Source organism: Hemitrygon akajei, chromosome 3, assembly GCF_048418815.1.
Source record: "Hemitrygon akajei chromosome 3, sHemAka1.3, whole genome shotgun sequence".
In the NCBI taxonomy this organism is placed as follows: domain Eukaryota; kingdom Metazoa; phylum Chordata; class Chondrichthyes; order Myliobatiformes; family Dasyatidae; genus Hemitrygon; species Hemitrygon akajei.
This window is the reverse complement of record NC_133126.1, coordinates 196,061,375-196,131,837: the sequence shown is the minus strand read 5'-3', so window position 1 is coordinate 196,131,837 and position 70,463 is coordinate 196,061,375. Positions and strand designations below refer to the sequence as shown.

The following is a 70,463-nucleotide window of genomic DNA, read 5'->3' as shown; positions in this document are numbered from 1 at the left end:
TAAATGCCAGCTTCTGTTGTACCATTGTCACATCCGTGTGTGTAGTCCTCATCATTATAATAAGTTTTTCAATATTTTGTTGAAATGGAAGTTCAATTTTATCCAAAATCAATTTCATGTGAATTTATATCAAGTGTTTCGATTCGATTTCAAATCTGTTGTAATATTTTATTTTTGAACTGTTCGGCCGGTAAAGAGAGAAATGGAAAGAGGAAATGTGATGTCCGTTTTCATACATATTACAGGTTACGACATTATTAAACCCTGCACGTCGAAATTCTTCCTCTGCCAATACTGATCTTATATTTTTACAAAACGTTTCTAATATTTCTAATAATGGAATATCATGTAGATAGGGTGATGAAGAAAACTTTTGTTATGCTGGCCTTTATAAATCAGAGCATTGAGTATAGGAGTTGGGAAGTAATGTTAAAATTGTACAAGTCATTGGTGAAGCCAATTGTGTACAGTTGAAGTACAATACAGTTGAAGTATTGTGTACAGTTCTGGTCACCGAATTACAGGAAAGATGTCAACAAAATAGAGACAGTACAGAGAAGACTTACAAGAATGTTACCTGGTTTGCAGCACCTAATCTGCAGAGAAAGGTTGAACAAGTTAAGTGTTTATTGTTTGGAGCGTAGAAGGTTGAGGGGGGACTGGATAGAGGTATTTAAAATTATGAGCATGATAGTTAGAGTTGACGTGGATAGCTCTTTTTCCATTGAGAGTAGGGGAGATTCAAACAAGAGGACATGAGTTGAGAGTTAAGGGTCAAAAGTTTAGGGGTAACACGAGGTGGAACCTCTTTACTCAGAGAGTGGTAGCTCTGTGGAAGCAGCGTCCAGTAGAAGTGGTAAAGGTAGGTTCGATTTTGTCTGTTTTTAAAAAAAAAGATAGGTATATGGACAGGAAAGGAAAAGAGAATTACGGGATAATTGCAGGTAGGTGGGACCAGGTGAGAATAAGCTTTCGGTACGGACTAGAAGGGCTGAGATGGCCTGTTTCCGTGCTGTTATTGTTATATGGTTATATGTCAGTCCGATTGAAACTATGAAAATTACATAGATTGTATTGTGTTAATTCAGTATTATTATTGAAACAATTGAGACATTAGTCTGGGGAGAAATGAATGCTGGTTTTGAAAGTTGGAAAACAAATCCTATATATTATACCTCAAATGCAATAAGTAGCTAATTTTTCAGTTTGGGAAATAAACTGTTAATCTGTATGCCGATGCTTTCTGCCATCCACTTTAGTTTTGACATGTTAGACCATCAGGCTATCAATCATAGGAGCATAATTAGGCCTTTCGGCACATCGAGACTGCTCCTTTAGTTCTTCATAGCTGACCTATTTTGCACTGTGTTCACAGTACGTGGTTATTTGTGTTAATGTCGTTTTCCTGTGAGCTTGTACAAGTCTGAACACCCTCCTCTGACCTCTCTCATGAACAACGCATTTTCAACCACAGAAGTGCCGTTCACTGGAATTTTTCAGTCCATTCTCTGTAAAGCCTTGACATAACTGTGAGTAAAAATTAAGTCGATCAGCAGTTTCTGAGATAGTCAAACCCGAAGTGGCGCGAACAATCATCCACAGTCAACGTTTCTCGATCACAATTCTTCCTCAGCAAACGAACCGACTGAACATGCCTATAGGTTTTATGTGAGGTAAGTGAAGTAAGGCCGGGTAAGTTTGCCTGTTCTCCATCTCATTCTGGTGCTACCTCCCCCCCCCCCCCCGCTTTCTTTCTCCTGAGGCCTCCCGTCCCATGATCCTTTCCCTTCTCCAGCTCTGTATCACGTTCGCCAATCACCTTTCCAGCTCTTAGCTTCATCCCATCCCCTCCGGTCTACTCCTATCATTTCGCATTCCCCCCTGCCCCCTCTACTTTCAAATCTCTTACTATCTTTCCTTTCGGTTAGTCCTGACGAAGGGTCTCGGCCTGAAACGTCGACTTCGCTTCTCCCTGTAGATGCTGCCTAGCCTGCTGTGTTCTACCAGCATTTTGTGTGTGTTGTTGTTTGAAGTTCCTTCAATTGATTTAATTAGGTATTGGAGACAGCAATAAGGGCAGTTGAGTGGTCCGTTTGCAGTATGTGGGAAGTCAGGGCCAGCACAATTTTCCCCGATGACTACACCTGTAAAAGGAGCATCGGGCTACAGCTCCTGACAAAACTTTGTTAGGGAACTGGATCTGGAGATGGATGAACTTCGGATGATTGATGGATTGATACCGGGAAATATGATATTGTACTATTAGTGAAACATGGTTGCAGGAAGGATGTGATTGACAACTAAATATTCCTGGATTTCGTTGTTTCAGGTGTGATAGAATTGGACGGGCAATAGGAGGAGGTGTTGCATTGCTTGTCAGAGATTTTTTTTTACAGCGGTGCTCTGGTAGGATAGATTAGAGGGATAGTCTAGCGAGGCTATTTGGGTGGAATTGTGGAATGGCAAGGGCGCAGTAACACTTATAGGGGTGTATTATAGACCATCTAATGGGGGGCGAGAACAGGAGGATCAAATTTTTAAGAAGGTAGCAGATACTTGTAGTAAGCACAGGGTTGTGAATGTGGGAGATTTTAATTTTCCACACATAGACTGGGAAGCCCATACTTTAAAATGGCTGGATGGTTTGGAGTTTGTAAAATGTGTGCAGGATAGTTTTTTTGCAGCAACACATAGAGGTGCCAAGTAGAGAAAGGACAGTGTTGGATCTCCTGTTAAGGTCCAATTTACCACCCCATCATCCAGATCATTAATGTATATGACAAACAAATGACCCGGGTATTAGTACCATTTGGTACGCGGTTGAAAGGGGGGACATGGCGCAGGCGGAAAAGTCCAAACACGCATCGGTGTCACCATTACTAGAGAATAAGCTCGGTTGAAGTAAAGAACCAAATGTTATACTGGGTCACGTCATTTCCGGACCGACCTTGGCTTTGCAGCTGGCCCCGCCGGAGAAATATCGAAGGATTGCGTTGAGGTTACTTCATGACGGTTCTGGACATTTGGGCGTGGAAACAAAACCTGTGAATTGTTCAAAGACCGGTTTTACTGGCCCCAAATGTAGTCTGACGTTGATGAATACAGCAAGTCGTGTATTCGCTGCATACGCCGGAAGACACTGCCTGCGCAGGCAGCTTCATTGTCACACTTCCAGACTGCAGGGCCCCTGGACCTCGTGTGAATGGATTTTCTGTCCATAGAACCCGATGAAAGCAATGAGGCGAATGTCTTAATCATCACGGGCCACTACACGAGATGTGCTCAGGCTTTTTCTACCAACGACCAGAAGTCGACTGCTGTGTGATGGCTGAAGCATTTCGTGCATTATGGCCTTCCCAGGCGGATACCTAGTGATCAGGGACGGGACTTTGACTTCACCTATGAGTTGCTGGGCATGCTGGGAGTTGAGGACTCGAGAACCACCATATTACCCGCAGGGTGATTCCCAGATTGAGAGGTTCAATCGGACCTTGCTTGACTCTGGAGATCAGTAAGATGAGCAGGTGAAGTCAACATATCGGGCATCTGGTTCACTGTTACAACTGTTCACGAAATGAAGCTGCTGGGTACTTACTATATTATCTGACGTTTGAGCGAGGGGCGAGGTTGCCCATTGACCTTTGTTTCGGGACTGACGCGGGTGAGTTATATAACCATATAACAATTACAGCACGGAAACAGGCCGTCTCGGCCCTTCCAGTGTTACGTATTCAGGCAACAATAAATATATGTGAGTTAGGCAAGGGTTTTAATAACAAATAACACGTTTATTAAATACTGAAAACAAACCCTCCAAAAGTAAACAAACACTAACTTAACCGGAAATCAGCTGCTGTGCGGCAGCTTAACAGTTCTTAAAGCGATGCAGCTCAAACAGTTCTTAAAGCGATGTTGCAAAAACAGTTCTTTAAAGTAGTATTGCCAAAATTCAAAATGCTCACAGTCCATTTAAAAAGGAGAGACTTTTTAAAGCGATTTAAATTCTCTTCCACGTCGTTTTTCTTCAGTTTCCAAAGTCGAACTCTTCCCAGGAAGAGTTTTATGAAACAAAACGGCTTAAAGGCACTGACCTCTCCTTTATCATACTGTCCTCAATCTTCTGCTATCCTGCAGAGATTAACACCAGAACAGTCAACGAATTCCTTTCGAATAAGGATCAAATAAGTCCGAACCTGTTTCACCGTCGAAATTCGATTCTCCTCGATTTTTAATTCCCGAACTCCGATCTTCACTCTCCACTGATTCTTAACCAACAGTATTGTAAAGAAACTGCTGGAAAAGACCTTTTAAACTTTAGGCATTAGATAAAACTTCATTTTTCAACTAAAATGCGTCACAACATTAAATCACGCAGTGGCATGAAGTCAACATGGCAAATCCAGCCACGAACTGCCCCACCATACAGGGAGGGGTCCTCCTCTTATACCCTGTTAAAAAAACCTGTCACATGATCTCTACTGGCGGGAAAATGACGTCACTCCACCATCACAAGACCATTACCTCAAGTCCAGTATAACTTCAACCCCAGTCACGTGACAAGTGTACCACTGTCACGTGTCACGGGTACTTAACACTAGTCCGTCCCGACGCTTACACACACATAGTCCCACTGGCCCACACTTATCTCATAACCGTCTACTCCTTTCCTGCCCATGTACCTATCCAACTTTACTTTAAATGGCAATAGCGAACCTGCCTCTATCTCTTCTACTGGAAACTCATTATACACAGCTACCACTCTCTTAGTAAAGAAATGCCCCCTCGTGTTACCCTTAAACTTTTGCCCCCTAACTCTCAGATCATGTCTTCTTGTTTGAATCTCCCATACTCTCAACGGAAAATGACTATCCAAGTCAACTCGATCTATCCCTCATTATTTTAAATACCTCTATAAAGTCCCCCCCCACCTCAACCTTCTACGCTCCAAAGTATAAATACGTAACTTGTTCATCCTTTCCCTGTAACTTAGGTGATGAAACCCAGGTAATATTCTAGTAAATCTCCTCTGTACTCTCTTTTTTTGTTGATACCTTTCTTATAATTCGGTGACCAGAACTGTACACAATACTCCAAATTCGGCCTTACCAATGCCTTGTAAAATTTTAACATTACATCCCAACTCCTATACTCAATGCTCTGATTTATAAAGGCCAGCATACGAAAAGCTTTCTTCACCACACTATCCACATAAGTTTCCAACTTCAGGGACTATGCACCATTATTGCTAGAGCGCTCTGTTCTCCTGCATTCTTCAATGCCTTTCCATTTACCACGTATGCCCTATTTGGATTATTCCTACCAAAATGCAGCACCTCACATTTACCAGCATTACACTCCATCTGCCATCGTTCAGCCCACTCTTCTAACTCGCCTACATCTCTCTGCAAACTTTGAAAATCTACTTCATTATCCCCGACGCCACCTACCTTAGAGTAATCTGCATACATAAAAATCCAATTTACCACCCAAACATCCAGATCATTAATGTATATGACAAACAACATTGGACCCAATACGGATCCCTGAAGCACACCACCATTCACCGGCCTCCAACCTGACAAACAGTTATCCACCACTACTCTCTGGGATCTCCCATATGGCCACTGTAGAATCCTTTTTACTACTTCAAAATTAATACGTAACGATTGAACCTTCCTATCTAACATTCTGTGCAGAACCTTGTCAAAGTCCATACTGAAGCCCATATAGACAGCATCCACTGTTTTACCCTCGTCAACTTTCCTCGTAACCTCATCAAAAAAATCAATAAGATTTGTCAAACATGACATTCTACGCACAAATCTATGCTGACTATTTCTAATCAGACCCTGTCTGCCCACATTATTATATATACCATCTCTAAGAATACTTTCCATTAATTTACCCACCACTGACGTCAAACCGATAGCCCTATAATTGCTAGGATTACTCTTAGAACCCGTTTTAAACAATGGAACCACATGAGCAATAGGCCAATCCTCCGGCACCATCCCCGTTTCTATTGACATTTGAAACATGCTTTAAACGTGTCTGGTTAATCGGTTAATTTTCAGATCACAACAAATGTCATAATGGGACGGAATGTGATCTGACTGGCTTATACCGTGAATGATTACTGGAGCCCGATCCGGTTTGAGTATTTCAGAAAATGATGATCTGCTGCGATTTTCACACACAACAGTCACAGGAGCTTAGAAATATGGAAATATAGAAACACAGAAAACCTACAATACAATACAGGCCCTTCGGCACACAAAGTTGTGCCGAACATGTCCTTAACTTAGAAGTCACTCAACCTCTTCATAAGACCTGCTCCACAATCTAGAAAACATCCTTGTAAATCTCCTCTGCACACATCCTTCCTGCAGTGAGGCGACTATAACTGAGCACAGTATCTAAGTGTTGTCTGACCAGGCACCTCTATAGCTGCAACATTACCTCTTGGCTCCTAAATTCAATTCCACGATAGATGACGGCCAGTACACACTATGCCGTTTTAACCACAGTGTCAACCAAAGCATTTGCTTTGAGCGCGCTACGAACTTGGACCCCAAAATCCCTCTGATTCTCCACACTGCCAAGAGCCTAACCATTAATACGATATTCTGTCATCATATTTGATCTACCAAAATGAACCACTTCACATCTATCTGTTATGAACTCCTCTGCCACTTCTCAGCCTAGTTTGTATAATATTAATGGCCCGATGTAGCTGCTGACAACCCTCCACGCTATCCAAAACATCTCCAACCTTTGTGTCATTCGCAAACTTACTAACCCAAACCCTTCACTTCCTCATCCAGGTCATTTTTAAAAGTCCCGAAGGGTAAGGGCCTCAGAATAGATCTCTGAGACACACCATTGCTCAACGATCTCAATGAAGAATATGACCTGTCTAAAACAATTTTGCCTTCTGTGGGCAAGCCAGTTCTGGATCCACAAAACAATGTCCCCTTGGTTCGCATTCTCCTTACTTTCTTAATAAGCCTTGCATAGGGTACACCTTAGCGAAATCCATATACACTGCATTTACTGCTCTTCCTTCATCAATATGTTTAGTCACATCCTCAAAAAAATCAATCAGGCTCGTGAAGCTCGTCCTGCTTTTCATAAAGCCATGCTGACTATTTCTTCTCATACTATACCTCTCCAAATGTTCACAAAGCCTGTCTCTCAGGATCTTCTCCGTTCCTTACCAACGACTGAGGTAAAACTCACTGGTCTATAATTTCCTGGGCTATCTCTACTCTCATTAATGAATAAAAGAACAACATCTACAAACCTCCATTCCTGCGGAACCTCTTCCATCCTCATTAATGATGCAAAGATAATCGCCAGAGGCTCAGCAACCTCCAGTCTTGCCTCCCGTATAAGACTGCGGTACATCTTATCCGGTCCCGGCGACTTTTCCAACTTCATGCTTTTCAAAAGCTCCATTACATCCTCTTTCTTAATATATACATCCTCAAGCTTTTTCAGTCCGCTGCAAGTTATTACTATAATCAGCAAGATCCTTTTCCATAATAATTACTGGAGTAAAGAATTCATTAAGTACCTCTGCTATCTTCTCCGGTTCCATTCACACGTTCCCACTGTCATACTTGATAGGTTCTATTCTTTCATGTCTTATCCTCTTGCTCTTCACATACTTGTAGAATGCCTTGGCGTTTTCCTTAATACTGTCCGCCAAGGCCTTCTCATGGCCCATTTAGCTCCCCTAATTTCCTTCTTAAGCTCCTTCATGTGTTATGATCCCAGCCCCCTCCTTCTTGAGAATAGCAAGATCGCTATTAATTCGGGTCTTGGACCCTGGAAATGAGAGAGAATCCTCAGCAGGACAAAGCAACGGATTTGGCCATTGTTTCTTGGAGACACCTTTGTGGATTGCGATCCTATACTACGTGCCAGCTCTCAGGGCTACGTGTACCCCCTCGGGCAATGTGGGCTGGGGATTGCATCATCCCACCCTGATTGACATCTACAACCCTGCAAGTCAAGATAAAAGAGGGGCTGCAGGGGGCAGTCCCCCAGCAACGCACCAGAAGGAGACACCATCGCTCATCGCTCCCGTAATAACGGGAAGCTATTCGGAAGCCACGCGTGGTCCGTTTCCCCTGGCCTGGGGTTCGGGTGGCTGATAACACCGAAAAGGACTTCGAACTAAAAACAGGGAACCCACGTTCCCGATTCAAATGTCTGCGTCCTAAAGATTGGGCAAGTTTCTTTTCTCACCAAAAATCTCTCTCTCTCTCTCTCTCCAAAAAGTGAAACCCAGCGGTCTCCAAAAGGCTAAAGCCAGCATGAACTTGCGTGACTTTTATATTTCCATCGGACAATATTTTAACCCCTAGACAAAACGATAGAGCTACTTCTTATTGATGACTATTACTATACCCGCGCTTTAGATTGAGTATTGACGACGTAGATTATCTGAATGTTTGTATTAACGTTACTTTTGCGCCCCTTTATAAATAAAAACGTATAAAATAGTACCATCAGACTTCAGCGGACCTCTCTATCTTTGCTGGTAAGTGACCCAGTTACGGGGTTCGTAACACATGTTAGCCTTATAATCTTCTAGATCTCTAATATTAACTAGCTCTCTAAACTTTTTTTAATCTTTTCTTTTCATTTTGACTAGTTTTATTACAACCTTTGTATATGACCGTTCCTGTACCCTACCATACCTTCCCTGTCTCATTGGGAAGTACATATGCACTACTCCACACAAACACCCTCTGAACATTTGCCACATTTCTTCCGCAATTTTCTCTAAGAATAACTGTTCCCAATTTTGGCTTCCAATTTCCTCCATGATAGCCTCATAATTGCCCTGCTCCAATTAAACTCTGTTTCTAACTTTTATGTTCCTGTCTCTCTCCAATTCTATTGTAAATGAGATAGAATTATGATCACTATCTCCAAAATGCTCTCCCACTGAGAGATCTATTACATGATCTGGTTTATTTCTCAATACCAAATAAAGTACAGTCTCAAGTCTTGTAGGCATATATGCATAATGTGTCAAGAAACCTTCCTCGACACACCTAACAAACTCCACCCCATCTAAGCCCCTTGCTCTAATGAGATGCCAATCGATCTTCCACCACGACAACCCTGTTATTATTACACCTAAATGGATTTGTTTCCCTATCTTCTCCCTGTTTTTAGTGAATAACGCGTAAAATTTCCAGTGAGAGTCGTTTTCGTAGGTGAAGACACCGTCTGGATGAGTGACGCCAGAGGAAAATGTCCAGTCTCGTTCAAGCTGACAGGAAAATGAAAAGAACTCGTATCAACATGCATTCCGAATGCACAGGGAAAATGATCAGCTTTGTTGAAACGGCGGAACAGTCTTGATGGCACTAAAACCATAATTATGCTCCTACGTTTTATGGTCTAATGATCTAAAATGTCGAAACCAAATTGGACTGGAAAATGCAGCAGTAAGCAGCGAATCAGTTTAATTTGCAATCTAATAATCTATCTACTAATAGCATTCGATGTATAATGCGTAGTTCAGTCTATTTTTTGTACTGTGTCATTTAATGCCATGGTCCTGAAAAAAAAGTTGTCTCATTTTACTATGCACTGTACCAGCAGTTATGGTCGAAATAAAGTGACTTGACTTGACTTGACTACGTATGACTTTGTTCCAACCTTTGCCACTAGCAATGAAACCTCCCGTGTTAATTGATTCAATAATAATACTAAGTAACAGTGCAGTTCTACAATTCTCCAAGGTTCCGTCAGACTGAGTTATTGACAGGGTTTGTATACTTTAAAGATCAGTATTGGCAGAGGATGTGTCTGAACCAGCACATTTTAATAATGCCCAAAACCCAACATATACAGTAAATCTGACATCACATTTTCTCTTTGTCACATTCGCTCAGAAACAGGCGAATAATCCGAACTAAAATATTGCAAAAGATGTTGAATTGATTTTCGACAAAATTGAACCTCGATGGTATCAAAAAGTTGAAATCTTACTTTATTTAATAAGGACTACACACACTGATGTTACACGGATACAAACTACGCTGGTATTTACAGTGTCATCCCTTTATCCATCATATTTTTCTTCGTATTAATTTCCGGTTTTAATAGTATAATGTAACATTTTGGTGCAAAAATGCACAGAAGGACGCCGAAGCTCGATGCCCAAATAGCGAACACTTCAACAGCCACGGTGTGCTTTCCTGGGGAGCTTACATAAGCAGGGATAAAGGTCACCCAAACAGCGCAAAAGATCAGCATGCTGAAGGTGATATATTTGGCGTCGTTAAAATTGTCCGGGAGATTCCGGGCAAGGAATGCAAGCACTAAACACACGATCGACAAAAGAGCAATATAGGCCGTCGCTAAGTAAAAGGCGGTCAATGAGCCCACGTTACATTCCAGAATAATGATGTCTCTGTAATAACTCATGTTTTTAAGTGGGTAAGGAGGTGACACGCTTAACCAGACAACGCACACTAACCCTTGCAAAAAAGTAAGACTGAAGACACCCAGACGTTGCTGCGCCGGTCCGAACCAGGTCATCGCATTGCTTTTGGGAACAGTTGCCTTAAAGGCAACCACAACAAGAATGGTTTTGCCCACGATGCAGGAAATGCAAAGAACATACACAATACCAAAACCTGTGCGTCGCAACATGCAAGACCAGCGGGACGGTTCTCCAATGAAAGCGAGCGAAACAATAAAGCAAAGCAGGAGGGCAAAGAGAAGCAGGAAACTGAGTTCGGAGTTATTCGCTTTGACCATTGGGGTTTCGCGATACCGGTAGAAAATCACAGCGATGCCCACTGTAAAACCCAATCCTATTAGAGCAAGCAACACCAATACTAAACCCAGATCTTCTTGAAAGGAAAGGAACTCAACTTTCTTGAGAACACATTGTGTTTTTGCCTGATTAGACCAGTAGTCCGAGGGACACTTGATGCAGTCCGTGGAATCTGAAAAAAAAAATCATCTTATATGAAAACAAATGTAAGCATTAAATGCAGGATTTGAGAGGCAATGCTACTTTTCTCAACACTTACCTGTGACATTGCTAATCGCACCATCAGCACACTCTGTACATTCAAAGCAACATATTGGCTGCCCTTTCCGGCTGACCTTTCTTCTTCCAGGAAGACAGGGTTCTGAGCAAATTGCTCGTGGGATCTGAAGCAACAGAAAATATCCTCACATTATCCATTTGATGTTCGAGTGCACCCATATAATATACAGCGCAGTTTAAAAAACTGTTGAAATTAATTCTCTAAAGTAAAATAAAAGTAATCGTTCTGCGAACGTTAAAATGAGTTAAACCTAAGCAATGGTATATGTGAACGGATGCGAAGCCACAGACGATGGTTGCTAAAATGGCTTATTGGCAAACACGGAAAACTGGCGTTTTCAGTCGTAGCGCAGAAGATGAATTCTGGATTTCGAAAGAAGGAGTTCTTCCCCCGAAATGAAAAAAAAACAGTATATGGTCACAGCTGAAATAACTAGAATGTAATAGCGACGATGCAGACACAGTAAACTACTTTACAATTCTTGGCAACTGTTTACACCTGGACACCGCATCAATCGGGAGACCTATTTACGGCTAAGTACTGACATGCAAAGTGCAGGATCCACGTAATTGGGTAACTGCTTGCTTGGGGAAAGGGATCTGGCTCTTTCGCGCAGCAGTGAAAGAGCTGTTGGTTGGTAAAAGAGCCGTGAAACAGTGATAAGGTATCCGTTATTTTGGGGAATATTACAGGAAGTTCAGTGGACAAGAACGAGAGCTCTGGCTGGTTTGTTTTATACGACGTGCCGGAGTCACGTAAATGTCGGAACGAGTCCACAATACCCTTCAGTGATAGAGTGAGCAGCCAAAGGCCGTGTGCCACGTCATTACCAAAGCTATGGTAGGAAGGTTGACGAAATCCATAAAGGGAGTTAAGGGAATTAAGTGCTAAGTTAACGACATGACCTCTAGGTTATGATCTCAGGAATGCCACGTGCAAGTGAGGCATATACTAGTGAGGCGAGAAACAGGAAAATATTTCCGTTGAACACGTGGCTAAGGAGATGGTGCAGGAGGGGCGGCGTCCTTTGTTTAGAGCACCTCGCCTTCGTCTGCAGAATATGGGACCTGCATAAAAGGGTCAGTTTGCACCTGAACTGGTGGCATCTGATATCCTTGCGAGAAAGTTTGCTAACGCTACTGGGGGTTCTTTAGACCAGAGCTTTACTGAGATCTGAACTAGGGTGCCAGATGAGTCGGGGGTATGGCAACCACACAACACACTGCAAGCGCTGGAATTCTAAAGCATCACACAGATAATGCAGGAGAAATTCAGCAGGGCCAGCAGTATTTATGTAAAAGAAGTGAACAGTCAAGATCCTTCCTCAGGCCGAGAATGAAACTGTAGATGACAGTGTAAGCAGCTGTGGAGAGAGTACGAAGAAATAAATTTGCAGGTTGCAGGTGAAACGGATTTCCCTTCCTCACCATGAACGGGTCACCCATGTGCATTCCCCTTGTCACTTCCTCTATTCCTACAGCTCTTACACCTGATACTACCTTTGCAATCCCAGAAAGGGCTACATCTCACCAGACATTTCATCCCTCATTATCATCCAGGACCTAAAACAGTCCTTCCATGTACAGTGACACATTTCTGCCTGCTCGTCTAATCTACTTGTCGGCCAGAAGAAACTACAATCTAATGACGGACAGAGGAAACATACAAACCACTATTTCCCCCCATTTTCTGTGCTCGGAACTTATTTTTGCTCTTGCATAATCTAACCTGAGCAACTGAAGGAGAACACAGGAACCTTTAGGTAATGATCCTCTAAACCTGAGACCATTCTCAAGCAAGTAGTCATTTGTTATGTACAGGGCGTGGACTCTGAACTGATTCTTTACTCTGGGATAATGTAATTTCGAGCAATATATCTGAGACAATTCCCCAGTTGTAGCTACTTATTATCTGAAATGACAGACGTACCAACGAAACCATCTGTAATGTTGTTAGACAATGCCTGTGTTTCCTCATTGAACTGGTTTGGACGGGTCAGTGTGAAGGAATAAATACGTCAGGCTGGGGTGGGCAGTAGCTTCAAGCAATCTTAATTGTGACGTTGTGCAATGGCCATTAAGAAGTTGACCCAGTTAAGACTAGTGACCCTGACTCAATGTTTTGGAGATTGACGTGTTCAACTTATGAGGAGGACTCAAGAGCTCCAAATACATAGGGGAGAACACTCTCCAATGAGTGATCTCCTTGACTAACTATCGCAGTCAAGGAGCACGAAACGGACACATGGAGATCGGAACCACGAGGAATTTTTGACGAACGTCGACTACTTTCGTGGGTAATACATGTCCTCTTCTTTGACTCTAAATGGTGTACCAGGGAATTCTAGTTGGGTGCACACAGGGAGATACTTTGTGAACCCACGAGCTTTTTAGTTGAAACAAAAAGAAGTTAGCTGTCAGTGAATACAGATTATCTGTGGTTCATTGATCACGGTTAGTTGGTGGGGGGGGTGTGATGATTGCAACATACAGTATCTAGAGCTCCCGGTATAGCCTTCTGCCCATCGGTAAGACCTGACATAGACTGGGAGACCGCTTTCATGGGTACGTGCCCTCCGTCCGCCAGAGAAAATAAGCAGGACCAACCGGTAGCCATCCATTTCGATTCATCTTCTCACTGACATTCATAAATATCAATTCATAGCCTGCTCTACTATCGCTGTGAGGCCACATTCAGGTTGGAATTAAACGCCTCATATTCCATCAACAGCATCCGACCTGACGGCATTAACACTGATTTCTCGAGGTTCTCTCTCATCTTATATCCTATCGTCAATTACATCCCCCTTGGTGGTCATCATCCTTCCGTTTCGTCCATGATCCTGCAAACTCTCCTATCATACCCCCCTTCTACGACACGTTTTCTTTCATCAATTAACTTCCCAGCTTCTAACTGAAATTCCTTCTCGATCTCACGGTTTCATCAGTCACCTATATCATTGTATTCCATCCACACACTAATTTACTTCTCCTCATTCTTTCCAGTCCTGATGAAGGTTCTCGGCTGGAAACGTCGACTGTTTACTCTTTTCTAGAGGCGCTGATAGAACAGTTCAATTCCTCCCACATTCTGTGTGCGTAGCACAGAAGAGAGCGGAATGGTTGCAGGAATCAATGTTGATAAGATTATATGAAAAGTCTGTAATCAATAGCTAAGCACGGTGGACCCATGTCTAAATTACGCTTCGATGTAAGAGATGTTGTAAGAAAAACAAGTGAGTTTAGGTCATGCATATTCAGGCCCGGTTATAAAGAGAAGGTTGTACACAGAAGGAGTAGGCATGGCCGGAACAAACAAGTAACTGACCGAACATATAAGAAACGAAAGGAAACAGTGAAAAAAATAAATCACGATTAGCTAAAAAAAAAAGCCATGAGATTGAAGTAGCAGAAAGGTTGAAGGAGATTCCTAAAGGCTTCTGGAGATATATTGAGAACAAAAGGTTAGCAATGGGTAAATTTGGTCCTGTGAACCATTAGAATGGTAATGTACGCATGGAGTTGAAAAAATAGAGCACATAAACACATAGAACTGAAGAAAAGCTAGGGCACAGTACAGGCCGCAATGATGTGGAGAACATGTACATACTTTAGAAATTACCTAGAGTTACCAACAGCCCTCTATTTTTTTACGCTCCTTGAAACTATTCAGGCATCTCTTTAAAGACCCTATTGTATCTGCTCCACCACCATCGCCCATCCACGGACTCACCACTCCCTCCATTAAAAAAAAATGCATACCCCGGACGTATCCTCTGTACCTACTTCCCAGCACCTTAAAACTGTGACTCTAGTTTTAGCAATTTCAGCCCTGGGAAAAAAAAGGTCTCTGACTATAAACACGCTCAATGCCTCTATTAATCGGATACACCTCTATCAAGTTACCTCTCATGTCCTTCCATTAGAAATTCTAGGACTATCCATAGAAATCTAATTTTCGAAGCTCCATGTATCTATCCAAAAGTGTCTTAAATGACTCTATCGTATCTTCCTCCGCCACCGTTGCCGGCATCCCATTCCACGCACTCACCACCCTCTGCGTAAAAAAACGTACCCCTGACATCGCCTCTGTACCAACTCCCCATCACCATAAACCTGTGTTCTCTTGTGTCAACCATTTCAGTCCTGGGAAATAGCCTATGACTATCCACACGATCAATGCCTCTCATCATCTTATACACCTCTATCAGGTCACCTCACATCCTCCGTCGCTCCAAAGATAAAAGGCAAAGTTCACTTAAGCTATGATCATAAGGCATGTTCCCCAATCCAGGCAACATCCTTGTAAACCTCATTTGCACTTTTCTATAGATTCTACATCCTTCCTGTACTGAGGTGATCAGAAGTGAGCACAGTGCTACAAGTGGGGCTAACAAGATTCTGATATAGCTATAGCATTACCTCTATGCTCTTAAACTCGATATCACGGTTATTGAAAGCGAATGCACCGTAAACATTGTTAACCATACAGCCAACCTGCGCAGCAGCTTTTAGTGTCCTATAGACTAGGACCTAATGATGTCTCTAATCCTCCGCACTATATAGAGTCTTGCCATTAATACTGTATTCTGCCATCATATTTGACCCACTAATGTAAATTATCTCACAGTAATCTGCTTTGGACACTTTTTGACACTTTTCAGCCCAATTTTTGCATCATATCGATGTCCCGCGGTAACCTCCTACAGCCCTCCACATATCCACAACATACGCAACCTTTGTACCATCAGCAACTTTTCTAATCATTTCCTTCATTTTCTCATCGAGGTTATTTATAAAAATCGCGAGGAGTGGATGTTCCAGAACAGGTCCGTAAGGCCCATCACTGGTCAACGAACTCCATGTAGAATCTGACCCATCGATAACCACTTTTCAAAAGCCAATTCTGAAATCACAAAACAATGTCCCCTTGGATATCTGCATCTTTATATTTGCAAAAGGCCCAGCATGGCGTACCTTATCAAAAGCTTTGCTAAAATCCGTATAGACTACATCAATATATGTAGTCATATCCGCAAAAAATTCTGTCCGGCTCGTAATACATGCCTTTGACAAGACCATGCCGACAATTCCTAATCATATTATGCCTCTCGAAATATTCATAATTTCTTATTCTCAGGATCTTCTCCATCAACTTACCAACCACTGACGTATGACTCTCTAGTCTATAAATTCCTGGGGTATCTCGACACATTTTCTTGAATAAGGGAGTAAAATCTGCAGACCTCCAATCATGCGCAACCTCTCCTGTCCCCACGCATGATGCAAAGATCATTACCAGATGCTCTGCAACCTCTTCAATCGCCTCCTACAGCAGGCTGGGGTACATCTTGTCCGATCCCGGAGACAGATCCAACTTGATGCTTTCTAGAAGATCCAACACATCCTCTTTCTTAATGTCTCTATGCTCAAGATTTTCAGTCCCCTGTAAGTCATCCTTATAATCGCCAAGTTCCTTTTCCGCAGTGAATACTGAAGCAAAATATTCATTAAGTAACTCTGCTCTCTCCTCCGTTTGCATTTCCAGTTTTTCCACTGTCACACTTGATTGGTCCTATTCTCTCCTGTCTTATTCTCTGGCCCTTCACATATTTATCAAGTTATGTCAAGTCTCTTTTTATTGTCATTTCGACCATAACTGCTGGGACAGTACACAGTAAAAACGAGACAACATTGTTCAGGACCATGGTGCTACATGAACAATAAAAAATTACACTAAACTTCGTAAACCAACACAAAAACTACACTAGACTACAGACCTATCCAGGACTGCATAAAGTACACAGAACAGTGCAGGCATTACAATAAATATTAAACAAGACGATAGGCACAGCAGAGGGCAGTAGGTTGGTAGTCCGATGGCTTGGGGGAAAATCTGTTACATAAGTAAAGAGCTGAATGGTGGCGTCCGGGATTCCGATCGTTTCTGTCCTCCCGCCGAGAATTTCCTTGCACAGATATAGTCCAATTTAATGTCCATTGCAGAGCACAATGTACGGGAGAGCATCCCGGCTGGGGCTTGCTTTTTTCCTAGCACGGACTCCAGTCCGCTCACCTTGCAAATAATTACAAGGCATTGGTGAGACCAAATTTGGAGTATTGTGTACAGTTCCGGTTCCCGAATTATAGGAAAGATGTCAACAAAGTAGAGGGAATACAGATGAGATATACTAGAATGTTTACCTCGGTTTCAGCACCTAAATTACAGAGAAAGGGTGAACAATTTAGGTCTTTATTCTTCGGAGCATGGAAAGTTGAGTGTGGACTTGATAGATGAATTTTAAATTATGAGGGAGATAGATAGAGTTGATGTGGATAAACTTTTTTCAATTGAGAGTAGGGGAGATTCAAACACGAGGACATGAGTTGAGAGTTAAGAGGGAAAAGTTTAGGGGTAACACGAGGGGGAACTTCTTTAATCAGAGCGTGGTAGCTGTGTGGAACGAGCTTCCAGTGGAAATGGTAGAAGCAGTTCGATTTTGTCATTAAAATAAAAATTGGATAGATATATGGGCAGGAAAGGAATAGAGGGTTATGGGCTGAGTGCAGGCAGGTGGGATTAGGTGAGAGTAAACGTTCGGCACGGACTAGAAGGGCCGAATTGGCCAGTTTCCGTACTGTAATCGTTATATGGTTATATATAGCATGCTTTGGGGTTTTGGTTAATCCTTCTCTCTAAGGCCTGTCCATGGCCCCTTCTGGCTCTCCTAATTTCAATTTTGAGCTACTTCCTCCAAGCCTTATAATCTTCTAGATCGTCCAGTTATTTGAAACTTTCGTATGCCTTTCTTTCCTTCTGGACTAGATTTTCAAAGAGTTTTTTTTCACCACGTTTCCTCTGCCGTATCATTCTTTCCCTGTTTCTTTGGAACGTACCTATGCAGCACAGCACGCAAATATTCCCTGAACGTTTGCCGCACTTCTGCCGTATATTTCCCGGACAAAATCTTTTACCTAATTCTGCTTCCAATTTCCTGCTTGTGAGCTTCACGCTTCCCCTTATTCCAACTAAACAGTTTTCTAACTTGTATGTTCATCTCTAATGCTAAGGTAAAGGAGATAAAATTGCGATTTCTATCTCCAGAATGTTCTCCCACTGCGAGATCTGACATCTGACCAAGTTCATTTCCTAATGCGAGATCATGTACAGCCTCTCTTTTTGTAGCCGTATCTACATAATGTGTCAGGTAACCTTCTTGAACACACCTAACAAACTCCAACCCATCCTTGCTCTAGGTACATGCGCTCAATATTTCGTTGGTTAAAATATCCCACCACAACAACACAGTTAACATTATACCTTTCCCTTTCTGCACCTCGATGTCCCTCTTTCCATTAACTGGCCTTTAAAATAAACAGCTAGTAGAGTAATTAGCATCTTCCTCTTTCTACCTTCCACCCACAGAGACTCAGTAGACATTCCCTCCAAAATACCCTCCCTTTTTGCAGCCATGTCGTTATCGCTGATCAGCAGTTCCGCGCCCGCACCTCTTTTGCCTCCATCCCTATCCTTTCTGAAAGAGTTAAAGCATGGCACTCTGAGTAACTATTTCTGCCCCTGAGAATCCGTCTCTGTAAAGGCCACAACATCATAAGCCCAAGTATTGATCCACACTCGAAGGTCATCCCCGTTGTTTATGAAGCTTCCTGCATTAAAATAGGCGCATCTCAAACCATCGAACAGAACGAATCTCTTCTCTATCACCAGCCTATCATCCCTCTCGCACTGTCTCCAAGCCTTCGCTATTTGTGACTCAACCGCCCCTTCTTCCTTCTATTCATTTCGCTTCCCAACCCCAGCAATTCTAGTTTAAACATTGTCTCGGATCACAGCCAGGATTTAGGTCCTCCTTGGATTCAAGAGCAAACAATCCTTTTTCTATAGGTCACCCCACCAGCAACAGAATTCCCAATGATACAGAAATCGGAATTTCTCCCCCCTGCTGCGATCCATTAGCCACGCATTTATCCCACCACCTAACTCTATTCCTGTACTCAACGTCGCGTGCCACAAGCAGTAATACCGAAATTGCATCATTTGAGGCCCTGTTTCCCAATTTCCCTCCTCACTCCCTGTAGTCTGGTTTCAGGATCTCCACCCTTTTCCTACCTATGTAGTTGTCACCAGTATGTACTACGACCTCTGGTTGTTCTTCTTCCCACTTCAGGATATCGTGGATGCGATCAGAACCATCCTGGAGGCAAACTACAACCTGTGTTTCTTTACTGTGTCCACAGAATCCGCTGTTTGACTCCATAACTATATTGCGCCTGGTACTACTGCTTTCTTTCTTTCCTTACCCTTATGAGCTACAGATCGAGAGATTGTGTCAGAGGCTTGGCCACTGTTGCATTTACTAAGTAAGCACTGCCCCCCACAACATTACTCAAACAAGATTAGTTATATTTAGGGGGAAGAGGCCCAGGGGTACCTTTTACTAACTGGCTCCCTCTCTTGACTGTTATGCGCTTATCTGCCTCCGAGGCTCCGATGTGACTACTTGTCGCTAGCTCTTCTCCACCAGCTCTTCACTTTCTCTGACCAGTTCCCTATCTCGGTCCCTAAAGGGCTGTAGATCGAGGCACCTGGAGCAGATGAGACCTTCCGGGAGTTTCGGAGTCTTACCGGACATGCCACATCTGACAACCTGCAGAGAACATCTACCTCACAGACACACGTCCCGTTTTTATTCCAAACAAGTAACCTCCCCAGCCTCGACACGTTTTCGCCGAAGCCCCGTTGAGCCAAAGCCGTCCCACTCTGTCTCCCGCACTTTCGGCACCAGCTCAATTTAAGGACATCTTAAATGAATTTCTTCCATCTGCATTTATTCGGAAAACCTATACAGCAAGTACATGTGAGGTAAAACTGTATTAAGTTACAGAGACATAGCCTTCAGGCATCGACAGGCGCCCGATCCATTGCTCCCTATACATCTACTGCAGATGTAACTATCGAATCTTCTCCTAAACATGAAAATCTAGCTGGCTTGCACCACTTCGCTGGCTGCCCATTGCAATCTCTGACGATCATCTGCATGGATACGTTTCTCATGGTGTTGCCCTTAAACTTTTCACCTTTCACCATTAACACATGACCTCTATTTATTGTCCCACCCAATCTCTGTTGAAAGTAAATACCTACTTGAAAATACCCTATCAAGACCCCTCGTATTCTGTATAACTCCATAAAATCTCATCTCAATCTTCTATATTTCACTGAATAAAGACCTAACCCATTCAATCTTACTTTTTCAATTAGGTGTAGCTACAACATCCTTTGAAAACTTCTCTATACTCTCTCAACCTTATTTCCATCTTTCTTCACGATAGGAGTCAAAACTGGACATACTTCTCCAAATTAGAGATCAATATTATCTGATACATCTTCAACTTAACAACCCATTTCCTGTGCCCAGTAACGTGAATTGTGAAGGTCAATGTGCCGAAAGCTTTCTTTGGAACTCTATTCAACTGTGACACCACTTTCAGTGAATTCCAAAAACTGTATTCCCAAATGCCATTATTGTAACTTCCACTGTGTAAGACCTACCCTAGTTGGTCCGATCGAAGTCTAGCACCCCGCACTTATCTGCTTTATCTCCAGCCATTCCCATCCCTTTTATTTCTTGTGATCCAAATCCCACTGGAGGTCATGATAGTTCTCCTTGCTCTCCAAGACTTCTCAGAGGTTGGTGGCATTCGGAAAGTAGCTCATCCAGTTAATCAGGTAATCATCCAGATTGTAGATGTAGACAACCAATCGCAGACCCTGTGGCACTCCAGTGGACACTCCAGGCACGGAAGCAACCGTCTATTCGCTGTCTGTGGTTTCTCTCTCCAAGCTAATGCCTAATCAAATGTATTACCTTATCTTGAATTCTTAACGAATGGTTCATATTGACCAACCTCCAGTGCAGATCCATGTTAAATGCCTTGCTACATCCATGCAATTAACATCCATTGTAATGCCTTCATGGATGTTCATGGCAACTTCCTTGATAAACTCCATGAGAATGGTTATACACGACCTATCACGCACAAAGCCTTACCTGACTATCTTTCGGCAGTCTATATCTATCCAAATTTTCATATATCCTGTCACTCAGCATACATTCCAATAATTTTCCCACAACTGATGTCAGGCTACGAGACGATGAATTCCTAGTTTTATTGATGAACATTGTTGAAGCAGTGGACCAACATTTGCGATCCTCCAATCCTCTGGTACCTCACTAGTTGCGAAGGATAACTTAAATATCTTTACTTGGGCCCCAGCCATTGTCACACTTGCCTCCACAGGATCCGAAGAAACACATTGTCAGGCGCTGTGGTCGTATCCAAAAAATTAATTTGCCAAATTAAACAGCTCCTCCCCTGTAATCTACAAAGGGTCCATGAAGCTGATGCCGCGTTGCACCACATCTATAGAATCTGTGCCCGACGCCTGAGTAAATACAGATACAAAGAAAAGCATTTAATATCTCGTCTATCGTTCTTGGTTCTACGCATCGATTACCATGCGGATCTCTCAGATGACATAGTTTGTTCCACGCCTTCATTTTGCTCTTAACATATCAATAGGTTCCGTTAGGATTCGTGTGCACCTGTCTGCTGGACAACCTCATGCCTTCTTTCAGCCTTCCTGATTTCTTTATTAATTGCTATCTTATAGTTCTTTTACGCCATAAGCGTCGAATCTGTTCCTACCTGCACATGCCTGCTATGCATCTCCCTTCCCTTTCTGCGTAAACAGTGATTCAATATTGTTTAAAGAATAGGGTTCATTATATGCGCTTTCTTTACATTTTATTTGGATATGCTTACACAAATATTGTACTGTGAAAGTTTCACTTTGGAAAGTTTCGAATTTGCAAAGTACAACTTTACTAGAAAGCAATCTGTCCCAATACACGGGTGTGAAATCCTTCCTCACACCATCAAAGGTGGCGTTTCTCCAACTTAGAATCTCACCCTGCTGTCCAGATTATCTTCTCGCATATCTCTTTTGAAAGCAACGTCATTGTGATCACTAGACGTTAAATGTTCCCCAACATGTATTTCTTTCATCTTTCCTGCCTCGTTCCCTGACAATGATTAGGTATCTTACATTCTCTCACTGGGACTTCTACATACTTTTTAAGGAAACGTTCTTGAAAAGTTCTGACAATTAGCGGTACAAATGGAGAGCTTCACAATTTTTTTTTGCATATTGGCCTTCATAAACCAATGTATCGAGTACTGGAGTAGGGATTTATATTGAAGATGTATATAACGTTTGTGAGTTCTAATTTTGAGTATTGTGTGCAGTCATGTTACCTACCTGCTGGAAGGATTTCAATAAGATTGAAAGTGTGTAGAGGAAAGAGAGATGGATTTTGTTTGGACTTCAGGCCCTGAATTATAGGGAAGCTTTGTACTGGTTAGTACTTAATTTCCTACAACTTCAAAAACTAACGGTAGTTTGGACGAAGGTGTAGTAAACTGCGGGGTGTACAGTTAGGATCAATACATGAGTGTATTCTTTTTCGCTATTCAGGGGGGGGGTGGGACTAGAACTTTTGGTTTTGGATTAAATAACGAAAGTGAAAAGTTTAAGGAGAACTTTAGGAGCAAGCTTCTTCATTGTGAGGGTCGTGCCATTGTGGAACAATATGCCAGCTGACGTGGTGGATGCAAAATTGAATTTTTTTATATAATTTAAGAGATGTTTGGATAAGTACATGGATAGGAAAGGCATGGAGGGTTGTGGTCGGAGTTCAGGTTTATGGGAGTCACAAAGTAGAACTTGGTCTTGGACGAGATGGTTAGAAGTGCCTCCTTCTGTGCTGTAATGTTCCGTAAATGGAACCATAGAACCATAGAACACTACAGCACAGTACAGGCCCTTTCGCCTTCCATGTTGTGCGGACCCATATAATCCCAAAAAAAAGTACTGAACCCACACTACCCCATAACCCTCCATCTTTCTTTTATCCATGTGCCTGTCCAAGAGGCTCTTAAATACCCCTAATGTTTTAGCATCCACTACCATCCATGGCAAATTATTCCAGGCACTCACAACACTCTGTGTGAAAAACTTACCCCTGATGTCTCCCCAAAATTTCCCTCCCTTTATTTTGTACATATACCCATATGTACATAAATCTATTAGTCTATGTCTCAGCAAATCCAAAATGGGGTTCATCCACACTGTATGCAAGGTTAGTAAATGTTATAGTGTCACAGAACGATAGAAGGTATAGTTTACTCGAGAACAAAGCGGTAGCAAGGTAGACTGATCGGTACTTCGATTTTGTCCCACCATTCAGACTGTTCATTATCGAATTACGACAGCCTCAATTTACTTTTTGTGCCAGTTCCTTCACGTTTTATCTATCTGACTCCATTTTAAACACAATTAATAATTTTGCCTTCACCACCCTTGGGGCTAGAGGATCGCAGAGATTCAAGCAAATCTCAGTAATAAAAAGCCTGCGGAGCTCTGTTTGAAAGGATAAGCGTCTTAATCGTGAACTTTTTCCTTCTTTGATACTCTCCAGCTGGACATCCGATCTCACCTTCTATCGTTAATACCTATAAGTTGGAATAAGTTCATGCCTCGTTAACTAAAACACTTAAGAAAATACACCATACGGTGGAGACTGACTTAACATCACATTAAGCGAGTGCATTCAGAGCAAAATCAGCCATATCCAGGGTATGAAAATGTTTTGCATTTCGGCAACGGAAATAGATAATAAGAGAGAGACCATACCGTATTCCCGGTCGTACTCCACAAGATATCTCCGACATTTATCATTAGTTCGCGCCCTGCCGGAGCCGATCCATCGTAATATCCGACGCTTATAATGTCAAGGCTCCCCTGGAAATTCGCTCGTAAGTTCACCAATTCGTATCTTGGAACCGGGTCTCCATTTTTATCAAAATACATGTTTTCGCCCTTCTTCGCTGTGAAATTCACGGTACGCAGATAGTGCATCAACTTTGGGGGGGGGGGGGGGGGAGGTGGGTGGAGGAAACAATAGAGTCTATTCTTCAGCAGCGAAGTAAGTAGACTTTCAACGTTATTGTACAATAAATGATTGAAATGAGCTGTATATGTACCATATAAATAGGAGGTGGAATCTAAAATTGCCAACAATCCAGACCAGACTAAAACAACTAATGTCAAAAATCACAATAATGTTCTTCGAATTCAACAGGCCGCCCTAATTTGTGACTAGAATTCGATCGACTGCCATTTACGTGACACGGTGTGTTCCTCCAGAAAGCTGTTTTTTCTCCATTGATATTGGAAGCGGGTCAGAAACATAACCTACATAATTCTTGTGAGGGTGTTTAAGAAAAATATATTTGACGTAAATCTCCAGGTATGACGACTGAAAAAGAAGCTGTGATTTGTCGATATAACGTAGAGACCCACATCCCTCCTCAAGGCGTGAGCACAACCGGAAAACCATAGAAGAGCAGTCTGTTCGATGTTATTGTATTTTCGAGTCCACCCCCTCACTACCACCTAACAAAGAGTAATAAAATCTACTGGGAGCTGCTGTAATGTGGGCGAGTTCAAGTACTGACTTGTGTAACATTCATTCTTCAAACTATACCCTATACAAACGGGCAAAGATTGAACAACACCGTTATTGGGAGAGTTCACATCTTTGGATCCATTCCGCTATTATTCACAAACTGATGCGCTAAACATTGGAAAACACTTTCTGTGAATATATATTTAACTACCACAGGGAAAATTCATTTCTAAAATACAGTAGTCTTGGTGGAATACATGCTAATAAAAATGGAACAAATTATATGCTCACAGTGAACGCATACCTGATTCCATTCGTAATGACATACTTGACTTAACAAATCAATTACATGCCTACCTGCCAAGACTCGAAATTTGCAAGATGCGCACATGTGTTATTCATAAAGGGTCCGTTGCCTTCTACACAGCTTAACAAATTGTGTAGTGCGTGAGCGATAGAGTAGACAGCTGTATACACGTGGTATGAACTCCCGTCCATTATCGCCGGAATGTAGTCATTTTCTATCCATTCCATCTGTTCCTTTCCTGTGCATTGCCGAAATTGACTTCGAAAATATTCTGGGCTTGTCCCGTTGTCTGTGGTGGAAGAGCAGTTGAATAGAGTTTCCCAAAACTCCGTTACAATATTGCCAGGAAAGTTGGAAGGATGGATATTCAGAAGATAATCTCTGAGATCATCTATCTCTATTCTTCGGGTGGCCGGGCCAATTGTCCCGGTTAGATAAATTGCTTTATCTTCAGGGGAGAGAACATTTCCTGTCTCCCACGCTTCACTTCCAATCCATTGTATACCTGTTACATTTTGACGCCTTATTTCTTTCAATAAAATTCTCATGTTACCATCGTCAGCAAAGGCTACGACCACTTTAGTAGACGCCTGTTTAATCACCTGGACAACTTTACTGATTTTCTCTGCCGGGTCGGTCTTGTGAAATGACTCAGAGTAGGCAATGCAGATCCCAAACTTCTCCACATGTTCCACAAATCCTTGCATTCCGAAATTACCGTAATCAGTGTTACTTCTAATTGTTCCAATCCAAGTCCAGCCAAAAGATTTCACCAGTTCAGCGAGAATTTTTGACTGGTATTGGTCACTGGGAATAGTTCTAAAAAAGTTTGGGTATTCGTTTTTATCGCTGAGACAGGAACAGGTGGAGTAGTAACTAACCTGTACAGATGGAGGTAAATAAATGAATATTTGCGTTCGATTTTTGACTATAAGTGATACACGGCTAGAGTTTCTTTATGAATCTACTTTTGATTCTGCATAACTGTTATTAAATATGCAACATGAAGAATAAACATAATATCAATGGCATACAACGCATTACAACGTAACATTACAACATAATATCAATGACATTACAACGTTGCATAAACAACCCATTTATTGATCATGTATCAAAATATTGGTTCGCTACATGGGACTTCAGGTTGAGGTAGCTTAATTATATGAGCGATATGGATACTTTGGATGCCGGCGAGGTTTACCAGGATGGTATCTTTCTTCGAAGGCATAAACTGTAAGAAGAATTTGGAAACACTTGTGTTGTTTTCTCTGGGGCAAAAGTAGATGAGTGGAGAGTTGATATAAACAAATTGCAGATAGAGTAGATTGTCCCTGTTTTGTTCCTTTCTCAAGATGCTTATTTCTCATACCATTGTGAAGACATATAAGGCGAGGGATAGGAAAGCTAAAACGAGATGTGCCGGGCACATTTACCGCATAGTGTCCAATACCTGGAAAGCATTTCCTGGGGTTGTGAATACGGTAAATACGACAGAATTTTTTTTAAAGGCTCTTGGGTGGCCGCATGCATGTGCACAAGAAGGAGTGACATGGACATGCTTTTTTTAGACAATAGTGAACAATTATTTGGTCATTTAAATTATAGTTCTATCATGTTGGCACCGCACACGGTCTGCAGAGAATGTTCCTGGGCTGTACCTTTCCATGCAGTGTTCAATGTTATATCATAGAAAAATAAATAGAAGAAAAATTAAAGTTCTTACAGGTAATTATTGTAACTGCTGCATATCGTCTTTTTGGTTTATTTCATCGACTGCAATATCACAAAAAGCACTTTTATTGTTATTGTGTACGAGCTAATTAAGAAATGTACCGCCATAATTGAAATGAGGTCAAAACTTTAACACATTACCATTGGGATCCCAAAGGATTGAATTGTTCTTGCAGTTGCAATGGAATTCGCAGATGGACCGCAGCCAATAATGGCAACGACATTGGAGGAAACTGCACATTCAGGGTATTCAATTAATTCTTCAGCTCCGTTGATCAAAGCGAGTGCTGCTTTTGAGGCGATCGTGGAGGACCAGCAGTCATCGTGAATCTGATATCCGAGTGTGATTCCCGGGAGTAGATTCTCATTCTGGTTTATTTCTTCAATGGTAAAGATCATCGTCTGAGCCAGTCGGAAACCTGCAAACCCAAAACTGAGGAATAAACATAAGATAAGTTCATAAAAGACCGCATATTCTTAATTCAATCAGGATGTGATATTAAACAATCTTGAATCGTTAAAGGCTTCAAATGGAACAATTTTCTTGTCGTTAAAAGATATTCACAGCACTGATCCTGGCTCCGGACGTATATTCATTGTTGCCAATTTCACCAGCTCAAAATACCAAATTCGCTCAAAGAGGACACCATACAAGAGGGCTGAAAAGCAAACATATACCTAGTAGTACGCGATCCACTTCACAAATACATGGAACACAAGGCAAAGACAATAGATCCTCAATGCTGAGCTCACCTACATACCAGTTTATTCTCCATTGGGAAATGAGCAACTTTGGACGGAGGCCCTTCATCGGAACTGGAGCAGAAGTGCGCAGAACCAGACAGTAGTCGCATTTCCAGTTCTGATAATGGGATTCCAGTCCGAAACATTCACTCATTATTCCCCACCATAGAGACTGTTTCCGCCATTGAGTTCCACCAACGCATTGTATGCGTTCTTCAAGATTTCCAGCAACGTTAGGATCTGTTATGTCCTTATAACGAGTATGCAGTGTGCTCACCTGATGGTATGTTATATGGTCGCCCTATAAGATTCCATCCATTGACAGAATGTTCAGAATCCTCTTTGAGCAGTGTTACATTCAAGTACCGTTAACGAGAGAGTTAATGGAAACATCACATTACAATTATGTAATTTAAGCTGCTGTTGGGTAGAAGCATAGAACCATAGAACATTACAACACAGAAGCTGGTCTTCTGGCACTTTTTGGCTGTGTCGGAACATTTTTGCAGACAAAAATGCAGACAAGTGTGATGTATTGCGCTTTGGAAGGGCAAACCAAGTTAGAACATACAGGGTAAATGGTAGGACACCGAGGAGTGCCGTAGAACCGATGGATCTGGAAATACAGATACATAATTCCCTTAACGTAGCGTCACAGGTAGATAGGGTCTTAAAAAGAGCTTTTGGCGCATTGGCCTTTATAAAACAAAGCACTGAGTAAAAGTGTTGGAATGTTATGATGAGGTTGTTTAAGACATTGCTGAGGCCGAGTATGCAGTATTGTGTGCAGTTACGGTCACCTAATTACAAGAAGGATATTAACAAAGTTGAAATAGTACAGAGAATGTTTTCAAGGATGTTGCCAGGACGTAAGAAACTGAGTTACGGAGAAAGGTTGAATAGTTTAGGACTTTATTTCCTGGAGCGTAGAGGAATAAGGGGTTATTTGTTAGCAGTGTATAAAATTATGATGGGTGTAGGTAGAGTGAATGCAAGCATGCTTTCTCCACTGAGGCTAGAAGAGGAAAAAAACAGAGGGCATTGGTTAAGGATGCTAACGGAAAAGTTTAAAGGGAACATTAGGGGGACCTTCTTCACACAGAGAGTAGTGGGAGAGTGGAATGAGTTGCTATTTGAAGTGGTAAATGCAGGCTCACTTTTAACATTTAAGAAAAACAGGTACATTAATGAAAGGTGTATGGAGGGATATGGTCTAGGTGCAGGTCAGTTTGACAAGGCAGAAAAATGTTCCAGCACAGCCAAGAAAGGCCAAAAGGCTCTTTTCGGTTCTGTAATGTTCTCTGGTTCTATGTAAATTCTAAGGGATCTCAACTGGTCGAACAACTTGTATCAGAAGGAATACAGTGGCGACGTTTCAGGCTGAGACCTTTCATCAAGATTCACGATAGGGTTAATGTAATTGGTATCTTCAAGTGATGTTCATCATTATTTTTGAACTGCATTGGAATGTGCGATATCAATTAACTATAAATACACGGGGAATTTAGAAAGGTTTGGCATAACACTAATGTAGTTTCCGTTGAGAAATGCATAACCTGGAAAGTCCACTTGATATTCAAAACTGTACTAGTGGATGATTAAAATAATCCTATCCAGGTGCATCATGCCTAGGAATGACAGTGCGCTATTGAGAAAACTGCAATTATTGCAGAAAATGAATTGGGTTGTCGAAACATCTCAATATACCATGTAAACTACAATCCCCGGCGTTTTACACTTTTTACTGCTTGATAAATGACTCGATATTATGAAAGACCTTAACCATCTTGGAATATTTTCCGCCTTCTTGCTTTAGCTCCTCGTCCCATGCGCCCATATTTCTTTTCAACTTTTCTTATCTATCGTCTATTTTGTTGTGTTCCTTCGCCTACTCTACCCCACACTGCCAGCCCCATAGTCTGGCATCGCCTCTCCCTTTTCTGTCTGGCTTAAGGGTCTAGGCCCCTATATAGATGTTGCTTGTGTTTTTTTAAATACCGAACAGAGGTCAATTCAGATTCCCCCCAAACTATTAAAATCACTCCATTTTTGCACGATGACTAACGTGGTAATTAAGTAAATATGAATATCAGCTGTTCATAACTCTTTGTCTATGTAGGATGTGGATCGTACGAAACGCTCGACTATTTCACTTTGATAGACAAAGTTAAAAATACTGTCCTACCATGCTGTATCAGAAGGACTAAAAGTCAACGATAAAAATATGTAACATTTTCAAATGATAATACGATATTGAAATAAAAGTTCAAATGAATGGCTAAGAACAATTTCTACCGGATGCAGTAAACTCACCTTTTGCACATAGAGCTTTTCGGCGAAAAATTAAAAGAGTAGAAGTCATGAATTACATCTAAATGCATGGTGAATATTCCGCCTAGAATGATATCCCCATCCTTGAATAAATTGGGCAAAATGGCTTTTGATCGACGTTTGCAAACGATTCCATGTGTTTGTGGCGAAGACGCGAGCAACAGTAAAAGCAGAAACAGATACATTGCTCAGTTGGAGGGACCTGTAATGATTATCGGAAAAACGTGGATTTATATTGTCTCAATGAAGATCTGAAGACATCCCACAGCGGTTTACAACAGCTACAACTATCCTAATGTGTTACATCTCCGATGATGACATGGCACTCGAGGGATCATTTATTGATGCTGGTACGTCGGGGTAACAGCTGCGGAATTTCACAGAGAATAATATATATATATATATATCTCTCTAATAATAGCAGGTACATCTATAATCCCAGCAGAGAGTAGACGCATCGCAATAATTAAGAAGGAACCACGAGCGTATGAAGATTTCTTACGGTAAATAATTGGTAAATCATTTGTAATTCCTTCATTAGTTACAGAATCCATTCAGAATAATTGAAATAAATACTAAGTGAAATAATAACTACAGAAAAATAGAAATAATTTAAAAAAACTATAGCTCAGAGGTAAGTTTCTTTTCTCACAGAGAGTGATGTGTGCGTGGATTTCGCAGAAGTCGTCTGTGGTGGAAACAGATATAATAGCTTATTTTCAGAGCCTCTTAAATAGGGACATGGTGTTCGAAACAAAAAGACGACTGTACGCTAGGGAAATTCTAAGCAGTTTTGTGGACCGAACAGCCTGCAATGTGCATCAAATTTCTAATTTCCATGTTCTATGTCCTGCATTTAAAAGGAACAATGATACGGATATCATCAATGACAGACGAGAGTTGAGCTTAAAATCTGTTTGTTATATTCTGTCTCTGACCCCCAGAATCCAGGGAACACACAATCCGTATTCCAACATCTGCACTCCCTTACATCACCAACAGAATCCAGATATCCTGAAACCACACAAGGCACGCATTTTGGAAGAACAGTAAACTCCAGACAATGAAACATGGTAAGGAACAAAAGCGGAAGGCTGATAATGTGCACGAATGCTTTATGAGAGGTAGCAGTGTCACTGCTACGATCGCGCTCAGCATCAGAGATCTTCAAAACTCTACTGCATTTATAATACATGGGACATAAGTCATTGGAGCAGAATTGGCCCATCGAGTCTGTTGCACCGTTTAATCATGCTATTCTTTTTTTCCATCTTCTCCTGAATCTCATTTACCGGCCATGTCAAATCAAGAACAAGGACCAAGGAGTGCTCGAGGTCGACAGACGACTGGAGATCGGAGGATCGGAGGATCAGCGATTGTAGGTAGGCCGCGACAGTTGGACCTACCTTTTGAGTACCTGAGGAGGAGGGTAAAACTGCGCAGGCGCAGTTGACGTCAGCGACGAGCGCGGGGTTTAAAAAGAGGCCCACTTTTAGGATCGGGCAGTGTCGGTGCGGACAGCGGAGTGCGTGGGAGCAGAGGGCTGGGCTTTGGCTCAGCGGGCTTCGGCGCAAGGGGACTTCGGTGAGAGGATATCAGTGAGCCTGAGTACGTGCTTGCTGAGGTAAAAAAGGTAAAGTCAGTAGGTACTTTTTTCATTTATTCTGACTAATCAAGGATCAGCTAATAGGGGAGACATTTAGAGCAGCGGGGTGCAAAAGAGCCTTTTGGCCTTTCTTGGCTGTGCTGGAACATTTTTCTGCCTTGTCAAACTGACCTGCACCTAGACCACATCCCTCCATACACCTTTCATTAATGTACCTGTTTTTCTTAAATGTTAAAAGTGAGCCTGCATTTACCACTTCAAATGGCAGCTCATTCCACTCTCCCACTACTCTCTGTGTGAAGAAGGTCCCCCTAATGTTCCCTTTAAACTTTTCCGTTAGCATCCTTTACCAATGTCCTCTGATTTTCCTCTTCTAGCCTCAGTGGAGAAAGCCTGCTTGCATTCACTCTACCTACACCCATCATAATTTTATACACTTCTTTCAAATCACCCCTTATTCTTCTACGCTCCTGGGAATAAAGTCCTAAACTATTCAACCTTTCTCCGTAACTCAGTTTCTTACGTCCCGGCAACATCCTTGAAAACATTCTCTGTACTATTTCAACTTTGTTAATATCCTTCTTGTAATTAGGTGACCGTAACTGCACAGAATACTGCATACTCGGCCTCAGCAATGTCTTAAACAACCTCATCATAACATTCCAACACTTTTACTCAGTGCTTTGTTTTATAAAGGCCAATGTGCCAAAAGCTCTTTTTAAGACCCTATCTACCTGTGACGCTACGTTAAGGGAATTATGTATCTGTATTTCCAGATCCCTCGGTTCTACGGCACTCCTCGGTGTCCTACCATTTACCCTGTATGTTCTAACTTGGTTTGCCCTTCCAAAGCGCAATACCTCACAGTTGTCTGCATTAAACTCCATTTGCAATTTGCCAGCCCATTTTTCCAGCTGGTCACAATCCCTCTGCAAGCTTTGAAAACGTTCCTCAGAGTCCACTACACCTCCAATATTTGTATCATCAGCAAATACGCTGATCCAATTTACAACATTATCATCTAGATCATTGATATAAATGACAAATAACAATGGACGCAGCACAGCTCCCTGTGGCACACCACTAGTCAAAGGCCTCCACGCGGAGAAGCAATCCTCCACTACCGCTCTTTGGCTTCTAGTGTCTAATCCATTTTACTACCTCACCATGTAGAGCAAGCGACTGAATCTTCCTAACCATCCTCCCATGCGGGACCTTGTCAAAGGCCTTACTGACGTCCGTGTAGGCAACATCTCCTGCCTTCCCTTCATACACTTTCCTAATAACCTCCACGAAAAACTCTAAAAGATTGTTCAAACATGACCCACCACGCACAAAGCCATTTTGATTCTCCGCAAATAAGCCCTGCCAATTCAAATACTTGTAGATCCTAATACTTTGCACTCCTTCTAATAATTTACTTACCAGCGACGTCAAGGCTTCAAGCCTATAATTTCCCGGATTAATTTTGGAGCCTTTATTAAAAAATGGAACAATAGCTACTGAGCTATTCTCCAATCCTCTGGCACCTCACACGTGGATACCGACATTTTAAATACATCTGACAAGGACCCTGCAATTTCAAGACTAGAGTCCTTCACGGTCCAGGGGTATACTCTGTCAGGCCCTTGGGATTTATCAGCTCTGATTTTCCTGAAGGCAGCAAGTAACTCCTCCTCTTTAATCTGTATAGGTTTCATGACTACTTGTTTGCCTCATCTCCATAGATTCCTTACCAGTTTCCTTAGTAAATACAGATCCAAAATCTCATTGAAGATCTCCCCATTTATTTCGGCTCCATAAATAACCGACCACTCTGATCTTCGAGGGGACCAATTTTATCCCTCACTATCCTTTTGCTCTTAATATACCTGTTGAAGCTCTCAGGACTATCCTTCACCTTGACTCCCAAATCGACCTCATGTCTTCTTTTAGCCCTCCTGATTTTTTCTTAAGTATTTCCTTCCACCTTTTATGCTCGTCAAGCACCTAATTGGCTCCTTGTTGCCTATACCTGACACATATCTCTCTTCTTCTTTATCAGATTTCCAATATCCCTGAAAAACCAAGGTTCCTTATTCTTCTACACTTTGCCTTCAACCCTGACAGGAACTTACAAACTCTGCACTCTCAAAATGTCTTCTTTGAGGGCCTCCCACTTACCAATCACATCCTTGCCAGAGAACAACCTGTCCGAATCCACGCTTTTTAGATATTTTCCGATACATTCTGATGTTCCAGTTTGATAACTCCACCCGAGGACCAGATCTATCTTTATCCATGACCAAGTTGAAACTAATGGCGTTATGATCATTAAACGCAAAGAATTCTCCTACACACACTTCTGTCATTTGCCCGAACTCGTTTCCTAATAGGAGATTTAATATTGCATCCTCTCTAGTTGGTACCTCCATATATTGATTTAGAAAATTTTCCTGAACACATTTTACAAACTGTAACGCGTCTAGACATTTAACAGTATGTGTTTACAAATCAAAATGTCGAAAATTAAAATCCCCTACTATCACAACTTTATGTTTCCTGCAGTTGTCTGCCAAATCTTTGCAGATGTGCTCCTCTAATTCTTACTGACTATTTGGTGGTTTATAAACCAACCACATTAATGTGGTCATACCTTTCTTGTTTCTCAGCTTCACCCATGAGGCCTCGGTAGACAAGCCCTCTAGTCGGTCCTGCCTGAGAACTGCTGTAGCATTTTTCCTGACTAACAATGCCACACGCACCACCCAACACTTCATCCCTCTGCCTCTATCACGTCTGAAACATCAGAAGCCTGGAACATGAAGCTACTACTCCTGCTCCTCCTGTAACCTCGTTTCACTAATGACTAAATGCCTTAATTCCATGTGTCAATCCACACCGTCAGCTCGTCGGCCTTCGCCAAAATACTCCTCGCATTGAAAGACACACCTCAGAAGATTATTACCACTACACACAACTCTTATCTTTCTGACGTTGCATGAACTGATAACATAATTGATTTTCACTCCCGCTCCACTAACTACTGTGGCTCTCTGGTTCCATCCCCCTGCAAATCTAGTTTAAACCCTACCCAATAGTACTAGCTAGCTTCCCTGCAAGTATATTGTTCCCCCTGTAGTTCAGGTGTAACCTGTCTCTCTTGTACAGGTCCCACCTGCCCCAGAAGAGGTCCCAGTGATCCTGAAATCTGAGACCCATCCCCATCCACCAGCTCCACATCACAGTTTCATCCTCCAGAGCATCATATACTTACTTTCACTGGCACGTGGCACAGGTAGCAATCATAAGGTTCTACCCTCGACGTTCTCGTTTTAAACTTCCTACCAAGCTCTCTATACACTTTTTTCAGGACCTGCTCACTCTTTCTTCCTACGTCATTGGTACCGATATGTACCATGATATCTGGCTGCTCACCCTCCCACTTCGGAATGCTGTGCAGGGATCAGTGTCATCCCTGACCCTGGCACCCGGGAGGCAACAAACCATTCGCGAGTCTCTGTCATGACCACAGAACCTCCTGTTCAAACCTCTAACTATCGAGTTCCCAATCACTACCGCTGTCTTCGTACACCATCCTTTCTGCACTGCCGATCCAAACAGTGCCTTAGATACGGCTACCGCAGTGCCACCCAGGTAAGTCAACCCCACCCCCCAACAGTATCCAAGTCGGTATACATGTGGTTGAGTGGAATGGCCACAGCCTGTACTTTCCTCTTCCCTCGCCTGATGGTAACACAATTACTGTGCCCTGTTTCTTTGGCGCAGTTACCTCCCAGAAACTACTTATACACTCCTCATTTCCCCGAATGATCCGGAGGTCATCCAGCTCCTGCTCCAGTTCGCTAAGGCGGTTTGTGAGGAGCTGCAGCTGTATGCACTTCTTGCAGTTGTCGTTGTCAGGGACACGGGAGGTCTCCCTGACTTCCCACACCCTGCAAGAGGAACATTCCGACATACTGCCTGGCATTCTCTTTAAACTTACTAATTAAAAAGAAATCCAATGAGAGAGAGAGAGAAAAATAACAACAACAACAACTTACCGGAACTTGTTGAGCCAAAGCCGTCCCACTATGACTCAGTCCACTCCGACGATGGTCGCTTCTTTTATAGTGCGCTAGCTGACCGGCTGTCTTCATCTCCTCCGCTCTCAATTGGTTCGCCATTTCAAAAAAACACTGAAAAAGTTCACGAGTCCTCTCGTTCTCAAGCTCTGACGATGGCTGTTTCCCTGCAGAAAACTTCTTTTACAGCATTTGTGTGTGTGTGTTCCTCTGGGTTTTCAACATTGTAGACTTTTTTGTGTGTTTCTATACTGATTTATTTTCTGCCTATCCTGTTTACAAGGATGTTGTCGGGACTTGAGAAACTGAGTTACAGAGAATCGTTGAATAGATTAGGACTTTATTCCCTGGAGCAGAGAAGAATGAGGAGAGATTTGACAGAGGTGCATAAAATTATGATGAGTAGATAGAGTGAATACAAGCAGGCATTTTTTCCACTAAGGCTAGAGGAGAAGGAAAAACAGAGGACATGGATTAAGGATGAAAAGGGAAAAGTTTAAAGAAAACATTAGAGGGAGCTTCTTACAAAGAGAGCAGTGGGAGTGTGGAATGAGATGCCAATTGATGTGGTGAATGTAGGCTCACTTTCAACTTTCAAGAAAAAATGGGCAAGTAAATTGATGAGAGAGGTATGGAGGGATATGGTCTAGGTGAAGTTCAGTGGAATTAGGCAGAAAAATGTTCCGACACAGCCAAGAAGTGCCAGAAGACCAGCTTCTGTGTTGTAATGTTCTATGGTTCTATGGTTCTACCCACCAGCAGCTTAAATTACATAATTGTAATGTGATGTTTCCATAAACTCTCTCGTTAACGGTACTGGAATGTAACACTGCTCAAAGAGGATTCTGGTCATTCTATCAATGGATGGAATCTTATAGGGCGACCATATAACATACCATCAGGTGAGCACAGTCCATACTCGTTATAAGGAAATAACAGATCCTAACGTTGCTGGAAATCTTGAAAAACGCATACAATGCGTTGGTGGAACTCAATGGCGGAAACAGTCTCTATGGTGGGGAATAATGAGTGAATGTTTCGGTCTGGAATCCCATTATCAATCCTTTGGGATCCCAATGGTAATGTGTTAAAGTTTTGACCTCATTTCAATTATGGCGGTACATTTCTTAATTAGCACGTACACAATAACAATGAAAGTACTTTTTGTGATATTGCAGTCGATTAAATAAACCAAAAAGTCGATATGCAGCAGTTACAATAATTACCTGCAAGAACTTTAATTTTTCTTCTATTTATTTTTCTATGATATATCATTGAACACTGCATGGAAAGGTACAGCCCAGGAACATTCTCTGCAGACCGTGAGCGGTGCCGACATGATTGAACTATTATTTAAATGACCAAATAATTGTTCACTATTGTCTAAAAAAAGCATGTCCATGTCACTCCTTCTTGTGCACATTCATGCAGCCACCCAAGAGCCTTTAAAAAAATTATGTCGTATTTACCTCATTCACAACCCCAGGAAATGCTTTCCAGGTACTGGACACTATGCGGAAAATGTGCCCGGCACATCTCGTTTTATCTTTCCCATCCCTCGCCTTATGTCTTCACAATGGTATGAGAAATAAGCATCTTGAGAACGGAACAAAACAGGGACAATCTACTCTATCTGCAATTTGCTTATATCAACTCTCCCCTCATCTACTTTTGCCCCAGAGAAAACAACACAAGTGTTTCCAAATTCTTCTTACAGTTTATGTCTTCGAAGGAAGATACCATCCTGGTAAACCTCGCCGGCATCCAAAGTATCCATATCGCTCATATAATTGAGCTACCTCAACCTGAAGTCCCATGTAGCTAACCAATATGTTGATACATGATCAATAAATGGGTTGTTTATGCAACGTTGTAATGCCATTGATATTATGTTGTAATGTTACGTTGTAATGCGTTGTATGCCATTGATATTATGTTTTTTCTTCATGTTGCATATTTAATAACAGTTATGTAGAATCAAAAGTAGATTCACAAAGAAACTCTAGCCGTGTATCACTTATAGTCAAAAGTCGAACGCAAATATTCATTTATTTACCACCATCTGTACAGGTTAGTTACTACTCCACCTGTTCCTGTCTCAGCGATAAGAACGAAGACACAAACTTTTTTAGAACTATTCCCAGTGACCAATACCAGTCAAAAATTCTCGCTGAACTGGTGAAATCTTTTGGCTGGACTTGGATTGGAACAATTAGAAGTAACACTGATTACGGTAATTTCAGAATGCAAGGATTTGTGGAACATGTGGAGAGGTTTGGGATCTGCATTGCCGACTCTGAGTCATTTCACAAGACCGACCCGGCAGAGAAAATCAGTAAAGTTGTCCAGGTGATTAAACAGGCGTCTACTAAAGTTGTCGTAGCCTTTGCTGACGATGGTAACATGAGAATTTTATTGAAAGAAATAAGGCGTCAAAATGTAACAGGTATACAATGGATTGGAAGTGAAGCGTGGGTGACAGGAAATGTTCTCTCCCCTGAAGATAAAGCAATTTATCTAACCGGGACAATTGGCCCGGCCACCCGAAGAATAGAGCTGGATGATCTCAGAGATTATCTTCTGAATATCCACCCTTCCAACTTTCCTGGCAATATTGTAACGGAGTTTTGGGAAACTCTATTCAACTGCTCTCCTACCACAGACAACGGGATAAGCCCAGAATACTTTCGAAGTCAATTTCGGCAATGCACAGGAAAGGAACAGATGGAATGGATAGAAAATGGCTACCTTCCGGCGATAATGGACGGGAGTTCATACCACGTGTATACAGCTGTCTACTCTATCGCTCACGCACTACACAATTTGTTAAGCTGTGTAGAAGGCAACGGACCCTTTATGAATAATACATGTGCACATCTTGCAAATTTCGAGTCTTGGCAGGTAGGTATGTAATTGATTTGTTAAGTCAAGTATGTCATTACGAATGGAATCAGGTATGCGTTCATTGTGAGCATATAATTTGTTCCATTTTCATTTGCATGTATTCCACCATGACTACTATATTTTAGAAATGAATTTTCCCTGTGGTAGTTAAATATATATTCACAGAAAGTGTTTTCCAATGTTTAGCCCATCAGTTTGTGAATAATAGCGGAATGGGTCCAAAGATGCGATCTCTCCCAATAACAGTGTTGTTCAATCTTTGCCCGTTCGTAGAGGGTATAGTTTGAAGAATGAATGTTGCGCAAGTCAGTATTTGAACTCGCTCACATTACAGCAGCTCCCAGTAGATTTTATTACTCTTTATTAGGTGTTAGTGAGGGGGTAGACTCGAAAATACAAAAACATCGAACAGACTGCTCTTCTATGGTTTTGCGGTTGTGCTCACGCCTTGAGGAGGGGTGTGGGTCTCTACGTTATATTGACAAATCACAGCTTCTTTTTCAGTAGTCATACCTAGAGATTCACGTCAAATATATTTTTCTTAAACACCCTCACAAGAATTATGTAGTTTATGTTTCTGACCCGCTTCCAATATCAATGGAGAAAAAACAACTTTCTGGAGGAACACACCGTGTCACGTAAATGTCAGTCGATCCAATTCTAGTCACAAATTAGGGCGGCCTGTTGAATTCGAAGAACATGATTGTGAGTTTTGACATTAGTTGTTTTAGTCTGGTCTGGATTGTTGGCAATTTTAGATTCCACCTCCTATTTATATGGTACATATACAGCTCATTTCAATCATTTATTGTACAATAACTTTGAAAGTCTACTTCCTTCCCTGCTGAAGAATAGCCTCTATGGTTTCCTCCACCCACCTCTCCGCCCCCCCCCCCACCCCGAAGTTGATGCACTACCTGCGTACCGTGAATTTCACAGCGAAGAAGGGCGAAAACATGTATTTTGATAAAAATGGAGACCCGGTTCCAAGATGCGAATTGGTGAACTTACGAGCGAATTTCCAGGGGAGCCTTGACATTGTAAGCGTCGGATATTACGATGGGTCGGCCTCGCCAGGGCGCGATCTAATGATAAATGCCGGAGATATCTTGTGGAGTACGACCGGGAATACGGTATGGTCTCTCTCTTATTATCTATTTGCATTGCCGAAATGCAAAACATGTTCATACCCTGGATATGGCTGATTTTGCTCTGAATGCACTCGCTTAATGTGATGTTAAGTCAGTCTCCACCGTGTGGTGTATTTTCTTAAATGTTTTAGTTAACGAGACATGAACTTATTCCAACTTATAGGTAATAACGATTAGAAGGTGAGATCGGATGTCCAGCTGGAGAGCATCAAAGAAGGAAAAAGATTACGATTAAGACGCTTATCCTTTCAAACGGAGCTCCGCAGGCATTTTATTATTAGAGATTTTCTTGAATCTCTGCGATACTCTAGCCCCAAGAGTGGTGAAGGCAAAATTATTAATTGTGTTTAAAATGGAGTCAGATAGATAAAACGTGAAGGAGAACTGGCACAAAAAGTAAGTTGAGGCTGTCGTAGATCGGTAATGAACAGTCTGAATGGTGGGACAAAATCGAAGTACCGAATAGTCTACTTTCCTATCCCTTTGTTCTCGAGTAAACTACACCATCTATTGTTTTGTGACTCTATGACATTTACTAACCTTGCATACAGTGTGGATGAACACCATCTTGGATTTGCTGAGACATAGACTAATAGACTTATGTACATATGGGCATATGTACAAAATAAAGGGAGGGACATTTTGGGGAGACATCAGGGGTAAATTTTTCACTCAGAGTGTTGTGAGTGCCTGGAATAATTTGCCAAGGATGGTAGTGGATGCTAAAACATTAGGGGTATTTAAGAGCCTCTTGGACAGGCACATGGATAAAAGAAAGATGGAGGGTTATGGGGTAGTGTGGGTTCAGTACTTTTTTTGGGGATTATATAGGTCCGCACAACATGGAAGGCGAAAGAGCCTGGATTGTGCTGTAGTGTTCTATGGTTCTATAGTTCCATTTACGGAACATTACAGCAGAGAAGGAGGCACTTCTAACCATCTCGTCCAAGACCAAGTACTACTTTGTAAGTCCCATAAACCTGAACTCCGACCTCAGCACTCCATGCCTTTCCTATCCATGTACTTATCCAAACATCTCTTAAATTATATAAAAAAATAAAATTTTGCATCCACCACGTCCGCTGGCATATTGTTCCACAATGCCACGACCCTCACAATGAAGAAGCTTGCCCCTAAAGTTCTCCTTAAACTTTTCACATTCGTTATTTAATCCAAAACCAAAAGTTCTAGTCCCACCCTCCCTGAATATCGAAAAAGAATACACTCATGTATTGTTCCTATCTGTACACCCCGCAGTTTAGTACACCTTCGTCCAAACTACCGTTAGTTTTTGAAGTTGTAGGAAATTAAGTACTAACCAGTACAAAGCTTCCCTATAATTCAGGGCCTGAAGTCCAAACAAAATCCATCTCTCTTTCCTCTACACACTTTCAATCTTACTGAAATCCATCCAGCAGGTAGGTAACATGACTGCACACAATACTCAAAATTAGAACTCACAAACGTTATATACGACTTCAATATAAATCCCTACTCCAGTACTCGATACATTGGTTTATGAAGGCCAATATGCAAAAAAAAAATTGTGAAGCTCTCCATTTGTACCGCTAATTGTCAGAACTTTTCAAGAAAGTTTCCTTAAAAAGTATGTAGAAGTCCCAGTGAGAGAATGTAAGATACCTAATCATTATTAGGGAACGAGGCAGGAAAGATGAAAGAAATACATGTTGTGGAACACTTAACGTCTAGTGATCACAATGACGTTGCTTTCAAAACAGATATGCGAGAAGATAATCTGGACCGCAGGGTGAGATTCTAAGTTGGAGAAACGCCACCTTTGATGGTGTGAGGAAGGATTTCACACCCGTGTATTGGGACAGATTGCTTTCTAGTAAAGTTGTACTTTGCAAATTCTAAACTTTCCAAAGTGAAACTTTCACAGTACAATATTTGTATCAGCATATCCAAATAAAATGTAAAGAAAGCGCATGTAATGAACTCTATTATTTAAACAATATTGAATCACTGTTTACGCAGTAAGGGAAGGGAGATGCATAGCAGGCATGTGCAGGTAGGACCAGATTCGACGCTTATGGCGTTAAAGAACTACAAGATAGCAATTAATAAAGAAATCAGGAAGGCTGAAAGAAGGCATGAGGTTGTCCAGCAGACAGGTGCACACGAATCCTAACGGAACCTATTGATATGTTAAGAGCAAAATGAAGGCGTGGAACAAACTATGTCATCTGAGAGATCCGCATGGTAATCGATGCGTAGAACCAAGAGCGATAGACGAGATATTAAATGTTTTTCTTTGTATCTGTATTTACTCAGTCGTCGGGCACAGATTCTATAGATGTGGTGCAACGCGGCATCAGCTTCATGGACCCTATGTAGATTACAGGGGAGGAGCTGTTTAATTTGGCAAATTAATTTTTTGGATACGACCACAGCGCCTGACAATGTGTTTCTTCGGATCCTGTGGAGGCAAGTGTGACAATGGCAGGGGCCCAAACAAAGATATTTAAGTTATCCTTGGCAACAGGTGAGGTACCAGAGGATTGGAGGACCGCAAATGTTGTTCCACTGCTTCAGCAATGTTCATCAATAAAACTAAGAATTCATCGTCTCGTAGCCTGACATCAGTTGTGGGAAAATTATTGGAATATATTCTGAGTGACAGAATATATGAAAATTTGGATAGACATAGACTGCCGAAGGATAGTCAGGTAAGGCTTTGTGCGTGATAGGTCGTGTATAACCATTCTCATGGAGTTTATCAAGGAAGTTGCCATGAACATCCATGAAGGCATTACAATGGATGTTAATTGCATGGATGTAGCAAGGCATTTAACATGGATCTGCACTGGAGGTTGGTCAAGATGAACCATTCGTTAAGAATTCAAGATAAGGTAATACATTTGATTAGGCATTATCTTGGAGAGAGAAATCACAGACTGCGAATAGACGGTTGCTTCCGTGCCTGGAGTGCCACAGGCTCTGCGATTGATTGTCTACATCAGCAATCTGGATGATTACCTGATTAACTGGATGAGCAACTTTCCGAATGGCACCAAGGTGTGAGAAGTCTTGGATAGCAAGGAGAACTATCATGACCTCCAGTGGGATTTGGATCACAAGAAATAAAAGGGCTGGGAATGGCTGGAGATAATGCAGATAAGTGCGGGGTGCTAGACTTCGATCGGACCAACTAGGGTAGGTCTTACACAGTGGAAGTTACAACAATGGCATTTGGGAATACAGTTTCCAGAATTCACTGAAAGTGGTGTCACAGTTGAATAGAGTTCCAAAGAAAGCTTTCGGCACGTTGACCTTCACAATTCACGTTACTGGGCACAGGAAATGGGTTGTTAAGTTGAAGATGTATCAGATAATATTGATCTCTAATTTGGAGAAATGTGTCCAGTTTTGACACCTAGCGTGAAGAAAGATGGAAATAAGGTTCAGAGAGTATAGAGAAGTTTTCCAAGGATGTTGTAGCTCACCTAATTGAAAAAGTACCATTGAATGGGTTAGGTCTTTATTCGGTGAAATATAGAAGATTGAGATGAGATTTTATGGAGTTATACAGAATACGAGGGGTCTTGATAGGGTATTTTCAAGTAGGTATTTATTTTCAACAGAGATTGGGTGGGACAATAAATAGAGGTCATGTGTTAATGGTGAAAGGTGAAAGGTTTAAGGGCAACACCATGAGAAACGTATCCATGAAGATGATCGTCAGAGATTGCAATGGGCAGCCAGCGCAAGTGGTGCAAGCCCGCTAGATTTTCATGTTTAAGAGAAGATTCGATAGTTACATCTGCAGTAGGTGTATAGGGAGCAATGGATCCGGCGCCTGTCGATGCTTGAACGCTATGTCTCTGCAACCTAATACAGTTTTACCTCACATGTACTTGCTGTATAGGTTTTCCGAATAAATGCAGATGGAAGAAATTCATTTAAGATGTCCTTAAATTGAGCTGGTGCCGAAAGTGCGGGAGACAGAGTGGGACGTCTTTGGCTCAACGGGGCTTCGGCGAAAACGGGTCGAGGCGGGGGACGTTACTTGTTTGGAATAAAAACGGGACGTGTGTCTGTGAAGTAGATGTTCTCTGCAGGTTGTCAGATGTGGCATGTCCGGTAAGACTCCCAGCCTCCCGGAAGGTCTCATCTGTTCCAGGTGCCTCGATCTACAGCACTTTAGGGACCGAGATAGGGAAATGGTTAGAGAACGTGAAGAGCCGATGGAGAAGAGCTAGCGACAAGTAGTCACATCGGAGCCTCGGAGGCAGATAAGCGCATAACAGTCAGGAGAGGGAGCCAGATAGTAAAAAGTACCCCTGGGCCTCTTCCCCCTAAATATAACTAATCTTGTTTGAGTACTGTTGTGGGGGGCAGTGTCTACTTAGTGAATGCAACAGTGGCCAAGCCTCTGACACAGACTCTCGATCTGTAGCTCATAAGGGTAAGGAAAGAAAGAAAGCAGTAGTACCAGGGGCAATATAGTTATGGAGTCAAACAGGGGATTCTGTGGACACAGTAAAGAATCACAGGTTGTAGTTTGCCTCCAGGATGGTTCAGATCGCATCCACGATATCCCGAAGTGGGAAGAAGAACAGCCAGAGGTCGTAGTACATACTGGTGACAACTACATAGGTAGAAAAAGGGTGGAGATGCTGAAACCAGACTACAGGGAGTGAGGAGGGAAATTGGGAAACAGGGCCTCAAAGGATGTAATTTCGGTATTAGTGCTTGTGGCACGCGACGTTGAGTACAGGAATTGAGTGAGGTGGAGGATAAATGCGTGGCTAATGGATCGCAGCAGGGGGGAGGAATTCAGATTTCTGAATCATTGGGACTTCTGTTGCTGGTGGGGTGACCTATAGAAAAAGGGTGGGTTGCTCTTGAATCCAAGGAGGACCTAAATCCTGGCAGTGATCCGAGACAATGTTTAAACTAGAATTGCTGGGGTTGGGAAGCCAACTGAATAGAAGGAAGAAGGGGTGGTTGAGTCACAAATAGCGAAGGCTTTGAGACAGTGCGGGAGGGATGATAGGCTGGTGATAGAGAAGAGATTCGTTCTGTTCGATGGTTTGAGATGCGCCTATTTTAATGCAGGACGCTTCATAAACAACGGGGATGAACTTGGAGTGTGGATCAATACTTGGGCTTATGATGTTGTGGCCTTTACAGAGACGGATACTCAGGGGCAGAAATATTTACTCAGAGTGCCATGCTTTAAGTGTTTCAGAAAGGATAGGGATGGAGGCAAAAGAGGTGCGGGCGCGGAACTGCAGATCAGAGATAAAGACACGGCTGCAAAAAGAGAGGGTTACTTGGAGGGAATGTATACTGAGTCTCTGTGGGTGGAAGGCAGAAAGAGGAAGATGCTAATTACTCTACTAGCTGTTTATTTTAAAGGCCAGTTAATGGAAAGAGGGACATCGAGAAGCAGAAAGGGAAAGGTGTAATGTTAACTGTGTTGTTATGGTGGGATATTTTAACCTACGAAATATTGAGCGCATGTACCTAGAGCAAGGATGGGTTGGAGTTTGTTAGGTGTGTTCAAGAAGGTTACCTGACACACTATGTAGATACGGCTACAAAAAGAGAGGCTGTACATGATCTGGCATTAGGAAATAAACTTGTTCAGATGTCAGATCTCGCAGTGGGAGAACATTATGGAGATAGAAATCACAATTTTATCTCCTTTACCTTAGCATTAGAGATGAACATACAAGTTAGAAAACTGTTTAGTTGGAATAAGGGGAAGCGTGAAGCTCACAAGCAGGAAATTGGAAGCAGAATTAGGTAAAAGATGTTGTCCGGGAAATATACGGCAGAAGTGCGGCAAACGTTCAGGGAATATTTGCGTGCTGTGCTGCATAGGTATGTTCCAAAGAAACAGGGAAAGAATGATACGGCAGATGAAACGTGGTGAACAAAAAACTCTTTGAAAATCTAGTCCAGAAGGAAAGAAAGGCATACGAAAGTTTCAAATAACTGGACGATCTAGAAGATTATAAGGCTTGGAGGAAGTAGCTCAAAATTGAAATTAGGAGAGCCAGAAGGGGCCATGGACAGGCCTTAGAGAGAAGGATTAACCAAAACCCCAAAGCATGCTATATATAACCATATAACAATTACAGTACGGAAACTGGCCAATTCGGCCCTTCTAGTCCGTGCCGAACGTTTACTCTCACCTAGTCCTACCTGCCTGCGCTCAGCCCATAACACTCTATTCCTTTCCTATCCATATATCTATCCAATTTTTATTTTAATGACAAAATCGAACTGCTTCTACAACTTCCACTGGAAGCTCGTTCCACACAGCTACCACGCTCTGATTAAAGAAGTACCCCCTCGTGTTACCCCTAAACTTTTGCCCCTTAAATCTCAACTCATGTCCTCGTGTTTGAATCTCCCCGACTCTCAATTGAAAAAGTTTATCCACATCAACTCTATCTATCTCCCTCATAACTTTAAATTCATCTATCAAGTCCCCACTCAACCTTTCACGCTCCGAAGTTTAAAGACCTAACTTGTTCACCCTTTCTCTGTAATTTAGGTGCTCAAATCGAGGTAAACATTTTAGTAAATCTCATCTGTATTCTCTCTACTTTGTTGACATCTTTCCTATAATTCGGTAACCGGAACTGTACACAATACTCCAAATTTGGTCTCACCAATGCCTTGTAATTATTTGCAAGGTGAGCGGACTGGAGTCCGTGCTAGGAAAAAAGCAAGCCCCAGCCGGGATGCTCTCCCGTACATTGTGCTCTGCAATGGACATTAAATTGGACTATATCTGTACAAGGAAATTCTCGGCGGGAGGACAGTAACGAACGGAATCCCGGACGCCGCCATTCAGCTCTTTACTTATGTAACAGATTTTCCCCCAAGCCATCGGACTACCAACCTACTGCCCTCTGCTGTGCCTATTGTCTTGTTTAATATTTATTGTAATGCCTGCACTGTTCTGTGTACTTTATGCAGTCCTGGGTAGGTCTGTAGTCTAGTGTAGTTTTTGTGTTGGTTTACGAAGTTCAGTGTAATTTTTTATTGTTCATGTAGCACCATGGTCCTGAACAATGTTGTCTCGTTTTTACTGTGTACTGTCCCATCAGTTATGGTCGAAATGACAATAAAAAGAGACTTGATTTAACTTGACAAATATGTGAAGGTCCAGAGAATAAGACAGGAGAGAATAGGACCAATCAAGTGTGACAGTGGAAAAACTGGAAATGCAAACGGAGGAGAGAGCAGAGTTACTTAATGAATGCTTTGCTACAGTATTCACTGCGGAAAAGGAACTTGGCGATTATAAGGATGACTTACAGGGTACTGAAAAGCTTGAGCATAGAGACATTCAGAAAGAGGATGTGTTGGATCTTCTAGAAAGCATCAAGTTGGATCTGTCTCCGGGATCGGACAAGATGTACCCCAGCCTGCTGTAGGAGGCGATTGAAGAGGTTGCAGAGCATCTGGTAATGCTCTTTGCATCATGAGTGGGGACAGGAGAGGTTGCGCATGATTGGAGGTCTGCAGATTTTACACCCTTATTCAAGAAAGTGTGTCGAGTTACCCCAGGAAATTATAGACTAGAGAGTCATATGTCAGTGGTTGGTAAGTTGATGGAGAAGATCCTGAGAATAAGAAATTATGAATATTTGGAGAGGCATAATGTGATTAGGAATTGTCGGCTTGGTCTGTGGTCATATTTCTGACCACAGAAATATGGTCATAATTCTGTCCGTATTATGAGCCGGACAGAATTTTTTGCGGATATGACTATATATATTGATGTAGTCTATACGGATTTAAGCAAAGCTTTTGATAAGGTACGCCATGCTGTGCTTTTTGCGAATATAAAGAGGCAGATATCCAAGGAGACATTGTTTTGTGATTTCAGAATTGGCTTTTGAAAAGTGGTTATAGATGGGTCAGATTCTACATGGAGTTCTTTGACCAGTGATGGGCCTCACGGATCTGTTCTTGGACACCCACTCCTCGCGATTTTTATAAATAAACTCGATGAGGAAATGAAGAGATGGATCAGAAAATTTGCTGATGGTACAAAGGTTGCGTGTGTTGTGGATATGTGGAGGGCTGTAGGAGGTTACAGCGGGACATCGATAGGATGCAAAAACTGGGCTGAAAAGTGTCAAAAAGTGTCCAAACCAGATTACTATGAGATAATTTACATTAGTGGGTCAAATATGATGGCAGAATACAGTATTAATGGCAAGACTCTATATAGTGCGGAGGATTAGAGACATCATTAGGTCCTAGTCTATAGGACACTAAAAGCTGCTGCGCAGGTTGGCTGTATGGTTAAGAAGGTTTACGGTGCATTCGCCTTCAATAACCGTGATGTCGAGTTTAAGAGCCTAGAGGTAATGCTGTAGCTATATCAGAATCTTGTTAGCCCCACTTGTAGCACTGTGCTCAGTTCTGATCACCTCAGTACAGGAAGGATGTAGAATCTATAGAAAAGTGCAAATGAGATTTACAAGGATTTGGCCTGGATTGGGGAACATGCCTTATGATCATAGCTTAAGTGAACTTTGCCTTTTATCCTTGGAGCGACGGAGGATGTGAGGTGACCTGATAGAGGTGTATAAGATGATGGAGGCATTGATCGTGTGGAAAGTCATAGGCTGTTTCCCAGGGCTGAAATTGTTGACACAAGAGAACACAGGCTTATGGTGCTGGGGGGTTGGTACAGAGGAGATGTCAGGGGAACGTTTTTTTACGCAGAGGGTGGTGAGTGCGTGGAATGGGATGCCGGCAACGGTGGTAGAGGAAGATACGATAGAGTCATTTAAGAGACTTTTGGATAGATACATGGAGCTTAGAAAATTAGAAGCCTATGGATAATCCTGGAAATTTATAAGGGAAGGACATGAGAGGTAACCTGATAGAGGTGTATCCGATGAATAGAGGCATTGAGCGTGTGTATAGTCAGAGGCCTTTTTTTCCCAGGGCTGAAATTGCTAAAACTAGAGTCACAGTTTTAAGGTGCTGGGAAGTAGGTACAGAGGATACGTCAGGGGTATACATTTTTTTTTACGGAGGGAGTGGTGAGTCCGTGGATGGGCGACGGTGGTGGAGCAGATACAATAGGGTCTTTTAAGAGATGCCTGAATAGTTTCAAGGAGCGTAAAAAAATAGAGGGCTGTTGGTAACTCTAGGTAATTTCTAAAGTATGTACATGTTCGCCACTGCATTGCGGCAGAAGGGCCTGTACTGTGCTCTGGGTTTTCTTCAGTTCTATGTGTTTATGTCCTCTATGTTTTCAACTCCATGCGTACATTATCATTCTAATGGTTCAGAGGACCAAATTTAGCCATTGCTAACCTTTTGTTCTTAATATATCTCCAGAAGCCTTTAGGAATCTCCTTCAACTTTTCTGCAACATCGATCTCATGGCTTTTCTTTTAGCTAATCGTGATTTCGTTTTTCACTGTTTCCTTGGGTTTCTTATATTTTCGGTAAGTTCCTTGTTTGTTCCGGCCATGCCTACTCCTTCTGTGTACCACCTTCTCTTTATAACCGGGGTCTGAATATGCATGACCTAAACTCACTTGTTTTTCTTACAACATTTCTTATATCGAAGCGTAACTAAGACATGGGTCCACCGTGCTTAGCTATTGATTACAGGCTTTTCATATAATCTTATTAACATTGATCCCTGCAACCATTCCGCTCTCTTCTGTGCTACGCACACAGAATGTGGGAGGAATTGAACTGCTCTATCAGCGCCTCTAGAAAAGAGTAAACAGTCGACGTTTCCAGCCGAGAACCTTCATCAGGACTGGAAAGAATGAGGAGAAGTCAATTAGAGTGTGGATGGAATACAATGATATAGGTGACTGATGAAACCGTGAGATGGAGAAGGAATTTCAGTTAGAAGCTGGGAAGTTAATTGATGGAAGAAAACGTGTTGTAGAAGGGCGATATGATAGGAGAGTTTATAGGATCATGGACGAAACGTAAGGATGATGACCACCAAGGGGAAGTAATTGACGATAGGATATAAGCTGAGAGAGAACCTCGAGAAATCAGTGTTAATGCCATCAGGTCGGATGCTGCTAATGGAATATGAGGCGTTTAATTCCAACCTGAATGTGGCCTCACAGCGATAGTAGAGCAGGCCATGGATTGATATTTATAAATGTCAGTTAGAAGAGGAATCGAAATGGATGACTACCGGTTGGTCCTGCTTATTTTCTCTGGCGGACGGAGGGCACGTACCCATGAAAGCGGTCTCCCAGTCTATGTCAGGTCTTACCGATGGGCAGAAGTCTATACCGGGAGCTCTAGATACTGTATGTTGCAATCATCACCCCCCCCCCCCCAACTAACCGTGATCAATGAACCACAGATAATCTGTATTCACTGACAGCTAACTTCTTTTTGTTTCAACTAAAAAGCTCGTGGGCTCACAAAGTATCTCCCTGTGTGCATCCAACTGAAATTCCCTGGCACACCATGTAGAGTCAAAGAAGAGGAAATGTATTACCCACGAAAGTAGTCGACGTTCGTCACAAATTCCTCGTGGGTCCGATCTCCACGTATCCGTTTCGTGCTCCTTGACCGCGATAGTTAGTCAAGGAGATCACTCATTGGAGAGTGATCTCCCCAATGTATTTGGAGCTCCTGAGTCCTCCTCATAAGTTGAACACGTCAATCTCCAAAACATTGAGTCAGGGTCACTAGTCTTAACTGGGTCAACTTCTTAATGGCCATTGTACAATGTCACAATTAAGATTGCTTGATGCTACTGCCCACCCCAGCCTGACGTATTTATTCCTTCACACTGACTAGTCCAAACCAGTTCAATGAGGAAACACAGGCAGTGTCTAACAACATTACAGATGGTTTCTTTGGTACGTCTGTCATTTTAGATAATAAGTAGCTACAACTTCGGAAATTGTCTCAGATATATTGCTCGAAATTATATTATCCCAGAGTAAAGAATCAGTTCAGGGTCCACGCCCTTTACATAACAAATGACTACTTGCTTGAGAATGGTCTCAGGTTTAGAGGATCATTACCTAAAGTTTCCTGTGTTCTCCTTTAGTTGCTCTGGTTAGATTATGCAAGAGCAAAAATAAGTTCCGAGCACAGAAAATGGGGGGAAATAGTGGTTTGCATGTTTCCTCTGTCCTTCATTAGATTGTAGTTTCTTCTGGCTGACAAGTAGATTAGACGAGCAGGCTAAAACGTGTCACTGTACATGGAAGGACTATTTTAGGTCCTGAATGATAATGAGGGATGAAATGTCTGGTGAGATGTAGCTCTTTCTCGGATTGCAAAGGTAGTATCAGGTGTAAGAGCTGTAGGGATAGAGGAAGTGACCAGGGAAATGCACATGGGTGACCCGTTCATGGTGAAGAAGGGAAATCCGTTTCACCTGCAACCTGCAAATTGTATTCCTTCGTACGCTCTCCACAGCTGCTTACACTGTCATCTACAGTTTCATTCTCGGCCTGAGGAAGGATCTTGACTGTTCACTCTTTTACATAAATACTGCTTGCCCTGCTGAATTTCTCCTGCATTATCTGTGTGAATTATTATCTTTAGAATTCCAGCGTTTGCAGTGTGTTGTGTGGTTGCCATACCCCCGACTCATCTGGCACCCGAGTTCAGATCTCAGTAAAGCTCTGGTTTAAAGAACCCCCAGTAGCGTTAGCAAACTTTCCCGAAAGGATATCAGATGCCACCAGTTCAGGTGCAAACTAACCCTTTTATGCAGGTCCCATATTCTGCAGACGAAGGCGAGGTGCTCTAAACAAAGGACGCCGCCCCACCTGCACCATCTCCTTCGCCACGTGTTCAACGGAAATATTTTCCTGTTTCTCGCCTCACTAGTATGTGGCTCACTTGCACGTGGCATTCCTGAGATCATGACCTAGATGTCATGTCGTTAACTAGCACTTAATTCCCTTAACTTCCTTTATGTACTTCGTCAACCTTCCTAACCATGGCTTTGGTAATGACGTGGCACACGGCCTTTGGCTGCTCATTCTATCACTGAAGGATATTGTGGACTCTTTCCGACATTTACGTGTCTCCGGCACGTCGAATAAAGCAAACCAACTAGAGCTCTCGTTCTCGTCCACTGAACTTCCTGTAATTTTCCCCAAAATAACGGATACCTTATCACTGTTTCACGCCCCTTTTACCAACCAAAATCTCTTTCGCTGCTGCGCCAAAGAGCCACTTCCCTTTCCCCAAGCAGGCAGTTACCCAATTACGTGGATCCTGCACTTTGCATGTCAGTACTTAGCCGTAAATAGGTCTCCCGATTGATGCGGTGTCCAGGTGTAAACAGTTGCCAAGAATTGTAAAGTGGTTTACTGTGTCTGCATCGTCGCTATTACATTCTAGTTATTTCAGCTGTGAACATATACTGCTTTTTTTTTTCATTTCGGGGGAAGAATTCCTTCTTTCGAAATCCAGAATTCATCTTCTGTGCTATGACTGAAAACGCCAGTTTTCCGTGTTTGCCAACAAGCCATGTTAGCAACCATCGTCTGTGGCTAACATATAATATTGCTTAGGTTTAACTCATTTTAACGTTCGCAGAATGATTACTTTTATTTTACTTTAGAGAATTAATTTCAACAGTTTTTTAAACTGCGCTGTATATTATATGGGTGCACTCGAACATCAAATGGATAATGTGAGGATATTTTCTGTTGCTTCAGATCCCACGAGCAATTTGCTCAGAACCCTGTCTTCCTGGAAGAAGAAAGGTCAGCCGGAAAGGACAGCCAATATGTTGCTTTGAATGTACAGAGTGTGCTGATGGTGCGATTAGCAATGTCACAGGTATGTGTTGAGAAAAGTAGCATTGCCTCTCAAATCCTGCATTTAATGCTTACATTTGTTTTCATATAAGATGATTTTTTTTTTTCAGATTCCACGGACTGCATCAAGTGTCCCTCGGACTACTGGTCTAATCAGGCAAAAACACAATCTGTTCTCAAGAAAGTTGAGTTCCTTTCCTTTCAAGAAGATCTGGGTTTAGTATTGGTGTTGCTTGCTCTAATAGGAGTGAGTTTTACAGTGGGCATCGCTGTGATTTTCTACCGGTATCGCGAAACCCCAATGGTCGAAGCGAATAACTCCGAACTCAGTTTCCTGCTCCTCTTTGCCCTCCTGCTTTGCTTTATTGTTTCGCTCGCTTTCATTGGAGAACCGTCCCGCTGGTCTTGCATGTTGCGACGCACAGGTTTTGGTATTGTGTATGTTCTTTGCATTTCCTGCATCGTGGGCAAAACCATTCTTGTTGTGGTTGCCTTTAAGGCAACTGTTCCCAAAAGCAATGCGATGACCTGGTTCGGACCGGCGCAGCAACGTCTGGGTGTCTTCAGTCTTACTTTTTTGCAAGGGTTAGTGTGCGTTGTCTGGTTAAGCGTGTCACCTTAACCAGGGATTTTGGGGTCCAAGTTCGTAGCGCGCTCAAAGCAAATGCTTTGGTTGACACTGTGGTTAAAACGGCATCGTGTGTACTGGCCGTCATCAATCGTGGAATTGAATTTAGGAGCCAAGAGGTAATGTTGCAGCTATAGAGCTGCCTGGCCAGACAACACTTAGATACTGTGCTCAGTTCTAGTCGCCTCACTACAGGAAGGATGTGTGCAGAGGAGATTTACAAGGATGTTTTCTAGATTGTGGAGCAGGTCTTATGAAGAGGTTGAGTGACTTCTAAGTTAAGGACATGTTCGGCACAACTTTGTGTGCCGAAGGGCCTGTATTGTATTGTAGGTTTTCTGTGTTTCTATATTTCCATATTTCTAAGCTCCTGTGACTGTTGTGTGTGTAAATCGCAGCAGATCATCATTCTCTGAAATACTCAAACCGGATCGGGCTCCAATAATCATTCACGGTACAAGCCAGTCAGATCACATTCCTTCCCATTATGATATTTGTTGTGATTTGAAAATTATCCGATTAACCAGACATGTTTAAAGCATGTTTCAAATGTCATTAGAAACGGGGATGGTGCCGGAAGATTGGCGTATTGCTCATGTGGTTCGATTGTTTAAAACGGGTTCTAAGAGTAATCCTAGCAATTATAAGGCTATCAGTTTGACGTCAGTGGTGGGTAAATTAATGGAAAGTGTTCTTAGAGATGGTATATATAATAATGTGGGTAGACAGGGTCTGATTAGAAATAGTCAGCATAGATTTGTGCGTGGAATGTCATGTTTGACAAATCTTATTGAGTTTTTTTTATGAGGTTACGAGGAAAGTTGACAAGGGTAAAACAGTGGATGCTGTCTATATGGACTTAAGTATGGACTTTGACAAGGTTCCGCACAGAATGTTAGTTAGGAAGGTTCAATCGTTAGGTATTAATTTTGAAGTAGGAAAAAGGATTCTACAGTGGCCCTATGGGAGATCCCAGAGAGTAGTGGTGGATAACTGTTTGTCAGGTTGGAGGCCGGTGACTAGTGGTGTGCCTCAGGGATCCGTATTGGGTCCAATGTTGTTTGTCATATACATTAATGATCTGGATGTTTGGGTGGTAAATTGGATTTTTAAGTATGCAGATTACTCTAAGGTAGGTGGCATCGTGGATAATGAAGTAGGTTTTCAAAGTTTGCAGAGAGATGTAGGCGAGTTAGAAGAGTGGGCTGAACGATGGCAGATGGAGTGTAATGCTGGTAAATGTGAGGTGCTGCATTTTGGTAGGAATAATCCAAATAGGGCATACGTGGTAAATGGAAGGGCATTGAAGAATGCAGGAGAACAGAGCGATCTAGCAATAATGGTGCATAGTCCCTGAAGGTGGAATCTTATGTGGATAGTGTGGTGAAGAAAGCTTTTCGTATGCTGGCCTTTATAAATCAGAGCATTGAGTCTAGGAGTTGGGATATAATGTTAAAATTTTACAAGGCATTGGTAAGGCCGAATTTGGAGTACTGTGTACAGTTCTGGTCACAGAATTATAGGAAAGGTATCAACAAAAAAAGAGAGTACAGAGGAGATTTACTAGAATATTAGCTGGGTTTCAGCACCTAAGTTACAGGGAAAGGATGAACAAGTTAGGTCTTTATACTTTGGAGCGTAGAAGGTTGAGGGGGGGGGACTTTATAGAGGTATTTAAAATAATGAGAGGGATAGATCGAGTTGACTTGGATAGGCATTTTCCATTGAGAGTATGGGAGATTCAAACAAGAGGACATGATCTGAGAGTTAGGGGGCAAAACTTTAAGGGTAACACGAGGGGGCATTTCTTTACTCAGAGTGGTAGCTGTGTATAATGAGTTTCCAGTAGAAGAGATAGAGGCAGGTTCGTTATTGCCATGTAAAGTAAAATTGGATAGGTACTTGGGCAGGAAAGGAGTAGACGGTTGTGAGTTAAGTGCGGGCCAGTGGGACTATGTGCGTGTAAGCGTCGGGACGGACTAGAAGGGCCGAGACGGCCTGTTTCCGTGCTGTAATTGTTATATGGTTATATATCTCACCCGCGTCAGTCCCGAAACAAAGGTCAATGGGCAACCTCGCCCCTCGCCCAAACGTCAGATAATATAGTAAGTACCCAGAAGCTTCATTTCGTGAACAGTTGTAACAGTGAACCAGATGTCCGTTATATTGACTTCACCTGCTCCTCTTACTGATCTCCAGAGTCTAGCAAGGTCCGATTGAACCTCTCAATCTGGGGATCACCCTGCGGGTAATAGGGCGTGGTTCTCGAGTTCTCAACTCCCAGCATGCCCAGCAACTCATAGGTGAAGTCGAAGTCCCGTCCCTGATCACTAGGTATCCGCCTGGGAAGGCCATAATGCTCGAAATGCTTCAGCCATCACACAGCAGTCGACTTCTGGTCGTTGGTAGAAAAAGCCTGAGCACATATATTGTAGTGGTCCGTGATGACTAAGACATTCGCCTTGTTGCTTTCATCGGGTTCTATGGACAGAAAATCCATTCACACGAGGTCCAGGGGCCCTGCAGTCTGAAAGTGTGACAATGAAGCTGCCTGCGCAGGCAGTGTCTTCCGGCGTATGCAGCGAATACACGACTTGCTGTATTCATCAACGTCAGACTACATTTGGAGCCAGTAAAACCGGTCTTTGAACAATTCACAGGTTTTGTTTCCACGCCCAAATGTCCAGAATCGTCATGATGTAACCTCAACGCAATCTTTCGATATTTCTCCGGCAGGACCAACTGCAAAGCCAAGGTCGGTCCGGAAATGACGTGACCCGGTATAACATTTGGTTCTTTACTTCAACCGAGCTTATTCTCTGGTAATGGAGGCACCGATGCGTGTTTGGACTTTTCCGCCTGCGCCATGTCCCCCCTTTCAACCGCGTACCAAATGGTACTAATGGCCGGTTCATTTGTTTGTCATATACATTAATGATCTGGATGATGGTGTGGTAAATTGGACCTTAACAGGAGATCCAACACTGCCCTTTCTCTACTTCGTAACTCTATGTGTTGCCGCATAAAACTATCCTGCACACATTTTACAAACTCCGAACCATCCAGCCATTTTAAAGTATGGGCTTCCCAGTCTATGTGTGGAAAATTAAAATCTCCCACATTCACAACCCTGTGCTTACTACAAGTATCTGCTACCTTCTTAAAAATTTGATCCTCCTCTTCTCGCCCTCAATTAGGTGGTCTATAATACACCCCTATAAGTGTTACTGCGCCTTTGCCATTCCTCAATTCCACCGAAATAACCTCTCTAGTCTATCCCTCTAATCTATCCTGCCAGAGCACCGCTGTAAAAAAAATCTCTGACAAGCAATGCAACACCTCCTCCTATTGCCCGTCCAATTCTATCACACCTGAAACAACGAAATCCAGGAATATTTAGTTGCCAATCACATCCTTCCTGCAACCATGTTTCACTAATAGTACAATATCATATTTCCCGGTGTCAATCCATCAATCATCCGAAGTTCATCCATCTCCAGATCCAGTTCCCTAACAAAGTTTTGTCAGGAGCTGCAGCCCGATGCTCCTTTTACAGGCGTAGTCATCGGGGAAAATTGTGCTCGCCCTGACTTCCCACATACTGCAAACGGACCACTCAACTGCCCTTATTGCTGTCTCCAATACCTAATTAAATCAATTGAAGGAACTTCAAACAACAACACACACAAAATGCTGGTAGAACACAGCAGGCTAGGCAGCATCTATAGGGAGAAGCCATGTCGACGTTTCTGGCCGAGACCCTTCGTCAGGACTAACCGAAAGGAAAGATAGTAAGAGATTTGAAAGTAGAGGGGGCAGGGGGAAATGCGAAATGATAGGAGTAGACCGGAGGGGATGGGATGAAGCTAAGAGCTGGAAAGGTGATTGGCGAACGTGATACAGAGCTGGAGAAGGGAAAGGATCATGGGACGGGAGGCCTCAGGAGAAAGAAAACGGCGGGGGGGGGGGAGCACCAGAATGAGATGGAGAACAGGCAAACTTACCCGGCCTTACTTCACTTACCTCACATAAAACCTATAGGCATGTTCAGTCGGTTCATTTGCTGAGGAAGAATTGTGATCGAGAAACGTTGACTGTGGATGATTGTTCGCGCCACTTCGGGTTTGACTATCTCAGAAACTGCTGATCGACTTAATTTTTACTCACAGTTATGTCAAGGCTTTACAGAGAATGGACTGAAAAATTCCAGTGAACGGCATTTCTGTAGTTGAAAATGCGTTGTTCATGAGAGAAGTCAGAGGAGGGTGTTCAGACTTGTACAAGCTGACAGGAAATCGACATTAACACAAATATCCACGTACTGTGAACACAGTGCAAAATAGGTCAGCTATGAAGAACTAAAGGAGCAGTCTCGATGTGCCGAAAGGCCTAATTATGCTCCTATGATTGATAGCCTGATGGTCTAACATGTCAAAACTAAAGTGGATGGCAGAAAGCATCGGCAGACAGATTATTAGTTTATTTCCCAAACTGAAAAATTAGCTACTTATTGCAATTGAGGTATAATATATAGGATTTGTTTTCCAACTTTCAAAACCAGCATTCATTTCTCCCCAGACTAATGTCTCAATTGTTTCAATAATAATACTGAATTAACACAATACAATCTATGTAATTTTCATAGTTTCAATCGGACTGACATATAACCATATAACAATTACAGCACGGAAACAGGCCATCTCAGCCCTTCTAGTCCGTACCGAAAGCTTATTCTCACCTGGTCCCACCTACCTGCATTTATCCCGTAATTCTCTTTTCCTTTCCTGTCCATATACCTATCTTTTTTTTTTAAATGACAAAATCGAACCTACCTTTACACTTCTACTGGAAGCTCGTTCCACAGAGCTACCACTCTCTGAGTAAATAAGTTCCACCTCGTGTTACCCCTAAACCTTTGACCCTTAACTCTCAACTCATGTCCTCTAGCTTGAATCTCCCCTACTCTCAATGGAAAAAGAGCTATCCACGTCAACTCTAACTATCACGCTCATAATTTTAAATACCTCTATCCAGTCCCCCCTCAACCTTCTACGCTCCAAACAATTAGCACCGAACTTGTTCAATCTTTCTCTGCAGATTAGGTGCTGAAAACCAGGTAACATTCTAGTAAATCTCTCTTCTCTGTACCGTCTCTATTTTGTTGACATCTTTCCTGTAATTCGGTGACCAGAACTGTACACAATACTTCAACTGTATTGTACTTCAACTGTACACAATTGGCCTCACCAATGACTTGTACAATTTTAACATTACTTCCCAACTCCTATACTCAATGCTCTGATTTATAAAGGCCAGCATAACAAAAGCTTTCTTCATCACCCTATCTACATAATATTCCATTATTAGAAATATTAGAAACGTTTTGTAAAAATATAAGATCGGTATTGGCAGAGGAAGAATTTCGACGTGCAGAGTTTAATAATGCAGTAACCTGTAATATGTATGAAAACGGACATCACATTTCCTCTTTCCATTTCTCTCTTTACCGGCCGAATAGTTAAAAATAAAATATTACAACAGATTTGAAATCGAATCGAAACACTTGATAGAAATTCACATGAAATTGATTTTGGATAAAATTGAACTTCCATTTCAACAAAATATTTAAAAACTTATCATAATAATGAGGACTACACACACGGATGTGACAATGGTACAACAGAAGCTGGCATTTACAATAAAGTCCCTTTATCCATCATATTTTTCTTTGTATTAATCTCCGGTTTCAGTAATATAATGTAGCATTTCGGTGCAAAAATGCACAGGAGCAGACCGAAGCTCGATGCCCAGATAGCGAACACTTCTACAGCCGCGGTGTACTTTCCTGGAGAGCTCACGTAAGCTGGAATAAAGGTTATCCAAACAGCGCAGAAGATCAGCATGCTGAAGTTGATGTACTTGGCGTCGTTAAAATTGTCCGGGAGATTCCGGGCAAGGAATGCAAGCACTAAACACACAATGGACAACAGAGCAATATAGGCCGACACTAAGTAAAAGGCAGTCAATGAGCCCATGTTACATTCCAGAATAATGACGTCTCTGTAATGACTCATGTTTTTCAGTGGGTAGGGCGGTGACACACACAGCCAGGCAACGCACACTAAACCTTGCACAAAAGTAAGACTGAAGACACCCAAACGTTGCTGTACCGGTCCGAACCACTTCATCGTACTGCTATTTGGAAGAGTTGATTTAAAGGCAACTACGACAAGTATGGTTTTGCTCAAAATGCAGGAAATGCAAAGAACGAACACAACACCGAAAGATGTGCGGCGCAGCATGCATGACCAGTCGGACGGTTCTCCAATGAAGACAAGTGACAAAATAAAGCAAAGCAGGAGAGCAAAGAGGAGCAGGAAACTGAGTTCGGAATTGTTTGCTTTGACCATTGGAGTTTCCCGATACCGGTAGAAAATCATAGTGATGGCCATTGTAAAACTCATACCCATCAGAGCAAGCATGACTAATACAAAACCCAAAACTTCTCGAAATGAAAGAAACTCAACTCTCTTGAGAACACATTGTGTTTTTGCCGGATTGGACCAGTAGTCCGAGGAACACTTGATGCAGTCCGTCGAATCTGGAAATATAAGCATTTGATATCAGAACTTGTGTAAACATAGAACTGGCGAAATGAGAGACATAGCTGTTCATCTCTTCACTTACCAGTGGCGTTGCTGATCTCACCATCAGCGCACTCTGCACAGTCAAAACAACATAGCGGCTGCCCTTTCCGACTGACCTTTCTTGTTCCTGGAAGACAGGGCTCTGAACAAATTGCTTTTGGGATCTGAAGCAACAAAAAGCGTCCTGTTCGTATCCATTTGAAATGTAAGTGCACTCATTTAGCATGTGGAGCAGCGAACAAAACTCAGTTTCAAAAGCAAACGAAAAGCATTCGTCCAGTGAACGTTAAACAGAGCTAAACCTGGGCAATAACATATGTGTCGGATGTGAAGCCACACAAAAAGGTTGCTAAAATAGCTGACTGGGAGAACTGGAGAAACCGGACTTTTCTGTCAAAGGATAAGAGATGAATTTCAGAATCAATCCAACATCGGGAATTCTTCGTTGGAAGTGAAAAAGGAGATATGAATTATCGGAGCACAAATACCGCCCATGAAACTGCGAACATAGTTGCAATATCGAACACAAACTACTTTCTAATACCATGCAGCTGTTTATACCTGAACTCCACACATCAATCGGGATACAGATGTGTAGATCGGCAGGTTACATGGGGAGGTAGTTGTACCCAATGTTCGTGATCCAACTAAGTGGATAACTAACTGGACTGGGAAATTGGACAGCCAGCCTTTATATCAGGCTGTTTTCCTCGGCAGGGAAGGCGGTGGGAGATGGTAGAAGAGGTGTGCTGTTGTCACAATGCAACCACTGGTATGGATAAGAGACAGGACGTTCTGTGGTCGAGTGCGAGATGTCCGGTTAGTATTATTCCTTCCATGTGCCAGGGTCAAGTGCATCTCGAACCGCGTCCTCAGCATTCTTAACTAGGGTTATGAAAAGCCAGGTGTCGTGACCCAGGTCCAAACCCAGGATTTGGATGGTAAGGCTGACATTTGCAGCAAAGTAATTTCAGGGAATTAGGTGCTAGGTTAAACGACAAGACCTCCAGGGCGTGACTGGAACTAGCGAACATATTAATAAGATTCAGGTGAGTAAACTTAGGGCGGAGATAAGGAGGAACCTCATCTCCCCACGATTGGTGAATCTGTAGAATTTTCTGTCCAATAAAGCAGTGGAGACCACCTCTGTAAATATATTTAGTTAAGGGTGGGTAGACTTTTGCATAGTAGTGGGATTAAGGGTTATGGTTTAAATGAGGTGTTGAGGCCATAGTTAGATCAACCATGTTCATTTTGCCAGATGGCCTACTCATTCTATTATGTCTTAGGCTCATGTCCATAGGTCCTAAGTTCACTGCATTTACAACGTACCAGTGAGTTCAGACATAAGAAGTTTGACGCGTGGCTAAAGGCAGGCTGCAGGGGTTGCAGGGGTGATGTTCAGATGCTTGACCTTTCCAGAGGGATTACTCCTTCCTCTTGAAAATCCCTACCACCCTATTAGCCTCCGCATTTATCACATAAATCTCCATAAATTCTGCATTCTCCACCGAGATCCCAACTCCCAAGCACAACTCTCCCTCCGCACAGACCGAGATCCCAACTCCCAAGCACAACTCTCCCTCCGCACAGACCCCCCGCCCCCGACCCCTCTCTACCCCTTTCAACAGTGATCACTTTCTACGCATCTCCTATGTCGACTTCTCCCTTGTAACTGATCGTCCTCATGGAATTTACCCTTCCAAGAGACCAACTACCACGCCAGTCCCTGCACCACCTCACTCACTGCTATTCAGGGCCCAAACAGTCCTTCCAGTTGGAGCCGCACCTACGAGTCTATTGGGATTTTCTTCGGCATCTGGTGCATCCGGTATAGTCGGCTGCATATCCCTAAGACCGCTTCGAAGAGCACCTACACACCGTCCCCCAGACAAAAAAAAAAACAGGTTCGCACGGTAGGCTCTTATTTGAATTCTATTTCCCATTACCATTTCCACGTGACAGTCTATGACCAAATCTACTACTGCGATAAGGTTCATCTCGGTTGGAAGTAAAACACCTTATATTCCGCCAGGAGAGCCTCCAACAAGATGTTATTAACAATTAGTTTTCGATCTTTCGGTAATTAGTTGCCCCCTTCTTCTTCAGACAGATAGGCAGACAGACAGACATACTTTATTGATCCCGAGTGAAATTGAGTTTCGTTACAGTCGCACCAGCCAAGAATAGAATAGCAAAATAAAACTAAAATAATTAAATTATAATAAGTAAATTATGCCAAGTGGAAATAAATCCAAGACAAGCCTATTGGCTCAGAGTGTCTGACACTCCGAGGGAGGAGTTGTAAAGTTTGATAGCCACAGGCAGTAATGACTTCCTATGACGTTCAGTGTTGCATCTCGGTGGAATGAGTCTCTGGCTGAATGTACTCCTGTGCCTAACCAATACAGTACTGAGTGGATGGAAGACATTGTCCAAGATGGCATGCAACTTGGACAGCATCCTCTTTTCAGACACCTTCATGATCCCTCATTGATAATTTCCTCTCTCAAGTTATCTCCTTACCTACCCATCATCTCCCCTTGGTGCTTGTCCTCCTTCCCTTTCTTCCATGGACTTATAACCTCTCCTATCAGTTTCCCCCTTCTATGGCACTTTATCTTTCATCATTTCACAGTCTCGCTCGTCACGTACTACTTGTATTTCTCCCTCCTTTTCCCTACCCTCTAACTCTAACTTCTCCTCCTATCTTCTAGTCCTGCTGAAGGGCTTCTGCCCAGAATAGAGACTGTTTATTCTTTTTCATAGATGCTGCTCAGCCTGCTGAGTTCCCCTAATAACTCTGTGTGTTGCCGTGGAGAAAGTGCGCAAGTTGTAGAGAAAATTCTTGTTAAGCCTGCATGGAAAGTATGTAATCAAAAGCTGAGCATCGTGGCCTGATGTCTGAGTTGGGTAGGTTTCAATTCTCAGCATATTGTAGGGAAACCTGGTGAGCGTAGGTCATGGCTAATCAAGAACTGGGTATGAAACTAAACGAAGTACCTAGAAAGTTTATATTTGGAAAGAACAAACAAGGGGCCCGTGTAATATAAGAAATGCAATAGAACATTTTAAATTCTCCATGGGTAAAATGAAGACATTTAGCTGCTCAGACAAACAACATGAAGGAAAATACGAGACGGTTTCTATAGGTATATTTAAAAGAATAGGATAGAAAGGCGTGAATTTCGTCCTCCAATAGATGAGGATGATAAACTATGGGTGGAGGCAAAAGACACGTAGGACATCTTAACTGAATTTCATCCATCTTCCATCTTTATTCACTCGGGAGACTGATATATACTCTGTAGAAGTCAGGTAAGTAAAAGAGTCATAGCCTACTGCGATGGAGCTGCAGCGGTTCCAACACTTTCCATACACTTACTATCCATGTAACTGTCCAATTTTCTCTTAAGCACCACTTGTGCTAGCTGCCCGTTGCAAATTTGACGACCCTCTAAGTGAAGACGCGTCGCCTCATGTTGCCCGTGAACCTCTCAACATTCACCGTAAACATAGGATCTCTAGTTGCAGTCCCATCCAAACTCAGTGAAAAAAGCGTACCTTCAAATACCGTATTAAAACCCCTCGTAATTTTGTATCCCTTCATCAAATCCCTTTTCAATCTTTATTGTTTCCTTGAATAATGACATAAACCATTCAATATTTCCTACGTAATCAAGTCCTCGTAACTTGGCAACAAACTTGGTACCTTTCCAAACTTGCTAACATCTTCCCTGTAGATAGGTAACCCAAACTGCATACATTTCTCCAAATTAAATTTCACTAATATATCATGCAAATTCCACAGGACATCTCATCTCCTGTATTCAGTAATTTGAATTATTAAGGCCAATGTGCCAACAACTTTGTGATAAGCGGACAGGACGCTGGACCCAAGTGCTGGATGCAGGCACTGAAGTACTAGGGGCAGGACCGGAACAACTAAACGAGAGACAAGACGTGGTGACCGTGGTGAGCGTGAGGGAGGTGACGTTCAAGGTAATGCTGGGGTTCCGAGAGAGTCTTAAAGTTCAAGCAGGAAGGAGGATCCCAGAGTTCTGGCAAGGCAGGAACTTGGAGTTCACTGGGCGGGCCGCATTACTCCAGGGCAGGGCCCGGAACTCCAAGGCAGGAACACGGGGTCCTGAGCAGGTCACGGGACACTGCGATAGGTAGCGGGGCACAACCCGCCGACAACTACAGATAGGTAGAGGCAGAGTCCTCTGGGCGGGCCGCATAAAACCTAGTCAGGGCCCGGACCTCCCAAGCAGGAACACGGGGGCCTGAGCCGTTCGCGGGGCACCTGGGTAGGTTGCAGGACACAACCCGTAGGCAGCAAGGGAAGGAAAGGGGCAGAGACTTCGCCGGACAACGGCAGTCCGGCCAGGCTTGCCCGGCATGGGCAAGGGATACGAAGGGAACTAGATCCAGTGTGACTGCCAGACTTACTCGAAAACCTCGACTTTAATGAAGCGAACTCCAAGCCAGGGCAACCGGAGGATCAGGGTAAGCAGGACGACCAGAATAAGCAGGACTGACAGGACAACCCCCTCAACTCTACTCAGTCCCAGAGCCCCCTATATACAGCGGCAGCCGATGGGCATCAGGTGCGCCTCCTTGAGTCCAAACAAGCCAGGTGTGACTACTTGGCTCAAGGGTGAAAGGAGAGACGGCTATAAGACCCGGGGTCCGGAGTACACGGACCGGATCAAGAACTGGAATGCGGGCGCAGGACTGGACCATAACAGTACCCACCCCCCTCAAAGGGAGCCTCCAGGCGACCGAGGAGGGTCTCTAGGCCCAGAGAAGAGACGGGGGAGGAAGTGTTCAGACAAGAGGGGACCCCAGGGTGACGGGAATCGACTACAGTGCCTGCGTAGCTGGGTCCATGCTGGCGGGGTCGTTCTATCATAAGGGGACAGGAGGCTGGAGCCAAGTGCAGAACGCAGGTACTGAAGTACTAGGGGCAGTGCAGGAACAACTAAACGAGAGACAAGACGTGGAGACCGTGGTGTGCGTGAAGGACGTGACGTTCAAGGTGATGCTGGGGTTCCGAGTGAATCTTAGAGTTCAGGCAAGGCAGGAGGATCCCAGAGTTCAGGCAGGGTCTCGGAGTTCACTGGGTGGGCCACATAACTCCTGGGCAGGACCTAGACATCCTAGGCAGGAACACGGCGGCCTGGGCAGGTTACGGGAAACCTGGATAGGTAGCGGGGCACAACCTGTCGACAACGAGAGATAGGTAGGGGCAGAGACCTCTGGGCGGGACGTATAACTCCTAGGCAGGGCCCGGACCTCCCAGGCAGGAACACCGGGGACTGAGCAGGTCGCTGGGCACCTGGGTAGTTAGCGGGGCACAACCCGTCGTCAGCGAGGGATGGAAAGGGGCAGAGTCCCCCGCCGGGCAACGGCAGTCCGAGCAGGCTTGCCCAACAGAGGCAAGGGATAGGAAGGGAGCTAGTTCGAGGGTGACTTCCAGACTTACACGAAGAACTCGTCTTTAACGAGGGGAACTCCAAGCCAAGGCAACCGGAGGAATAGGGTAAGCAGGACAACACCCCAACTCCACTCAGTCCTAGAGCCCCCGATATACAGCGCTAGCCGATAGGCATCAGGTGCGCCTCCTTGAGTCCAAACAAGCCACGATGATCCAGAGGTGTGACTACTTGGCTCAAGGGTGAAATGAGGAACGACTACAAGATCCAGATTCCGAAGTCCATGGACCGGATCAAGAACCGGAATGCTGGCTCCGGACCGGACCATAACATTTTCTTTACGATTCTATCAAACTCTGATACAACTTTCAATGAATTTTGGACCTGTAATCCCAAATGTCATTGTTCTACCGGTCACTGTGTAAGAGTTTTCCTGTTTGGTCCTATCGAAGTGTAATACCTGGCACCTATCTGCATTAAATTCTACCGCCATTTTCAGCCCGTTTTCCATTTCGTCCAGATACCACTGCAAGCCATTGTAGTATTCCTTGCAGTCCAAGACACCTCCAATCTGGATGCCATCGGCTCTTGTGCTGAACCAGAGAAAGACGTAAACATGAAGATTGTTGATACGGGTGACAAATAACGACGGACCCAACAGCACTTTCTGTGGCTTTCCAGTAGACACATCCCCCCAAGTTAGAGTGGCAACCGTCTATTGACCCTCTCTGGCTTCCCTCTCAAAGTGAATTTCTAATCCAAATTACTCCCTCAGCTTGACTGATGCTTCTTGTCCAACCTCCCGTGCGAGTCTATATTAAATGTTTTGCCAAACCAATGTAGTCAACATCCACTCACTTGCTTTCATTAAACTTCCTTGTATGCTCTTCGAAGAACTCTTTGAGATTGGGTTAGCATGACCTATCATGCAGGAAGTCATTCCTGATTATCTTTCGTGAGTCCATGTCTATCCGAATACTCCTATATCATATCAGTGTAAATGCATTCTAAAAATGCTCCACAACTGATGTCTGGCTAACTAGCCTATAATCTCTTTCATTCCTTATGGACCATTGTTTAAGCACTGGAACAACACTGCATATTCTCCAATCTTTCGGTACCTCCCCTGCAGCTAAAGATGATATAAATATCTATCCCTGGGCCCCTGCAATTGTCGCATTTGCCTCCGTTTAGCCCAAGAAAACACTTTCTCAAACCATGCGGACATATTGACACTAATTTGTACTAAGAGAGAAAATTCCTACTCGGCTGTAACCTGTACAGGGTTGATGAAGCTGATGCTACTTTGCCTCAATTCTAAAGACTGTTTCCGTATCCTGTGTAAATACAGAGTCAAAAAAAGCATGTAATATCTGAACTTATTAGAAAATTCACTACTCTGTGGAGACAGCTCTTTAAATTGCAAGAAAATATAAAAGTAATATTAGCCATATCCGGGGCGTGGAACTGTTTTCCATTTTGCCAAATTAAATGTAAGGTTAAAAAAATGCATACCGTATTTCCGGTCGTACTCCACATGATATCTCTGAAATTCATCTTTAGCTCGCGTCCTGGGGTTGCCGAGCCGTCGTAGTATCCGACGTTTACAATGTCAACTCCCCCTTTGAAATTCTTTTGCAAGTTCACAAATTCATATCTTGGAACCGGGTCTCCGTTTTCATCAAAATATATGGTGTCTCCCGTCTTTGCTGTGAAATTCACGGTGCGGAGGTAGTGCATCAACTAGGGGGAGGGGGTGAAGGAAGCAGTGGATGTTATTCTTCAACCAAGACGTAGATACGGAACACACAAATACAGACATTCAAATTTGTGCTAAACGAAAATGATTGAGATTGGCTGCATGATAAGTACGATATAAACCAGTGGTGTAATTAGAAATTGGAAAGACTTGTATCCAGAATATAAAATCTGATGTGAAAGCAACTATTGCTCATGGACCGCGATAGACCAGGCTTCATTTGTGCTGGAGTTGGAACGACTGTCCATTTAAACGACCTGGTGAATTCCTGCAACAATTTGTTTTCTGCTTTGACATTGGACGCGGTTCAGAAACATGACGAATAAATTTCTGGGGTTTGTGTATTGTGTGTAAATAATAATATAATTGTAATTTATCCGCAGATATAACCAATGAAGAAGACACTGTGGTTTCTAGACCTAAGGTAGAGACACATACTCCTGTAGGCTTACGAGGCGGACAGAATTGCAAATCTGTTAGAGTACTTCCATGTTCGTTATTTTGCATGTTAGATATGCAGTCTCAACATCATCTAACAAAGTGTAATAAAATCCGCTGAGGTCTGCTACACAATAAGCAAGATATTTCAACCAGTTTTCTTGCCAAAAATCGCACTTCAACCAAAGTCCTCTACAAAGGATCCAAGCGTAAATAACAATGCTGCTGTCGAGTTTGCATCTCGGTACATGAGCTTATCTAGACCAATCTCATCAACAGATTGATTTCCAAAATATTGGGAAATATCTTTTGAGAATAAAAGTCTGACTACCACAAACAAAATTCATGCTAAAATATAGTAGTTAGTGGTTGAATATCAGCAAATGAAAATGGAACACAAAATACGTTCAAAATATACTACTATGTAATTGCTTTCTTAATGGCATTATTGCTCTAGCAAAGGGATTTCATGCCTACCTGCCATGACTCGAAATTTGCAATATGTGCGCATGTATTATTCATAAAGGGTCCGTCGCCTTCTACACAGGTTAGCAAATTGTGGAGTGCGTGAGCGATGGAGTAGACCGCTGCATACACGTGGAATGAACTTCCGTCCATTAATGCCGGAAGGTAGTCATTTTCTATCCCTGTCATCTGCTCCTTCCCGGTGCATTGATGAACTTGAGATGGAGAGATGATCGTGTTTGTCCCGTTGTCTGTGGTAAAAGAGCAGGTGAATAAATTTTCCCAAAACTCCGTCACCAAAATGTTACCAGGAAATTTGGAAGGATGTACATTATGAAGATAATCTCTGAGATCATCTATCTCCATCCTTCGGGTGGCCGGACCAATTGTCCCAGTGAGATAAATTGCTCTTTGTTCAGGCGGCAGAAATTTCTTTGTTACCCAGGACTCACTTCCGATCCATTGTATACCAGTTACATTTTGTCGCCAAATCTCATTCAATAAAATTTGCATATCACCACCGTCAACAAACGCCACCACCACTTTAGTAGACGCCTCTTTAATCACCTGGACAACGTTACTGATTTTCTGTGCAGGATCGGTCCTGTAAAATGACTCCGAATAGGCAATACAGATCCCGAACTTTTCCACATGTTCCATAAATCCTTGCATTCCAAAATTACCATAATCGGTGTTACTTCTAATTGTTCCAATCCAAGTCCAGCCGAAGGTTTTCACGAGCTCAGCGAGAAGTTTGGACTGGTACTGATCACTGGGAATAGTTCTAAAAAACGTTGGGTATTCTTTCTTATCACTGAGACAGGAGCAGGTGGAATAGTAACTAACCTGCAGGGAAGGAGGTACGTTAATGAATAACTGTGTCCGGCTTTTGTAAGAGACTGATATACAGCTAACCTTCCTTTGTGGTGCTTCTTATGAGTCTACATAGCTAATATAAAATATGCAAAATGAAAAATAAACAAAACTTTCCAGGCATAATTTATAACGTTCTGTAAACACCTTATTTATTACTCTTGTAATAATGCATCTGTTAGCGACATTAGGATCTGCATTTGCTTCAGATCTCTTAAATAGAGGAAGGATGTGGAACTTTGTTATGGATTTCTGCGAGCTTTACAGGAATGCTGCATGGATTGGTAGTCATAAGCTATAAGAATAATTTGAACACTCTTAAGTTTTTTAATTCCTCTGAGCGGCGGAGGATGACGGGTGATTTCGTGGACATAAGTTCAACATTGACTGAACAGACTGTCCCTGTTTATTCTTTTTCACACTCTCTAATTCCTTAAATGTGCCATATCTTAGTGCAAGAATTTAAGGTGATGGATGATAAATTTCGTGCGGTACCTGGAATATGTTGACTGGGTCGATGAAGGGGATGAGTACGATAGAAACTATCAAAGGTTTCGTAGATGGGTGCATGAATGTGCAGTGATAGCGGTGACAGGGCATTTTGCAGTTCAAAGTGACTGATTTGTTTCTCACAAAACTAATTGTTTAATCAAATCGGTACAGCTGAAGGGAATGTTCCTATGTGTTACCTTTCTATGCTCTTTGTTCTATCTTCTATTATAATGCAATTTAACAGGCAATAAGTTAAAATTTCAGTGAATTGTGCATAACGACTTTCTGGCAAATTTCATATGACTGTAAAATCACCAAACATATAATATTTTTATTGTGCTAGTTAGGAGATGTACCGCCGTAGTTGCAATGCAGTCAAATCTATGACACGTTACCAGTGGGATTCCGAAGGATCCAATTGCTCTTGCAGTTACGATGGAATTTGTAGATGGACCGCAGCCAACAATTGCAGCAACGTTGGAAGAACCAGTACATTCAGGATATTCAATTAATTCTTCTTTTCCATTGATCAAATCGAGTGCTGCTTTTGAGGCGATCGTTGAGGACGCACAGTCATCGTGGATCTGATACCCCAGTGTGATACCGGGGAGGAGATTCTCATTCTGGTTTATTTCTTCAATGGCAAAAATCATCGTCTGCGCCAGTCGGAAGCTGGTAAACCTAAAGCTATGGTATAAACATAAGGTAAGTTTATAAAGTCTCCAGATGCTAAATTCGATCAGGAAATGACAGTAAACATTTCTGAATTTTGAAATATTTAATATGGAGCATTTTCCTGTACTCGATCCAAGAGGTTCACAGCACAGATCTTGGCTCCGGACGCACAGTGATTTTCGGTAGCTTCACCAGCTCAACTTAGAAAAAATGGATCAATTTCATAATAAACAGGATTGAATGAACACTATCCAAGAGGGCTCAAAGGCAACACTCACGAAATGCTGGAGTAACACAGTATGTCATGTTGTATCAACGGAGGGAAGCACTTCACATTTTGGACCGAGACCGCTCATCTGGACTGGAAAAGAACTGCACAGAGCCGGTGAGTAGCTGCCTCTCCAGTTCTGATATAGTTCCGACCCGAAATATCTATGTTCTTTATCCACCATGGATACTCTCTCAGCTGCTGAGTTCCTGCAGTACCGTGTGTACATTGTTCAGTATTTCCAACACATTCGGACTCCTTCTGGTCCTTGTAATGAGGATGGAGTGCGCTCAGGTTCTGTAGTCGCCATGTCAGTGTCCGTTAATTGCCAGACAGTGATCAGAGTATTTCGTGAACCGTTTGAAATACCATTAACGGTAGCGAGACAGCTTATGGACATAAAATATTGTAAGTTGTCGTACTGGTGCGTAGGCACCAATAAATATTCATCGAAGCACTGAATATTTTACAATCCAGGAAATCCTGAGGAACACACAATAAATGCTGGAGGAATCACA

General features: G+C 42.6%; 2 protein-coding genes and 1 pseudogene across 2 annotated transcripts; 1 reads left to right on the top strand and 2 right to left on the bottom strand.

Moving 5' to 3' along the window:
- The window catches only part of LOC140724646 (extracellular calcium-sensing receptor-like), a 14,830-nt pseudogene extending 14,827 nt beyond the window's left edge, over positions 1-3 (top strand).
- Positions 4-10,071: 10,068 nt separating this feature from the next.
- Positions 10,072-37,202, bottom strand: LOC140724645 (extracellular calcium-sensing receptor-like). The gene is made up of 5 exons (XM_073039070.1): positions 37,141-37,202; positions 26,822-27,113; positions 24,997-25,827; positions 23,882-24,092; positions 10,072-10,979 (listed from the first exon to the last, which is right to left on the bottom strand). The coding sequence occupies exons 1-5, from the start codon at positions 37,200-37,202 to the stop codon at positions 10,072-10,074; spliced, it is 2,304 nt and encodes a 767-aa protein (XP_072895171.1).
- Positions 37,203-52,500: 15,298 nt separating this feature from the next.
- LOC140724644 (extracellular calcium-sensing receptor-like) lies at positions 52,501-69,655 on the bottom strand. Its single transcript, XM_073039069.1, has 7 exons — positions 69,398-69,655; positions 67,650-68,483; positions 66,491-66,718; positions 59,578-59,701; positions 58,588-59,491; positions 55,080-55,232; positions 52,501-52,834 (listed from the first exon to the last, which is right to left on the bottom strand). The coding sequence occupies exons 1-7, from the start codon at positions 69,653-69,655 to the stop codon at positions 52,501-52,503; spliced, it is 2,835 nt and encodes a 944-aa protein (XP_072895170.1).
- Between the last annotated feature and the right edge of the window lie 808 nt (positions 69,656-70,463).

Bases quoted from the DNA above. Each gene is read 5' to 3' on its own strand.
- LOC140724645 (XM_073039070.1), bottom strand. From the start codon at position 37,202: ATGGATACTTTGGATGCCGGCGAGGTTTACCAGGATGGTATCTTCCTT. The intron at 24,093-24,996 runs GTAGGCATGTAA...CCCCCCCCAAAG, and splicing joins CAAATTTCGAGTCTTGGCAG to TTGATGCACTATCTGCGTAC. The intron at 10,980-23,881 runs GTACGACCGGGA...TTTTTTTTTCAG, and splicing joins TGTCGGAGATATCTTGTGGA to ATTCCACGGACTGCATCAAG.
- LOC140724644 (XM_073039069.1), bottom strand. From the start codon at position 69,655: ATGATTTTTGCCATTGAAGAAATAAACCAGAATGAGAATCTCCTCCCC. The intron at 66,719-67,649 runs GTAGGCATGAAA...CCCTCCCCCTAG, and splicing joins CAAATTTCGAGTCATGGCAG to TTGATGCACTACCTCCGCAC. The intron at 59,492-59,577 runs GTAAGTGAAGAG...TTATATTTCCAG, and splicing joins TGAGATCAGCAACGCCACTG to ATTCGACGGACTGCATCAAG.